Raw genomic sequence first — 72089 nt, forward strand, 5'->3', positions numbered from 1 at the left:
AAGTATATATAAGTTAATACAATTTTTGTGTTCTGCCTTCATTTATTGCTAGTACTAAGGTATATTCTAACTTTATTAAAGAAACTAATGCTATTTCAGTACTGCATTCCCTGCGAGATAGCCACAATGCACAGTCACTGGCAAAACGTGTGGAGATCAGTAGCCCACCATTGTGGATCATTATTTCCAGATGTGGTGTGAGTGTTCAAATACTGTATAAACATTCCATTGCTATAAAAAAAAGCAGGAAGGCAGGTCATCCCTGTCTTATACCCCATGTCAAGGCTACTGTGTGTGACAAATGTCCATTCATGTAGACAGTTGCTTTACAACTGGTACACAATAATCAACACTGCGGACTAAACTGTTTTGGAAAGTTCATTGCTTCCAACAGACACTACATAAATGACCGTTTAATTAAGTCAAGGTGTGTTTTAATGTCATTTAACATTACCCTGGCATTCAGATTCTTTAAGGTATGCAGATTTCTATTTTTAGCGATATTGTCACCAGGTCTGGATTTGCTGCTTTATGACTGATAAACTGTTGCTACTGCTGTGATACTAGGAATTTCAAAAGATTAAATATTCTACTCCCTAATGGCATTTTTTTATTCAACTGCAGTAATGATGTGGGCTTTTAATTACTATACAAAGGCTTATCCTATTAGTTTCTTAAGAGCTTCATGATCTTGGCTATATTGAAATCTCCCGGGAATGACACTCTGTTTTCAAATTCTGAATACAATTTTAGCAAAACGAAACTATCTCCTACTTATATTCATTGAAAAACTCTGCTGATAGCCCATATAACCTTGGTATCTTTTCTTGGATAATCCTCCAATTGCTTCCATTGTTGCCCCATTTGTCATTTCACTGTCTCTCTCTCATAAGCTCGTCTATGCCCCCATAGAAAGCTTGAGCCAACTTATTATCCCAACAATATCTGAGAATTCTTCTACTATCACTTTGTCTGGCCTGAATTGTTCCCCATATTCCTTCATGACAGCCCCAATAATCCAGTCTGGCTCTGTTACCATTGAGTCATTGCTATTCCTGATGGCTAATATTACCATTTTACAAGAAAAAGAAAAATAATCTGGTTCCACACAGCAGTGAGAATCAATATGCCCTTTATTGTAGTAGGTAAGCTCTTTCTCAGAATAACATCGGCTTCATCAGACCAACAAAGATAGAATAGCAGTTACATTCTTAAACACTAAGACTTCCAATCAAAAATCAGATAAAATGTGCATCATAGCTAAAAGCCATGTGATAAAATACATCTGTAGAATATATATATCATTAAAAATTGAATAAAACAGACTAAATTAACAATATGTACTTAAAACTGGTAACAGACACAATAGTAAAAAATAATAAAAGATGGACTATTGAAACAACAGAGTTTCCCTGAAACCCTTCCTTAAAGCACGGCCATTAAAGCATTGGTCTCTCTTTTAATATTTTATCATATATGTTTCAATCATATACTTCAAGCCTTTAAAAACACACCAAATAGTTGGTGCGCTTTATTGAGCTAGTCCATAAATCTGCTAGGAAAACCATAACTTCATCCTATCTTCTTCCATAACTTCTTTACTTAGCTGCAATTCTTACTAACCTGCAATCTACATGTGTGAAGAAACTGGATGTATACTGTAACACAATAGCTAAATTCACAACTTACCCTCCATGCAATGTACATCACTCTGCTGCCCTTAAACAATTACATTAGATTGAACTTCCACAATATCTCTCCTACACACAACTCGTTACTGCACACAACCTAATTTATAAACCCCCAAATTGCCCTTCTTTAAACAACATTCTCCAGCATTACTTATCTACAAGGGAACTGCACTTGGGGAATAAATGGCTCCTAATTTCAAATAAATCTAAAACCATAAATGATGACTTTCTTTACTCACGTTATGTCATAAACTATGGAACAACATACTGACTGAATTATGATGACTACAAAATGTGGACTTGTTTAAAGACACATTCAAACAATACCTGTACAACTCTTGGTTGTGCTCTTGCTCTGCACCTGGATAATCAGACTTTTTCCAACCTTAGTATCATCCTTTTTTGAAATAATCATATGCACTCATCACTCTAACTGTATATTCTTTTTGTATTTCTCAAACATACCCATTTGAAATGTCAGGACCGACTAAGAGCAAGTCTCAAACTGCAGAGACTGAATGGCCGAAAGATCGGACTTGTTAATATTAAGTCACAGATACCATATCTCAGAATATTCTCTTCTCTCTGAGGTATGGCAGTCTTGGAGTTGGTATATATAAGTTCAAGGGTATGAGGCATGCAAGGGTGAGGGGCTTGTGCACCCTTTAAAAAGAAGTTTTAAGGAGAAGGGTGAATGTTGAGATTTGCTCTTCTCTGTGTTTCTGGTCTTGTTTTTCAGCTATTTGGCACTCGGTATTTAGTATGCCAACATTTCAATAAGGACCCTTTCTCAAACACACTTTGGGAAGTTAAACAATTGCAATCTCATGCTAGATTTCTAATGTTTTATGATTTAATAAGTAAACATGGAGCTTTTCTCCCAGACCTCTGCTGAAAAAGGATTTTGCCGAGTCGGACTATCACAGTCAACAAACATGAATAAATAAATAAATAAATAATTCTATCTTTTGCCTCAGTATTTTCATGGCTTGGGTAGATTTCAGTAATAATAGGTCAAATATCCAGGTTACTTGTGGGATCATCCTTTAGGGAATCAGTCAGTGTGGTGCTAACTGCTGCATGGTCTGACCATATAACCAAGAGACTCTCAATTTGCCCTATATTCACAAGCAGTGCTTTCAAGAATAACTATAAATCTATACAGATAGCTATACCTGCTTTTGTGTCATATAGGTATATATTTTTTTTCTCTAAGGTACATTTTTCTCCATCCATCTACAAAATCAAAATATTCCTCAAAACTCTAAGCAGGTTTATAGCTTTGTTTCCATCCCTATATTCTGGTAACTTATCCATGCTGGGATCCACTACCTTGTTGAGGTCCCTCCATTATAATTTCATTCACATTTTCTTAATTTTCCTCTATTGCCTTAAAAAAATTCTATAAAAAGATCTGTGTCATCCACATTAGGGCAGAAAAAGTTCCCCATCAATAGTCATTAGTTTGCTGTCTTAACCATAACTGTAGCCTACCTACCCACATTATCAGTTTCCTCCTTAATGTTTGACTATCCCAAATCATTATGCATAAGAATTGCTACACCTCTTTTGAATGATTTGCAGCACATTGCACATCCCACATGCATTCCTTAACTTCCAGAAGCCATCCTTTTCTTTGTAGTTTCTTGCCAACTGACCAACAGAATTGTGCTTTTATTCAAATAAGCAAAGATTGTCTTTTGTTTCTACAGTATCAGTTTGCCCTGTTCTTTAAGTGATAACCCCCTGAATGTCACAGGTTCAACGTTGTTTCTTCTGTACACTGAATGACCAAGCATAGTACTTGGATGTTGCTTGGCATCAAACAGCTGTACATTATTTTCACTCACAAGTCCCTGGACCACCTGCCTGTGTACTGATCATGCTTCATGCCATTGCAAACGCACTGGTATTGTACCAGGCTGCCAGCAGGAATCCTACTGATTATCATTCCTATTAAGTCCCTTTGTGTAGTTCTTGCCATTGATCCTCTTGCAAAACATTACACATTGATGCTCCTAGCTTTAATTTAATCTTCCTTTCCCCATTACTCTGTGAATCCTACATATTCTTACTTACACTAAATGCTAAGCATTACAATCTAACAATTCCTAATCATTTACAGGCCAGTTTTCATCATAACCAATTGAACATTCAACATATCTAAAACAGAGTGCATAAGCACGTGTCAGTATATAAAATATCTTTATAGTCACCTGTTTACCATTTGCATATGCTTACTCATGACATTATACATAGCATGCTTGATTTGTATTGTAACAGATACTAATGTTGAAATCCGTATCCATTCACCAATACTGGATTTGTGTTTTACAGTGTCCAGAAAAAGAAGCCTGCATTGTTCCATAGTACATGTACCAAGGCATATCAACAACAAAATAAATAAAAAGCAAAGGGAGTTCACAACTGCCAAGTGCAACAACTTCTTGAGGTTCCACCACTCTATGCACACATATTTGAGATCCTGAGTATTGTTTTTCCATCCTTCACATCATCCAATTGGCGTAGTAAATCTAACATTGGTAGGCTTGCTCCATGAGGATTCAATAGACATTTTCTCAGTAACCTCAGTTTCCTGTCTCTGAAAGTATATATCCAACTGGCGGTCTCCCTTATCTGAGGTGGGTAATGTAGATAGTGGCATATATTGATTAGTTATTGTCACGCTGTCAAGTTGAATATATTCCTGCTGGAAATTTCTTTTTGTAAACAGAAACATCTTCATTAAATTATCACTAATGTTTTAGGCAATCATGCATTTATATAAATGAAAAAAAAATAACATCTGAAGTAGTTTACTTCATTTGGTCTTCAACCTTAGGAACCTTAGGGCTTCGGATCCATAACAGATCCAACATGGCCACATAGCTAGCATATCTGATCCAGGCTCTCAGCTCCTCCCCTTACCCATGATGCCCCCTGTCTCTGTCCTCCCTTCAGATCTTGTTTGCCACCGATACAGCAAGCAGGGTGGTCTAAGCTCTTGGCAGCGTGTTCGTCATTTTTGGGTTTCAATTGTTGTGAGTGCTTAAGTTTCTTTCCCCACTTTTCTTTACTTTCCTTTCTCAAAATAAAACTTCCCTTTTGCTCTTTTTCCTCTATTTGTGTGAGTGTGTGTGTTTGGGCCTTATTCTCCTAAATCTGGGTTTAAAAGGTGATAAGAGTGTGGCCATCAGCTCCCCAGCTGATGACCACACTCTGTGTGCTGTGTGCCTGGGCATAGTGCACCTTGATTCCTCCTGTCCTATTTGTGCTGGATTTAACCCCAGGGCACTTCAGGGCAGGAGGAAGAAACTTATAGTAAAGGGTCTTCATCCCGTGTTGGGAACAGCTGTTCCACCCCATCCACTGATTCAACAGCAGCAGCAGTGTCTTCCCCTTCCCAAGCCTCAGGGACTCAAACTTCCATCAAGAGGCCTGGGGAAGCAGAGAAGACCAAGAAAGACAGGCCTCGCAAGTGGTTTCCAGACTGCTCTGCTCTGGCTGGTCCACCCCTTAAGGTAATGTCTTCTAGGCCTGGTTTCCCCTGCTCCACTCTCAGAGATTGTCCCCTGAGCTGGAGGTTGTTAGCATGTGGTCCCCTGTCAACCCTCACTGCCTTTCTAGACCAACTTCAGTGGCCTCATCATCCCACTCTACCCAGAGCATTAGTGAAGCGGAGATGGACAAGATGATGCGGAAATTCATCCACACCAAAATTCAGATGAGGTCCTGCTTGCATCCTATCCCCCTGGAGGGGGTGTCTCGCAACCTTTTTTCACACTAATAACTCCTTCTCCGATCTGGCCTGCAGCTTTGGAGCCCTTGGATCTGAGGATCCTTGGCGCTGATGGTACCTTGTACCTTGACGCCGGCCTTTGCCTTGAGTACGTCAGATGTGACCATGTCAGATCCAAGCTGTCAGAGCCATAGTCTCGGGGTCGGATCTGATGGGGTGCTCTCAACTCTGAGTGGGTCAGAGTGCAGTATCTCCCTCGGCATCCTGGCTCCAAGAGTCTCAGCTCTGACTCTCCTGTCAGATTAGAGGGAAATGTCTCCAATGGGATTTGCTAAGGAGGTCCATTCTCCATCTGCCTTCGATGTGGTGCAGAGGGTTCTGTTGATGCCTTCAAGACCCTTGACCATCTCGTCCTCAGACTCTGCCCTGACCCCCTCTGGATTGGGTGTGGCTCTGACCTTATTGCCCTCTCAGGGACAGCCTGTGCCTGCTTTGCCCAAGAAGCTCCAGTTAGAGAGCATCAGGACATTTGTGGGTCCTCCCCAGAGAGCCACACTGAGGAGGTCCCTTTCAAAAGTATGTGTAAGAGGAAGGACTTGAACTCCCCTTCATGAATAATGGTACAACACATAGTTTTAGGTTTATGGTGATAGAATTAGTATATAGAAATGTCAGGCTAGGCAATTATAAGAATTATACTGAACAAAGGGAAATGAGATGGATTCTGAGACTACAAGCAGACAAAGGTTCAGGGCTTAATGATAGGGTTGCATTGACACCCTTTCTAGCAGCTAGAAACTTTAAACATTAAAATTCCATGACTGGACTTCTCTTGAAAACTAAGCCACTATCCATTAGTTCTTGTGTATATTAAGTAGTTTTTAAGTATTTAATATTGGATGCTTATCCATGCTTTTTAAAATACATCATTATAAACATATTTGTTTTAGACATACATGTTTTTTATATACATTTGTTTTATGAATTAGACATATATATATATATATATATATATATATATATATATATATATGCAGTAGTTATCAAATACATGGTAGTTTGTGTTTTATCTATATAGTATTCAGCAAAGACACAGTAGGTTTTAGGTTTTAGCTTTACATGTTCCATGCTATTCTATATTTTAAGGATATTCAGATATATGTTTTTGTGTTATTTCTTTATATATATATTTCACTAGAAGTGTATACGTATATACATTTTATATGCTTTTCATACATTTTATATGCTTTTCATATATACTTTTGCATAAGTATATATGCATTTTTTTAATATTTCTATGAATTCTATCTTTTTTATGTTTTAAGCATTTGATGTACTAAGAGACTCCATGAATTGTGATAATAGAACTATGGAATACTATTACTGCATAGTCACATGATGCTATATTCATTTATTATTCATGAGCAAGGAACATGATTGGTTTCACAATATGAAAGGATGAGCTATTTAAAGGTAATTAATTTAGAGTTAACAGTCTGATGAAGCATTCAGTTTGAATGTGAAAGCACTTACTGGATATGTGATATATTTGTTGTTTTTCATCGTTTTAATCAAATAAATGGTCAGCTTCTTATAGTCGTGTTTGCTGCCTCAATTATTTTTGTTTTACTCAGATATCATGGAACTCCTTCACCAGAAGGTGGATGGTCTGCCCAAAAACCGACCCCAGACACAGCAGTGTTTCTTGAGTTATTTGGCACGGGCTTATCTACTTCCTGGTTGTCCCCTCCTATGGATCCCTTAGTGGATCTAATAACTTCTCAGGTGAGGAAGGAACCAGACACAGTGGAGCCTATCCAGAAGCATCCCAACAAGGTCCTCAGCTCCCCTTTTGGCAGGTTGCATTGGTATAAGGGGTCCCCTGTGGATGCTATGGTTGTGGTGGCGGCCACAAAGAAAGAACTCACTCAGGAGAGCTCTACACTCCACCCTCCTGACCATGAGTCACTGATGCTGGACCATTTTGGGAAATGGGTGTACACTTCAGTGACCTTTGCCATCAGGGTGCTGAACTACATGGCACACTTGACTCGATTGCAGCAAGACTTGATCAAGGAAGTCACTAAATCGACCCCAGAGTCCATGTTGGTGGAAGACTAGAAGACATTCTCTACCTGAATGGCCACTCTTAAGGTGATTTCCAGTACATCCATGCATCTTCTTTCCCATGTCACAGAGGGAGCTGCTAAGGCTGCCAACTCAGGAATCACCATTAGGTGCCATTCCTGGCTCTGGCTGTGTCAGTTCACTGACTCCTTCAAGGCATCTTTTACCAAAACCCTGTATGACGGTTCTTCCCTCTTTGGGAAGTCAATCAGAGAGACACTTGTCCAGAGTGAGAAGGATGGGAAGACACTGTCTGCCATCGGGATCCACTTCTCCCCTCCTCAAAGATCCTTTTCCAGAAATCAGCGAGGGATGAAGAAGATGTTGTTCTGAAAGTCTCAGGCATTTTCCTGGGACACTCAGGACACTCCATCCTTCAGAGGCAGAGTGGGTTGTGATAGACACTGGCCCAGAGGCAGAAGGGGTCTGAGAAATACCGGGTCTCATGAACCCTTCTTGGACAGACCCAGCCAGCAGCCCTGATGGGGGACATCTTTTGCTAAACCCAGTGGCATGGGAGTCAATTACAAATGACCGTTGGGTGTTGCAGATCATATCCAAAGGCTATTCCAGCCCCTTCACCCAGCTACCTCCTTCCTCCAGACACCTACCAGATGTTCCACCTGCACAAAGAGAGGCAGCAGCCTTGGAAATAGGAAAGCTGCTAAGAAAACTAGTCATCCAGCCAGTCCCCCCCAGACCACTCCAGATCGAGAGTTTATTCCAGGTTCTTTTTACTGTCAAAGAAGACGGGGGACCTAAGACCCATTTTGGATCTTTCTTTCCTGAACCTGTCGGTAGCCAAGACAAAATTCTAGATGGTCACTCTTCTTTCTGTCCTGCCCTATCTGCATGGGAAGGACTGGATGTGCTCAATCAACCTCCAAGATTGTTACTACCATATCAAGATGGACAGACACTTCCGGAGGTTTCTCCGCTTCTGGTTAGGAGCCAATCACTATCAATTCAGAGCCCTTCCCTTTGGTCTCACCACTCCCCCAGGGTGTTCACCAAAGTGATGGCTTGAGGGTATTCAGGTCTTCCTTTACCTGGACGATTGGCTCTTTGCTGCCCAGACCAAGCATCTACTGTGCCAAGCCAGGGACTGATTTCTATTATTGGGTCGAAATCTAGGCATCGCCATCAATCTTACCAACTCAGCCCTGACTCCAGTGCAGGTTGTAGACTTCATCGGGGTTTGGTTGGATACAGTTCAAATAAAGGTCTTTCTGACTTCAGAGAGAATACACAACCTGAAGATGCATGTTTTGCATGTTCTACAAACAGATGTCCCAGTAGTGGAATCAGTTCTAAGGGCCTTGGGGTCCATGGCAGCTAACGATCCACTTGTTACTCTTAGCATGCTTTCACATGCGGATTCTACAATGGACTCTGCTGGTCCAATGGTATCTTCTGGATCAACCATTTTCTTATCCAGTATGGATATCCCAGGATTGCAGGGACTCCCTTCAGTGGTGGATTTAGTCTCTGGATCTGGTGAAGGGTCATCCTTTTCTTCCACCCTTGCACAATGCCACAGTGACCAAGGATGCCTCCCAGCTAGGGTGGAGGGGCATTTCTCAGGAAGGATGATCCAAGGCACATGGTCCGTACCCAAGACCAACTTTCATATCAACGTTCTAGAGATGAGGGAAGTGCTCCTAGCATTACAAGCTCTCATGCCCATCTTCCTCTGGGAATGACTGCCATACAGACAGACAGCATGTCAGCAGTCTGGTATATCAACAAACAGGAGGAAACCATATCCTATCCCCTTTATCGCAAAGCCATGAGAGTGTGGGAATGAGTGATCTCCACTGCCCGTTTTCTGGTAACAATGCACATTCCGGATTGGTCCAACATTGTAGTGGACAGGCTCAGCAGATCCATTTTGATGCCTTACAAGTGATCTCTGAATCCTTCAGTGGTGGAGCAGATCTTCCTCAGGTGGGGTCATCCTTGCTGTGATCTCTTTGCATCTCCTTCCAATGTGAAATGCAGCGAGTTCTTTACTCTGAACCCCCCTCATGGGAAAGCTCCCAGAGACACTCTGGTTCATGCTTAGCCACCTGGTCTGCTCTATGCTTATCCTCCTCTGCCTTTGATTTCTAAGTTCCGTCAGAAAGCTCACAGGTTGGGGAGCACAGTTATCCTCATTGCCCCATTCTGGCTTCGTCAAGTCTGGTTGGTCCTGGATCTTATTTCACATCCCTCAGGGATGCCTCATCCAGACCTGGTCAGTCTGAAGCTCACTGCTTGGCTGCTACAGTTCCCATGATCATTAGGACTCCCAGTTTGTCTTCCCCGGTTAAGAATATTCTGGTTGTGGCTCACAAGTCCTCAATCCGAAAAGTCTATCATAGTAAATGGAAATGTTTTCCAGTTTGGACTTCTCAACATGCCTTAGATCCCTTTACTGCTTCAATGCCTGCAATTTTTGATTTCTTAGCAAGCCTTTTTCATGAAGGGGGTAGTTTGTCTACTGTAAAAATTTAGCTTGCTGCTATTTCCAATTTTCATGTGGGGAAGAATACGAAATCCTTGGTTTCTTCCAAACTGTTCAAAGCCTTTCTTAAGGGTACTTTTCTGCTCCGTCCTCCGGTGAAGGATCCTGTGCCACCTTGGAACCTTACTTTGGTGCTTCAGGCTTTAGTCTCACCTCCATTTGAACCTGCAGCTTCAGTTGAATTACTGTTCCTATCCTGGAAGATTGCTTTTATAGTAGCCATTATCTCTGCTAGGAGGGTACCGGAACTCCAGGCCAAGTCTATGAATGTTCTTTACATGATTTTCCACAAGGATAGGGTATCCTTATGTACTAATCCCTCTTTTTTGCCAAAGGTAGCATTGGAAGCAAACATAAATACCAAACCATCATTCTTCCAGTTTTCTTCCTGAATTTTCAAAACAAAGGGGAATATGAGTTACACTTATTGGATGGGAATAGGCAACTATGATTCTACCTTGCACAGGACAAAATTTTTTAGGAAATCCGATCAATTGTTTGTCTCTTACACTAAGCCCTTTTTAGGCAAACTAATTTCAAAAGTTGCAATTGCTCAGTGGATCTCCCAGTGCATTATCCAAGCTTATTTAGCCAAAGGGCTTTCTACGCCAGGTCAGGTAAAAGCGCATTCTACCAGGTCTATGGCTACCATGGCAGCTTTCTGGTCCAGGGTCTCTTTGGATGATATTTGTTCTGCTGCCATGTGGTCCTCATCTCATATGTTCATTTCCCATTGCAAACTGTACATTTTTTCCAGAGGTAGGGCTTCTTTTGGCTCCACTGTGCTTCAGAATATCCTTCCATGTGGGCCTCCCAGGTGCAAAGTAGCTGGGGACTCTGTCCCTAAGTTTGAAGACCAAATGAAGTAAACTACTTCAGATAAAGAAGTTATGTACTCACCATAATGTTCCATCTGAGTAGTTGTACTTCATTTGTCATCAACCATCCCCACCTCCTTCCCCTGCCTTGCCACTATTGTCCTGACCATGTATAAGGAGGATGAACATCACACTAGCATTCCTTATGTTACTTGGCTCAGGAATCTAGGGCAGTAGAGAGTGGTAAGGTTTTGTTGGGTTGAGTATATGTTTTGTGATGAGCAGCAAACTCGACCTGAAGGGAAGAAGGAGACAAGGGGCATTATGGGTAAGTGGAGGAGCTGACAGCTCGGATCAAAGATGCTAACTATGTGGCCGTGTCAGAGCCATTATGGATTCGATGCCCTAAGGTTCCTAAGGTTGAAGACAAATGAAGTACAACTACTCAGATGGAATGTTATGGTGATTACATAACTTCTTTATATTGACATATTTTTACTTGTAAACATTATACATCACTTATAATCTATGCCATCATTGTCAGTCAAACATTACATAGTTCATTCAAATCCTGCCTTCTGTTAAACTGTATTCATCCTCCAAAGTATTATTCTGCATGTATTGTTCCCATAATTCTCATTTTTTTTAATGTTTAATGTAATTTGCTCCTGCCCTTTTCTAAAGATCCAATCTCCAGTTGTTTTATCTCTGTCACTTCATTCAATACTTCTAGTTCAGTTGATTTATACTTTGATTTCTATTTTCTAGCAATAGCTTTTATTTGGAAGCCATCATAATTAAACTCAAGAAAGGCCTTCCTATGTCTAGACAAATTTGAATCTGTATCATAGCTCAGAAAATCATTTCATTAGTTATACCAATTTGCACACCCAGTATTTCTGACAGAGTAGTCTGCGGGGAATTGTTAAAGTCTGCCATCTCCTTACACTCTCAAAAAATAAGTTCTCAATTATTTCTTTCTTCCCCATCACACCTAAAGCATTTATCTACTTGAGAAAAAATGTTTTGGTGTCTACTTGGGGTATTAAAAAACTATGTAAACACTTCCAAACAAAGATCCTAAATCTTCTAGACTTTGGTGCATATTTGGGAGTGACACATTCTTTCTGGATTGCTTATCCAGTCTCTCTTTCCAGTCCTTTTTAATCTCTTTTAATTGATTCTTATGGTTATCATGCAATATTTTATATGTTCTACTAATTATCCCTTTTTCAACTGCAACTTCCATTCTAGATTCCACTAAAAACTCTACCAGGGCTGGTCATTCACTTAGGATCCCCAATTTCTTTCTGTTTGAATATACTCTGATATCTAACCTTGATAGGGAAGGCAATCTGCAACCTGCAGTACAAATAAATCCTTGGCCACTTCCCATTCTATAACCTTTCTCTCTCTAATTATTGGCTCCCAGTACCTTGGTTCCTTTTCCAGTTTTCTCCAGTAAATTCCAGCCCTCTCTTTCCTATTGTCTGTATTCCTAATTGCAGTCATCCCATGTTTAGTGGTAAATGCCTGCATATCTATATAATACTTGACATTTGCGTATTGGTTTTCCATTATAGAGTGTTGTTCTGAACAGCCCATCAGATTCCATGTACTTGACCTAATCTCTGAGAACAGTTTCTTTCTTAAGATCTGGTTTAGTCACTATACGTTTTCCACTTCATCTGTAGTTGCAAACATATGCACTTTACTGCCTTTTGTTAGGTATAGACACGTTGGAAATCTCAGCCGCATCATGAAACCTCTTTCTTATAAAGAAACATAGGTAGAGAGCCAGAACTTTTTTAAGAAAGATGTTGTATTGCAATCTGGCACTAATCTCAGTGCTGAATCCCCTATCTCCAGGTGATTGTTCAACAGTCTGCTTTTAACTTAAATCATTTAAATATGAACTGCATTAAGTAAATGATATTAGGCATCCTAAGGGTTATTGTGAGTGTGCCCAATCATGGGAGCAGTTTCCAGCTTAATATATTTTTAAGTTATCCAGCTATGTATGTATGAGATTGTTTTTGCTGAAATGCTCTGGTAGCACAAATATTCTAACATAGTTAAGTCTTGTCCTATTTTTCATATTATCCATCTAGGAGTCAAGATCATAGCAATGTGCCATTTGATTGAAAACCCTTTCAGAGAATACTCACAGATTAAAGAAATGTGGATAATACAACTTTGTCTGAGAGTAGATTTTTCTTTCTTCTCCACTGTTGTCTGACCTTTGAGTAAGTATATTTTATGTCTGAGAGGAGGTGTGGAGGGTATTCCCCTCATAAGTGGTGCAAGTAGTAAAATGAATTACCCAAAACTTAGTCAAAGGTTGTTCTATCCATTTTGTTTTGATCTGTTGTCACTTGAAACAGATGTTGATTGAATGACATGAATCCAAGATAACTTACTGTTTGTTATGATTGTTAGGAGTTTAATAAATACCCCTGCAGGTCATGTTTGTTGTCTGAGACTATGTTCTGCTACAAAGTAATGAGGGACTGCATATTACTAAAATGAGTCTCATGATCAGTTGAAGTGCAGTTAATGTGACATATTTCCATTTCAGAGCTTTGGAATGGCTTAGATAAAATTTCAAAAGTTTCTTTTCTTTTCTGTATATCCTTTGCCACCATCTAGTTTCACTTTGTTATCTCTTGAGAAGGTGCAAGTAAAATATTATGAAGCTAACTTAAACTAAAGATTTCAACTTCCAAACACAAATATTCTCATTACAGATACCTTCTGTCACACTCTCAGCATTTAGAGGTCTTATGCATTCATTTCATTTATTTTAAGGGTAGAAAGTTGACAAGAAAATGGGGAGCTCACTGAACTCCTTCTGCCATGCGTGTGTTCCCACACACCTCACAAAGCAGCTTCACATTGCTTTAACACTGCATCATAAGTGCCATGCGTGTGTTCCCACACACCTCACAAAGCAGCTTCACATTGCTTTAACACTGCATCATAAGTGCCATGCGTGTGTTCCCACACACCTTACAAAGCATCTTCACATTGCTTTAACACTGCATCATAAGTGCCATGCGTGTGTTCCCACACACCTCACAAAGCAGCTTCACATTGCTTTAACACTGCATCATAAGTGCCATCCGTGTGTTCCCACACACCTCACAAAGCAGCTTTACATTGCTTTAACACTGCATCATAAGTGCCATGCGTGTGTTCCCACACACCTCACAAAGCAGCTTCACATTGCTTTAACACTGCATCATAAGTGCCATGCGTGTTTTCCCACACACCTCACAAAGCAGCTTCACATTGCTTTAACACTGCATCATAAGTGCCATGCGTGTGTTCCCACACACCTCACAAAGCAGCTTCACATTGCTTTAACACTGCATCATAAGTGCCATGCATGTGTTCCCACACACCTCACAAAGCAGCTTTACATTGCTTTAACACTGCATCATAAGTGCCATGCGTGTTCCCACACACCTCACAAAGCAGCTTTACATTGCTTTAACACTACATCATAAGTGCCATGCGTGTGTTCCCACACACCTCACAAAGCAGCTTTACATTGCTTTAACACTGCATCATAAGTGCCATGTGTGTGTTCCCACACACCTCACAAAGCAGCTTTACATTGCTTTAACACTGCATCATAAGTGCCATGCATGTGTTCCCACACACCTCACAAAGCAGCTTTACATTGCTTTAACACTGCATCATAAGTGCCATGCGTGTGTTCCCACACACCTCACAAAGCAGCTTTACATTGCTTTAACACTGCATCAAAAGTGCCATGTGTGTGTTCCCACACACCTCACAAAGCAGCTTTACATTGCTTTAACACTACACACCTCACAAAGCAGCTTCACATTGCTTTAACACTGCATCATAAGTGGCATGCGTGTGTTCCCACACACCTCACAAAGCAGCTTCACATTGCTTTAACACTGCATCATAGGTGCCATGCGTGTGTTCCCACACACCTCACAAAGCAGCTTCACATTGCTTTAACACTGCATCATAGTGCCATCGTGTGTTCCCACACACCTCACAAAGCAGCTTTACATTGCTTTAACACTGCATCATAAGTGCCATGCGTGTGTTCCCACACACCTCACAAAGCAGCTTCACATTGCTTTAACACTGCATCATAAGTGCCATGCGTGTGTTCCCACACACCTCACAAAGCAGCTTCACATTGCTTTAACACTGCATCATAAGTGCCATGCGTGTGTTCCCACACACCTCACAAAGCAGCTTCACATTGCTTTAACACTGCATCATAAGTGCCATGTGTGTGTTCCCACACACCTCACAAAGCAGCTTCACATTGCTTTAACACTGCATCATAAGTGCCATGCGTGTGTTCCCACACACCTCACAAAGCAGCTTCACATTGCTTTAACACTGCATCATAAGTGCCATGTGTGTGTTCCCACACACCTCACAAAGCAGCTTTACATTGCTTTAACACTACACACCTCACAAAGCAGCTTCACATTGCTTTAACACTGCATCATAAGTGGCATGCGTGTGTTCCCACACACCTCACAAAGCAGCTTCACATTGCTTTAACACTGCATCATAGGTGCCATGCGTGTGTTCCCACACACCTCACAAAGCAGCTTCACATTGCTTTAACACTGCATCATAAGTGCCATGCGTGTGTTCCCACACACCTCACAAAGCAGCTTTACATTGCTTTAACACTGCATCATAAGTGCCATGCGTGTGTTCCCACACACCTCACAAAGCAGCTTCACATTGCTTTAACACTGCATCATAAGTGCCATGCGTGTGTTCCCACACACCTCACAAAGCAGCTTCACATTGCTTTAACACTGCATCATAAGTGCCATGCGTGTGTTCCCACACACCTCACAAAGCAGCTTCACATTGCTTTAACACTGCATCATAAGTGCCATGTGTGTTCCCACACACCTCACAAAGCAGCTTCACATTGCTTTAACACTGCATCATAAGTGCCATGTGTGTGTTCCCACACACCTCACAAAGCAGCTTCACATTGCTTTAACACTGCATCATAAGTGCCATGCGTGTGTTCCCACACACCTCACAAAGCAGCTTTACATTGCTTTAACACTGCATCATAAGTGCCATGCATGTGTTCCCACACACCTCACAAAGCAGCTTTACATTGCTTTAACACTGCATCATAAGTGCCATGCGTGTGTTCCCACACACCTCACAAAGCAGCTTCACATTGCTTTAACACTGCATCATAAGTGCCATGCGTGTGTTCCCCACACACCTCACAAAGCAGCTTCACATTGCTTTAACACTGCATCATAAGTGCCATGCGTGTGTTCCCACACACCTCACAAAGAAGATTTACACTGCTTTAACACTGCATCATAAGTGCCATGCGTGTGTTCCCACACACCTCACAAAGCAGCTTTACATTGCTTTAACACTGCATCATAAGTGCCATGCGTGTGTTCCCACACACCTCACAAAGCAGCTTCACATTGCTTTAACACTACATCATAAGTGCCATGCGTGTGTTCCCACACACCTCACAAAGCAGCTTTACATTGCTTTAACACTGCATCATAAGTGCCATGCGTGTGTTCCCACACACCTCACAAAGCAGCTTTTCATTGCTTTAACACTGCATCATAAGTGCCATGTGTGTGTTCCCACACACCTCACAAAGCAGCTTTACATTGCTTTAACACTGCATCATAAGTGCCATGCGTGTGTTCCCACACACCTCACAAAGCAGCTTTACATTGCTTTAACACTGCATCATAAGTGCCATGTGTGTGTTCCCACACACCTCACAAAGCAGCTTCACATTGCTTTAACACTGCATCATAAGTGCCATGCGTGTGTTCCCACACACCTCACAAAGCAGCTTTACATTGCTTTAACACTGCATCATAAGTGCCATGCGTGTGTTCCCACACACCTCACAAAGCAGCTTCACATTGCTTTAACACTGCATCATAAGTGCCATGCGTGTGTTCCCACACACCTCACAAAGCAGCTTTACATTGCTTTAACACTGCATCATAAGTGCCATGCGTGTGTTTCCACACACCTCACAAAGCAGCTTTACATTGCTTTAACACTGCATCATAAGTGCCATGCGTGTGTTCCCACACACCTCACAAAGCAGCTTTACATTGCTTTAACACTGCATCATAAGTCGTATTTTCAGAAAGCATTTCTGAATCTGCAAATACACATTCTCTACATTTTCTCACCTTACCTCTTCTTCCTGGTCTGATTTTGGTACATTCATACACTCCACTTTACCTAATGCATCCTTACACTTCCCCTTAATATCCAAAGCAGCCTTAACCCTACCTCAATCTTTCAGGCATTCCAGTATTGATAATGAAAAAGTGCAAAGTAGTCATTTATTGCATCTATAGTTAATAACCCTTTTTAGGAAGTCCATCTTCAGGGCTACCAGATTAATCACCTCATCATTCACGTCTGTACAGTCTGCTGAATCATCCTATAGCACTTCATTGTTGGCCACAGTATCCATTTTATTTGACTCACGTAACCCATATTCCCATGATCTGCTTTTGTTCCCAATATCAGAATATATCTTTAGATTTGTTTTCAGTGTCTATCATCCCTTCTCCTCTCCACTTGTAGTAAAATTAAAAATACGTACAGGAATTTCTCCTGTGCCCTATCTATAATTGTCCTTGTCATTATAAATACTACTTAGGTGTCTCCATATTACACACAGTGGACTAACCTGGTCAAAAAACTAAAATAAATAACTTGTATGTGTGCGAAAACCCTGTTTGTCCATGAGCATGTTGTATAAATTGCAAATTATAGCACGTTGTTCTTTACTGTACATGGCTTGTAGCTCACTGCTTGCTAAAAGTCAACCTCTGCAAGCTACAGTTGGCTATCTATATCATCTATACTGCTGCTAGCAGGTATGTGCTTGTTCAGGTATGTGTTAGGAGATATCTGATATTCCAAAGCAAGAGGCTAAAATCATTTATTGATTTCATGTTGTACAGTTTTGCATAGACTGTGAGCATCTGGGATGATTTCTCATGTGTGTACTGGACAGTCCCCAGGTACATAAATCAGGACTTCAGCAGTTCAAACATCTACTCCGTCATGTTCTAGCTCAAGGCATATGCTTCGTTATATGTCCCTTCAACATGCAAACTATGATTGTCATCTGTCTCATTAGGTTCCTAGGTTCCTAGGATAATATTATACTGTTGATCTGGTGGACCATTTGTAATCCAGACACATGATCCCACATTGAATTTTTCCAGACATGAAGTAATACCAGACCCCCAACAGAATGAATTACACAGAACCAAGCTATATCGTCTTGGGGTCCATACTCGAGGTGTACTTACAACTGCCCTTCCAGCTATCCAGGTTGGACTTATAAAAGGTAAGGGAATGCCTATGCTTTATAGCTAGGGGAGTCTATTTCATGAAAGATATATTTTCTGTGATTGATACCTATCACACCAGCAGGCCCAGTTAAATTGCTGTGGAATTTCAAATCTTTTGAATGGGTGTTTGTGGTGTTATTAGATTTGTGGATTTTTAGGAGGTCATGGTTTTATTAATTTTGTGGATGTGAAGGAGGTTGCATCAGGCCAGATCCTTTGAGGCTCTTTAGGGTAGGCAGAGATTGCTTCTCAAAACCCAGTGGGAGAAAGAAAAGAATGAGAGTGCTTATGGCAGGAAGGGCAGCTCAAGGTGGACATGCCCTTGACCGTCACTATGAAGAAATACTGTTGTATCTTGAGCTGTGTGTTTAGGGAAGTACATACCAAAGTGGGGTATTATACTCTATATTTGGCCTGATAAGGGAGATGAAGAGGAGAATTATGACTTCCTTAGATTTTAGAAGACATGCCCCTAGTGTTTAGTCTGGCTATATGAAAGGAACTGTTAGCATCAACGATAAAGCTATGGTCAAACAATAGTTTGTTGTCAATGAAAGTGCCCAAATCTCTAATGACTGAGTCAGTCTTTAGGGGGTGTTACTTATGTGACAGGATCACGGGTGCCTAGGTTTGCTAAAGGAAGTAATGCTGCAGTTCTTGTTTTTTAGTTTGAGGCCATGGTCTAAGCACTACGTGTTAGTTCTCATTAGACTCCCTAGAGAATCCATTGTCAGTTAGGGTGTTAATGACAGCTGTCAGTTGGCAATTATCAGCAAACCTCACCAGTCATTGATTCTTAGTGTTTGTTTTAATGTCAGAGAGGTAGATAACAAAGATGAGTGATCCCAGTTCAGATCTCTGATGTATACCACTTAAAACTACTGTTCTGGTTCAGATTATGCTAATGTGTTGTGGTTAATTAGGTGGAGATGGGGAAGTGTTATTTTATATTAACTCAAAACACTGAAGGGCATTACTTCTGAGGTTTCTGATATAAATGAAAAGAATTTGCAGTTATTCTTAGCATGGATGGCAATTCTTAGGCTGTACTTTCTTTTGGTGAATTTCATTTTATTTCTAAACCATTTGTTGCTCTTTTAGTGTTCTCTATTTGCTGTGGTGTTAATTTTGTTTTGATGGGCTATGCGTTTCACCCTGTTATTGCATATTTTGCTAATACTTGGTTTGTTTTAATCTAATCAGGTCATTATTTACTTAGAGTAAGTTTGTCTTGGAGTTGTCTCTGATGATGGTTGGGTTACAAGCTAATTCAGCTCTTGCACACAAGGTAACTGGTACTACATGGTGGTCAGTTTTGACCAATGATTTGATAACTATGTAGTATATAGGGGCTAGGTTGGTGAGAACAAGGTCCAATATTTTTTGACATCTTTGTTGAGGTTCAGACTAGTTGGTCTAAAGAGCTGGCATTAATGAAGTCCAGAGACCTTAGTGCCTACTTATTTGTGGTAGTACAAGTTACCAATTAATACAGATGTAGCTGAAGTCACTTAAGAGGATAATGTTGGCATCTATAGTGAGGAATGTCAATTTTTTTTAGATATCCCTCATGGTTTGCCTGGGTCAAGGACAGTGTTTGTTAGTTGGCAGTGATATGGCAGTGGGTTTTGTTCAACATAAGATGGTCATTGCCCTACATTATGAATTTGTAGGTGAAATGTCTGTTTGCAGCTCAGGTCCACCCCCTCCAGTTACACTTTTCAATTTGATAGGGTCTGAAGGAGAGATTGGCATTAAATTTCTGCACTACAAGGGTGTATCACTGTTCTGTAACTGTGTTTCAGTAACTGTATATATATATTTATATTTGTCAGTAGCCATAGCCCTAAGATATAACTACTGTCTCCTGCAAAACATGAGAGTGTGTACAAAGGCCATAACAGTACAGAACGTACATTCTTTCACACCACTTTCAATGGTTGTATGTGATTTTATACACACTCATGGGCAACATGACTTTTCAGTATATGCTTTGTAACAAATCTATTCGCCAGAGAAACAAGCTCACCATATAAATGCATTATGGATATTCCCAAGATAAAAACATAAAATCTACAAGATCCTACTTTCTGATGAACACATGATCTGGGAAGCGAAATGAGATGTACTCATTAATGTTTATACATTACTGAGCTTTAGAGAATGGGTCTACTGTACATCAATACCCTGACTGGAAAATGAACGTTCTCCATCAGGGGATTAATGTACAAGTAATGCCTGGTGAAAAATGAGTGTGCCATATCACAGCAGCATATCAAGTTGCCGTGGTGCTCGGACTCAGAAAACAAAATGTCCACAATTATTTCATGCTCACTAAACAGTGCTTTTGCTGTTTAGTGAGTGTAAAATGTCACAAAAAGAAAATAAGACAAAAAAAAGGTGTGTGTGTTTGTGTGTGTGTGTGTGTGTGTGTGTGTGTGTGTGTGTGTGTGTGTGTGTGTGTGTGTGTGTGTGTGTGTGTGTGTGTGTATGCAATAGCATGCATGTCACTGAAAGTGAGAGCAAGCAAGCCATTATTTGAACTCGCTAAGCAGCGCTTTTGCTGTTTAGTGAGTGTAAAATAAAAAAAAGAAAAAAAAGAAAATAAAGCATGTGTGATAGACTGTACGTTTGTATAAGAGTAAAAGAAAGAGAGAGAGCGATCAATCGAGTGTGTGTGTGTGCATGGCTGGCCTTAGGCATAAGTCAACTAGGCAACCGCCTAGGGCGCCGCTCTACTAGGGGCGCTTTTCCAGTATTTATTTGGTGTAGGTAGACTAGGATGGGGGCACCAGATGGTTGTGGGGGCCTCGTGGAACTCTTTGCCTAGGGCACCAGTTGACCTAAGGCCGCTCCTGTGTGTGTGTGTGTGTGTGTGTGTGTGTGTGTGTGTGTGTGTGTGTGTGTGTGTGTGTGTGTGTGTGCGTGTGTGTGTGTGTGTACTTGTGTGCGTGTGTGTGCATATGTGTGTGTGTGTGTGCGTGTGTGCGTGTGTGTGTGTGTATGCGTGTGTGCGTGTGTGCGTGTGTGTGTGTGTGTGTGTGTGTGTGTGTGTGTGTGTGTGTGTGTGTGTGTGTGTGTGTGTGTGTGTGTGTGTATATGTGAGGCTGAGAGAGAGAGAGAAATAGAGAGTGAATGAGTGAAGTGCGAAAGTGAACCAACTATCACTTGGTAGCATGTTTGAGAGAGAGTGAAGAGAGAATGATTTCTGCCAGCTCTTAGAGAATGGGGTCTCTGTAAAAACTGCTGTGTTTTACTTGCTTATGTATTTTTTTAAGTACTGTTTTATTTGCTTAATATATTTTGGATGTAAAATGCTTCCCCCAACACCTTTAACATATACTACAGCAAGTATGAAACATTAGACGGAGGAACTATTTGACATCAAAAATATATTAAAAAAATAAAATAGAACTTAACAAAATACATAAGTAAGTAATGATTTTACAGACAGCCCATTCTCTAAGTACAATAATGCCCTCCAGGGTGTGTGTTAATATGTAATTAATGCCCTTCCAGGTGTGCAGAGGCTGATGATGCAAGGTGGGCATTAATTACACATTAACACACACCCTGTCAGGTATTATTGCTTGCTTATTACATGAATGTAAGAGTTGCTAGTTATACATGGCTTCTCTTCATTATGTAGTATAGTCAGTGGCTGGTAACAGGTCCTGGGCCATCAGTACCTTTACCTACATAATAGCAATGGCTACAATGGTAGAATTCTCTGATTTATTCTATTCTTTATTCTATTTTTATTTAGTTTATCCTATTATGAACAGTTTTGTCTCAGTACAACCTAATGATTATTAGGAATATGAAAATTGCTGCTTTCACTTGATAAACATAGTATATTATTTAGTTAAGTCATGGAGTAATACATAGGTATACACTGCCATTGACGGCTTACTTACATACGTCTTTTGAAAAATCTCTATGATGACCTTTGCAATTGTCACCTCTCTAAAATGTCCACAACATCTGTACAGCATCTTGCTGAAAAATGAGTTCTAATTTGGTATTAGCACTAGATAACAGCAGACATGGCAGAGAATGGCATATTTTACAGTAATACACTAAGCAAACAACTTATTCATAAAGGACTCAGAACATCAAGACCAGATATTTTTGATTAGTGACAACGCTATGTTACTGCATATTTCATAAGCTTTATTAAGCAGTTCTGGCTCTGTGTATCACACAGGCACAACAAAGTCATGTTTTATGTTACACTAATATTTTAATTTTTGCAAACTTTAATAGGGCATGTTTCCATTACATGACTGTTAATGTTAAAGTAAAAATCTACAAATATGTCTGCATACGCATCTGTGTATGGGTTTGTGTGCAGGCACATGTTCACATGTTTTGTCCATGAGTTTGTAATACTGCATATGCTTTACTAAACATCCTTACTAGAATAATGCATTCAATTTATAATATAGCATGAGAACATTTTCTTACTGATACTGCTGTAGTGGAATATTATATTCTACACCCATTAAATTCAAGAAAGGGAATATGTTCTGATTTGTTACAGTAAAAGCATCAAATCATTAAACAAATGAGTATTTGATGTGATGTATCCACATATCTGTGATATCATCTTGCAAACATTCTGAAAGACACAAAGCTGCCAGCTCTGTTTGAGTGTCCATGTAAGTCATCCTTAGTTTGTAATAAGCTCTCTAAAGTGAGTAGTGGCAATAAAGAGATACCGAGTTATATGTCTCAAAGGAGAAGGAATACCTGCAGTACTGTCAAACTTTCAATTCGCATTTGATAAATAACCCAATATATTAAGGCATTTGTATGCATTAGGCATAAGAAAGAAGGATTCGCCTCAGAACAGTGTTTTGCTTTTTCAGAGATTTTAACAATCCCAAAGCCTTGAAATCCAAACGTGATGTGAATTGACAGGAATGATCTGTATATGCTATATATATATAAAATAGATATTTATATTTAAGAATAACTGAAAATAAATATCCATAAAGCAGAAAGCCTGTGTGTGTGTGTGTGTGTGTGTGTGTGTGTGTGTGTATGTGTGTGTGTGTGTGTGTGTGTGTGTGTGTGTTTGCTTTATGTTTGTGTGTTTGAAAGGCAGTCAGAATGCAGGCAGACAGACAGATAGATAAGAAGATGGGTAAACATATAGATAGATAGATAGATAGATAGATAGATAGATAGATAGATAGATAGATAGATAGACAAATATGCATAGTCAGCCACTAAACCCTGACTTCCTGGAGTAAGATATTATGTCTTTTCACAAGTAAATATTACTGTCTTCAAAGAAATTAAGGTGCTGTACCTTTAGAAATCTCTACATGAAATACATACATATTCGCACAAACACACACACAAACAAAGGCAAGCACATGCATACACACATGTAAACATATGCACGTGTGATATAATGTCATGTAAATTAAATATGTTGTAGTATAGGTCTGTGGACAGTTTTGTGATGAATCGCAGTCATTTATCACAAACTAATTTATCTGTTCATGCACTAGGAAATATTTAATTTGTTACACAGACCAGACTTGCACACATTCATTTATCCATGTTCTGTGCTTTTTATTGTGATATTCATAGACATAGTGCCCAGCCTAGATAAAGAGCTGTACACTTTGTGTTTGGTCCACCAGCAGGGTAGAAGTAAGATTATTGCTGCGCAATGCTAGGAGTATAAACAAAAAACTCCACTCCCTAGAAGCTTTCTTTACCCTAGAGAATGCAAATGTCTGTGCAGTCACTTAGACATGGTTTAAAGCTGTGTTGCGCACACCAACAGTGCAAGGTTATAATGCCTTCCACACATTTAGACCAGCTACTACACAGACAAGAACTAAAGGTGTAGGTGTCTCAGTTTACAATAAAAATAAATATACGTCAAAGATGGTCAAACAGGACAATGCACTTATGCTTCTTCATGTTCAAATCACCCCAGGCAAAATCCAATATCGCTTCCTTGCAAGCTATACTGTAGGTTCTCGTCTATGACACAGGAAATTCATACCATGTATTTAAACTTAGAAAATAAGGAAAAAGTATGAACACGACATAGATGCACTCCAAAAAGAAAAATTTATTAACAATAGTGTAAGCACTTTGGTACAGGATAATACCTGTACTTTATCAGACAAGTAACAAGACAATACTAAATAAAAAACCTTATATACACTCTCCCAAAATGCAACTCTGATGAGCTCTATCAAATGATCAATTGATACATTAATTGCATTAAACAAACAGCGTAACTCAAATAGTATTAGACAAGTAGGAGCCAGTGTCACTTGAAGAATGTTAAATAACACTATACGAATGGAAATGGTAATAAAAATAGAAATTAAATAGATAAAAAGACATAAAACTTGCATATGTACAAGATCCAGCCTACACATGAATAAATATGTTACAAACATTCTTATAAACTATTAGAATGTTAAAATCAATATATATAGATAAATAAAAAATATATAAAATATATGAAATATATGAAATATGAAAAAATTAATGAATTCACAATGAAACAATGTAAAAATACACCATTAAGAATAAGCCAAGTGGTTACTTAAAAACATACATGAAAATATTGCGTATAGTTACTGCATGAAAATATATATGTATAGTTATGATGATGTGGATACTATACAAATACAAATACATACTACAGTTTACGAATATGCAAAATATATATGAAATATATATATATATATATATATATATATATATATATATAATTGATATGAAATTATGTGAAGTAAAATATGAAATAAGATTATGTGAAAATTATCTTTATGAAGATGCTTGCAACAGGAATATAAACATTATCTAATAAGGCTCCTCAGTTTAGGTATACATGCTATGGAGCACATTTCATTAATTCCTGGATACCTAAATGCATCACATCTTAGCTGCCACAACAATTTGCATTTCTCCAATCTTAAAGAGGTAGGACCACCTCTAATAGTTGTGTTAACTCTATCAATAACTCTGAATTCAAAAACATGTTCTGGTGAATTGATAATATGTTTGGTCAAGGCATTCTCTATCCTTTTATTCCTAATAGCATATAGGTGTTCGTACATCCTGTCCCTAAGTCTTCTGTCAGATTTACCTATATAAAAAACAGGATACATTTTGCACTGGGCTAGGTATATGATACTATGAGTGTTGCAATTATGTCTTCCCATGCATGAAAATCTGAGGTTCTTAATCTCAAAAGTTAGCCCTGTACTGACATGTTTGCAATAGGGACAGCTTTCACATTTAAACATTCCTTTGTTCCTAATGTTACCTGTTCCCTTCTGTTCTAGCATGGCTTTTAAATTAATAACCCTCTTAAATATAATTCTGGATTTACTTGGCAAATTATCTGTTAAGTTCATGTCAGCTACTATCAAGTCCCAATTCTTATGTATTATACATTTAATTAAGTATGCTTCATTACAAAACGGGGATACAAATATAATAGAACAATCTGTAAAAAGATCTTTGGGAAAATTGTTAGTAAGTCTATTGTTATGTACACTTAGAGGGCTATGATCATTCCCATTAACAAATAAAGAATCATTCAAAATAGCCTTATAAAACCCTGTTGATCTCTTTGATGTAACCTCCTTGATAATACCCTCTAGTAGGGACTGTGGATAGTCACGTTTAAAAAACATTTCTTTAAAGAACTGACATTCACCTAAATAGTCATGAAACTTGGATACCATTCTGGCCGTCATAATTAGTTGCCCTTTGACCACTGACTTCTTCTGGTGGTCAGAATGGGAGCTAGTATAATGTAGAAAAGAATTGGAATATGTTTCTTTTCTGAAAATAGTGGCCACATAGCATTGCCTAACACTATCTTTATTCAGGCTGATATCTAGGTAGGATATAATTTCCCTTTGAAACTCACTGGTAAATTTAAGAAAGTTTGTAGTGGTATTAATAAAAATCAGGAATTCTTTGAAAATAGGATTCCTATTAAGTGATCAAAGATGCATTCTTTCAAATGCGCCTTTATCAAACTTAAAAGAATGAAAAGGCAAAATAGTGAAGTGGCTTTTAAGCGAATTCTTTCCCTTGGAAAGAATTCACTTGTCCGCTTCCATTACTTTGCCATTATCGGCACTATAGTGCAATCTCAGAGTTGGTATATTTAAGTAGGGGGGTGTGGGGGGCACTTTATGTATTGTTTTAAAGTTTTTTTTTTGTTTTGTTTTTTTGGAACAGTGATTTTTTTTCCCTGGTAAAAAAATTGCTGTTCCGAGTGTTCGGGATTGTAAGCTTTCATTACATAGGGTCGATAAATCAGCGTTCGCTTTTTTAAGCATTCACTGATTTAATATAGACCCTTGAAAATAGATTCATTACCCTTGAAAAATTATAAAAATATCATCAAGATAATGTGTGTAGTAATGAATATATTCCAGGAAAGGACTTTTCTTGAAAATGTATTCCTTTTCCCAATGAACCATGACTAAATTAGAGAAACTAGCCCCACATGGTGATCCCATGGTAACTCCCTCAGTCAGCAGATAATAAGAATTTTCAAATAGAAAGAAATTATTCATAAGAATTAAATCTAAAAATTCTTGTATTAAATACAGATTATCATTACTAATACCTTTCTGGGCTAACAGCTGGCAGCTTCAGTCAATACCTAGTTCATGAGGGATCACCGTGTATAAGTCCTTGACATCCACAGTAGCAAAGTTGAACTCCTCATTATAATCCAAACCATTGATGTTAGCCATAAAGGACCATGAGTCCTTACAGACTTGTGGTTAGTCTGTCAAAAACTTCTTAAGTATGTTGGTCACAAATTTGGCCATGGGATAAGTGATTGAATTACATCCATTATCAATAGGGCACAAGGGAGGAGTATATAAATGTTTGTGAATCTTAGGTGTTCCAAATATGATTGGTATCTTTGGTGCCCGGACTGTGAGGTAGTTGTACATCTCTATGGTGATTACTGCTTCTATGAATAAATCATTCAAGAATATTCTAATCTTCTTATAAGCCCCATTGAGCTCATTCAAGGATATCAGTTTATAATTATCTGTTTCTAACATACATTGCATTTTCATTTTGTAAAAATCATAATCAAAAATCACAATGCCACCACCTTTATCCGGTTGAGAGATCCTTAAACAACTGGTAGTTAAATTGGTTATTAAATTTCTTTCATCAACATTTAAATTATTACAGCTTGTTGTACTCAAACAAGATCTAAACATTATAATGTTCCATAAATCAAATTCACAAATTTGTTCAAAAGCTGCTAAGGTGAAATTAAGAACAGGATTGTATGTACACATGGAATTTGTTATTGTGATTAACATTATGGGTACCTAAAAGAGGTTTTAAGTTCAGCTTTCTAACAAAAAGTCTCAAATCAATAATGCTATTTGGTAAATCTAAACTTCTAGAGGATACAAAAGTCATACCTTTGGCAAGAATATCCACTAAATGAGTGTTCACAGGGAAGCAGGAAAAGTTAAAAACTTTAAAATCACCCATAGTATTGTAAATTATATTCATTTGTTTCTCCTCTGGGTCCAATAAAGTATGATTATCATCCTAGGAAAGAGAAGCAGGCTCACTCATACGAAGTAGGTTACTGTCCCTCATACAGTCAGTAGCAATATGAAAATACTTTACTTCTGACCCCAATGTAGGAAACAAGTTACCATTGTGCTTAGGAGAAAGGAAAATGGACTCACCAGCAGTAGACATCCTAATGTCTATTATTTCCGAACCTGCCGTTGGTTTCTGCAGTTTCTATTTCGGTTCTTCCTGTAATTCGGATTCCCCTGTGCAGAGTTCTGATTCCCCTGAAAATTTTGTTTGTTTATGTTATCATTCCAATGCAGTCCGTTAGTAGAATTCTGTGCTTTGTAGTTGGTTCTTTGGTTTTGTATTCGTTCGCTATGTCTGGGTGCTTCAGCTGCTTGCAAAGAAGCATCTGCTTCCTCAGGCATGTTATAATGTGTGATGTCATCATCTCTAACTGAAACTCACGACTGAAAGTGCAAACTACCTGGTTGCAACCCGGAACCACCAATAAGCGACTCAGTCCAAAATAAACACCACAGTTGTCAGTTCAAAAATTTAATCCACATAACGTCAGCGTCAACACTCGAAGATACTTTACAAACAAAAAGATAAAATATTTACAGACGATAGCACCTTAGAATACGTACACACAATAGGACTAAAGCAGCAGTTAAGCGCTTTCAACCATCAAACAACTGGTCTTCCTCAGAACTGCTTAATGAAGCGTTCAAATTGTTTAAATCAACTTTTAGGCGCCAAAATTTTTTTAAAAAACCATGTCACTTCTTAAAGATATATTACACACTTATATTAAACTAATTATTAAATACTAATAATAACTACTAATAATAGAAAGGTTAATATTTCCACTTGTTTTGCACTCCAACCAAATATAAACAAATAAAATTTAAAAATTAAAAATTGTAAATGTGTGAATATTTTCAATAAAAATACTTTAAAATACTATGTACTGCCATACGGTAAGCATTCTAATACTATCAATATACTTAATTATTAAATTGTATAAGCATATTCAATACATGTTAAATTCTAAAAACTATAAATATTTACATGAATCATAAACAAGTAGACTAATATACATAAGCTTAATAGCCTATTCTTAGTACCATATTCAATAACAATAAAGAAAAACATTGTGTATATATGTAAATAATTCACTATAAACATACACTATGAGAATACACTAAAAAAAATAATACACTGTAGAATGTATAAATTCATCACTTATATATAAATTTAATACATATTGTGTAGAAATATGATTTTGAATAATAAATTAATTATATATTGTGTATAAACTGTTGTAAAATAAACAATATATGAAACCATAAAAATGATGTACTGAATGTCATAAATACACTAAAATATATGAGGATATATATATAATAATTCAACAATATATACTATAAAAGTTGATATATTTGTATTATAAAACTATATAATTTTCCTAATCAATAATACAATACTATATATAATGTTAAGTACTCAATTGAAAATCCCTATATTAATAATAAACTTTTAATGGATATGTTATCATTTAACCCCGGTGGAAAAGTTGCATCAGTATACAATTGCCACCATGTCTCTCTGAAGGCTATTAATCCTTTGGCATCTCCACCCATGGGGTTACTAGGAATTTCCTCCAATATTGTGAATTTAAAAGTGTGTTCAACACCCTTAGACTGAACGTGTCTATATAAGGCGTTAGTAACATCCTTCTTCCTAATGCAATATTGATGGTCATATATACGCTTTTTTAGACTACGTTCAGTCCTCCCCACATAAAACGCGTCACAGAGTTCACATATAGCTAAGTATATGACATTTTTAGTGTTACAATTTCCATTCTTGCAAATAATAATACTTCCGTGTCCATTCTTTAATACAATCTTTCGGCCACTAAATATATATTTGCAATAATTGCAAGCCCCACACTTTCTACTGCCCAGGTCAGAGCTGCGTGATTTGCTTACTCCTGGATGGTGTTCTAGTAGTTTTTTCATATTCATGCCCATCCTATATACAAAATTTGGCTTGTGACTTAATATACTGACCAGGTTTTGGTCACTACTTATTACAAACCAAAATTTTAAAATAATTTGTTGAATTTTATCAGTACCCATATTATAAGGTAAAATACATGCCCTTTGGTAGCTCGGTCCAACACCTGTGTTGTTCAAATTAGGGTGAATTTGTATATCACCAGAACCCAATAATGGTTTATATTTTGTACCCCAGTGTTCTAATATATATGCCACAGTCTCTGTCAGCTTACTTCTAGGGTAACCCCGTTCTAGAAAAAAACTTTGAATTAATGCTAATTCATTTTTCAAATCTAAATATTCAGAAACCATTCTTGCGGCCCTTATACACTGTCCTTTAAAAACATTGTGTTTGACCTTAGGAGGGTGACAGCTGGTATCATCCAAGTAATTGTTGGAGAAGGTAACCTTCCTGTAGATTTTGGATGTCACTTTCCCCTCCTCATGTGTTACCAAGGTGTCCAAATATGGTAAACCTCTGGAATCTATTGCATGCGTAAATTTAAGATAATCACTGCTATTATGAATATATTCTATAAAGATTAGCAGATCTTCCTTACTTCCTTGCCATAATAAGTACAAGTCATCCAAAAATCTGGAGTAATAAATGACATTGGAGAAGGACGGATGTTTGAACAGAACTTCATCCTCCCAATTGAGCATGACTAGGTTGGCGTAAATTGGGGCGCATGCCGCCCCCATAGCTACGCCCCTAGTCTGCTTGAATAACTCTCCCTCAAAATAAATGTAGTTGTTATCCAAGACCAATGACATCATTTCTGTTAATAGACATATGGTTTCCCATTCCAAGTCTGTGTGTCTCTTCAAACTATTAGAAAAAGCTTCCAAACCTTCATGTTTAGGAATACAAGAAAATAAGTCAATCACATCTATAGTGACAATATACTTAGAATTTGTATTCTCTGTATTGGAGACTGGATACTTGGAAAGGAAACACCACGAGTCCTTAACCATATGTGGAATGAGGGTGTAAATATTTTTCAAAATTGTATCTATGAACTTCCCCATCTTAAAAGTTTTCGAATGACTACCCGAAACTATAGGTCTCAAGGGGGGACTATTAATATTTTTATGGATTTTCGGGATTCCCACCATAGTAGCCAACTTGGGATATTCAACTTTAATAAATTTGTATATCTCATTAGTAATTATCGCATCCAATAAGTATTCTTCAATATAAGAATCAATTCTATGGTAGGCAATATGTAATTCATTCCTAGAAATGGTTTCATAATTTCCCGTATTATGTAAGATGTCATAAATTTTCTGTATATAGTCCATATTATCATATATAGCAATGCCACCCCCTTTGTCGGGTTTCATAAGCCTTATAGAATTGTTATTTCTCAGTGATTGGAGTAATTCTTTTTCTTCCAAACTCAAATTAGTAAACTCTTTCAGTGTCCTAAGTTGTCCCCCTTGAGACCTATAGTTTCGGGTAGTCATTCGAAAACTTTTAAGATGGGGAAGTTCATAGATACAATTTTGAAAAATATTTACACCCTCATTCCACATATGGTTAAGGACTCGTGGTGTTTCCTTTCCAAGTATCCAGTCTCCAATACAGAGAATACAAATTCTAAGTATATTGTCACTATAGATGTGATTGACTTATTTTCTTGTATTCCTAAACATGAAGGTTTGGAAGCTTTTTCTAATAGTTTGAAGAGACACACAGACTTGGAATGGGAAACCATATGTCTATTAACAGAAATGATGTCATTGGTCTTGGATAACAACTACATTTATTTTGAGGGAGAGTTATTCAAGCAGACTAGGGGCGTAGCTATGGGCGCATGCGCCAATTTACGCCAACCTAGTCATGCTCAATTGGGAGGATGAAGTTCTGTTCAAACATCCGTCCTTCTCCAATGTCATTTATTACTCCAGATTTTTGGATGACTTGTACTTATTATGGCAAGGAAGTAAGGAAGATCTGCTAATCTTTATAGAATATATTCATAATAGCAGTGATTATCTTAAATTTACGCATGCAATAGATTCCAGAGGTTTACCATATTTGGACACCTTGGTAACACATGAGGAGGGGAAAGTGACATCTAAAATCTACAGGAAGGTTACCTTTTCCAACAATTACTTGGATTATACCAGCTGCCACCCTCCTAAGTTCAAACACAATGTATTTAAAGGACAGTGTATAAGGGCCGCAAGAATGGTTTCTGAACATTTAGATTTGAGAAATGAATTAGCATTAATTCAGAGTTTTTTTCTAGAACGGGGTTACCCAAGAAGTAAGTTGACAGAGACTGTGGCATATATATTAGAACACTGGGGTACAAAATATAAACCATTATTGGGTTCTGGTGATATACAAATTCACCCTAATTTGAACAACACAGGTGTTGGACCGAGCTACCAAAGGGCTTGTATTTTACCATATAATATGGGTACTGATAAAATTCAACAAATTATTTTAAAATTTTGGTTTGTAATAAGTAGTGACCAAAACCTGGTCAGTATATTAGGTCACAAGCCAAATTTTGTATATAGGATGGGCATGAATATGAAAAAACTACTAGAACACCATCCAGGAGTAAGCAAATCACGCAGCTCTGACCTGGGCAGTAGAAAGTGTGGGGCTTGCAATTATTGCAAATATATATTTAGTGGCCGAAAGATTGTATTAAAGAATGGACACGGAAGTATTATTATTTGCAAGAATGGAAATTGTAACACTAAAAATGTCATATACTTAGCTATATGTGAACTCTGTGACGCGTTTTATGTGGGGAGGACTGAACGTAGTCTAAAAAAGCGTATATATGACCATCAATATTGCATTAGGAAGAAGGATGTTACTAACGCCTTATATAGACACGTTCAGTCTAAGGGTGTTGAACACACTTTTAAATTTACAATATTGGAGGAAATTCCTAGTAACCCCATGGGAGGGGATGCCAAAGGATTAATAGCCTTTAGAGAGACATGGTGGCAGTTGTATACTGATGCAACTTATCCACCGGGGTTAAATGACAACATATCCATTAAAAGTTTATTATTAATTTAGGGATTTTCAATCGAGTATTTAACATTATATACAGTATTGTATTATTGATTAGGAAAATTATATAAGTTTTATAATACAAATATACCAACTTATATAGTATATATTGTTGAATTATTACATATATATCCCTATATATTTTAGTGAACTTATGACAATCAGTACATCATGTTTATGGTTTCACATATTGTTTATTTTACAATAGTTTATACATAATATATAATTAATTTATTATTCAACATCATATTTTTATACAATATGTATTAGTTTTATATACAAGTGATGAATTTATATGTTTTACAGTGTATTTTTCTAGTGTATTCTCATAGTGTATTTCTATAGTGAATTATTTACATATATACACAATGTTTTTCTTTATTGTTATTGAATATGGTACTAAGAATAGGCTATTAAGCTTATGTATATTAGTCTACTTGTTTATGATTCATGTAAATATTTATAGTTTTTAGAATTTAACATGTATTGAATATACTTATATAGTTTAGTAATTACGTATATTGATAGTATTAGAAAGCTTATTGTAAAGCAGTACATAGTATTTTAAAGTACTTTTAATTGAAAATATTTACATATTTACATATTTTTAAAATTTTAGTCATTTATTTATTTTTGGTTGGAGTGCAAAACAAGTGGAAATATTAACCTTTGTATTATTAGTAGATATCATTTGTAGTTAATAATTAGTTTAATATAAGTGTGCAATATATCTTTAAGAAGTGACATGGATTTTAAAAAAGTCTTTTGGCGCCTAAAAGTTGATTTAAACAATTTGAACGCTTCATTAAGCAGTTCTGAGGAAGACCAGTTGTTTGATGGTTGAAAGCGCTTAACTGCTGTTTTTGTCCTATTGTATGTACGTATTCTATGGTGCTATTGTCTGTAAATATTTTATCTTTTTGTTTGTAAAGTATCTTCGAGTGTTAACGCTGACGTTATGTGGATTAAATTTTTGAACTGACAACTGTGGTGTTTATTTTGGACTGAGTCGCTTATTGGTGGTTCCGGGTTGCAATCATCTCTAACTGGCCAGATGTCATTCATTATTCTGGGAAGCTGATTGGAGGAACTGTCCGTCACTCCCCATTGTTGCGACTCAGGGGTGCGTGGATATGCACTTCTCCTGCTATATTCATTTTCATCCCTATTAAGTTTTATGAGTTTAATAGCATGGAACTTATGCTTTTGTGTATCTATGCTACTAAAAATGTGATAGTAATCGTATCTATACCTGTGAAAATCACTATCATTTTTAACTGCTTCATCCAAAACACATATTCCTTCTTCCAGGGATTTAATTTGTTCATTGTAGTCCTAAATGAAGCATGCCATCAATTGGATGCATTGCTGGTTGAATAACTGTATGAGTTCCAAACGGAATGGGGGAAATGGATTAGATAATGTTTATATTCCTGTTGCAAGCATCTTTGTAAAGATAATTTTCTTATTTCACATTTTATTTCACATCATTTTATATAAATTTTTACTAGTCTCATATTAATATATATATATTTTATTTCATATATATTTTGCATATTCATAAAATGTAGTATGTATTTGTATTTGTATTTGTATAGGATAGACATCATCATAACTATACATATATATTTTCATGCAGTAACTATACAGAGTATTTTCATGTATATTTTTAAGTAACCACTTGGTTTATTTTTAATGGTGTTTTTTTACATTGTTTCATTGTGAATTCATTAATTTTTTCATATTTCATATATTTTATATATTTTTTATTTATCTCTCTCTATATATATATACTGATTTTAACATTCTAATAGTTTATAAGAATGTTTGTAACATATTTATTCATGTGTAGGCTGGATCTTGTACATATGCAAGTTTTATGTCTTTTTATGTCTTTTTTTCTCCAAAAACTTTTTATTTGTTTGAGCAATATAATAACAAACAAGTATACAGCCAGTATTATGAAGTTAATATATAAGGTATAAGTGTATAGGCTGAACATATAGACAAAATCTAACACATTATATACAATATTTACAACATAATAACGAAGTTAACAATAGTGCTACCAAGATAGAGTTGAAGTAAAATGAAGATGGGGTATACTATATGTCTCAAATCAAATCAAAGGTTTAGGGCTGTTATTCACTAAGAATGAGGTCAAGAGCTTTATCCCAAACTTTTTTGAAGAGGGCAACTTTCTTGGGGCCTTTCATGATAAGTTTCTGTGCAGAAATATGTGTGAGCGCCAAATCTTTAAAGTTTTTCCAACAAAGTTTAGTACGATCTGTCCAATTTTTAGTGATATATAATTTCATGAACGAGCACAGAATAATCAATATATGTATATCAAGCTTGGAAAGATTAATAGTAGGAATATGGAGAATTGCTATTTCTCAGGAAAGGGTCGATTTATGGTAGCCCATTTTCTCGAGACGGACTTTCAGGGAAGACCAAAGTTTATGAGTGTGGTTGCAGGACCATAGGATATGAAACAGATCTGCTTTAGGAGCGGAGCAGCAAGGACAGGACGGGGATTTTTTTAAATCAAATTTGTTTAAATTGTAAGGAGTGTAGTATGCGTTGTTATTGATCATTAGTTGGGTGTAAAAGAGTTTTTTAAAAGGGGAGAAATCTAGGGTATTTTTTATAGCGGAGAGTTTTTGTTTCTCTGACAGATGAGAGTTGTAATTGTCCCAATAGTTAGAGAAAAGACAAATCGAGTCATGTATTATGTAGGAAAGGAGTTTATATGATTTGGAGAGCATATTCTCCGAACTCAACAGGGTTTGAATAATTGTCTCTGTCTTGGTGATATCTTGACTGTTAACTGTAAGGTGTATGAATTTTGAAGTTAGCAATTCTCATAATTGTCGGAGAATAATTATATATTTGTTACTAAGTTTGAGGATTTTACGAAGATTAGTGAGTGAAACATTACTGTGTTTAAGAATATCCCAGACCATAATATTTTTAATAAGAGGTAAGTTAGAAAGATTAATTGACATATTATTTATTTTGATATTTGGATTTAAGTGAAGAGGTTGGAGTAGGGAAAAAGCATTGTCCAGTTTGACAAGTTTTAGTAGATTTTGAAGGGATCTGATTTTATGTTCTAAATTAATGGATAATTTAGAGCTGCAAAGAACATCCAGCAAAAGAAAGGGGAGAGTGGCAGGGTTTATTTTATTGGTTAGAGTGTGTTGGTACCATAACTTGGCCCAGGTACGGTAGGAGTTGTAGTCTTCCTGACTGAGTTTCGAGATGAACAAAACTCTATTAGCACAAATGATTGCATAATAAAGCTGGAAATCTGGCAGACTAAGGATGCCCCTATATTTGGGAGATATTAATCTAGAGTATGAGATTCTGACTGATTTGGGATACCAAATGAATTTGGCTAATTTGTTATTAATGGTTGATAGGAAAGATTTAGATACTATCTGATCCGAGGCATTAAATTGAAAGAGAAGTCTAGGCAGTATATTCATCTTTATTATCCCAGATTTAGATAGAAGAGATAAGTTCATTAGTTTCCATCTGTGTAAATCCTGGAGTATCCTTGTCCAAGTTTAAGCATGTTGTTTTGAAACATGGATAGTTGATTATGGGCAAAATGAACTCCAAAATATTTAGTATCAAAGGACGTCTGAAAGTGAGAGTCAGGGAAGTAGTTAGGTTTATGACCTATAGGGTTTATAGGGAAAATGTGTGATTTCTTAAAGTTAATCTGGTAGTCTGAAGCCTTAGAAAACATGTCAATAGAGTTAGTTATTTTGGTGAGATCAGTATTAGGAAATTGAAAATAAAGGTTTAGATCATCTGCAAAGGCCGACAGTATAAATTTTGTATTTAGGATTCTAGGAATCGTATGGAAGGTATTTTGAGCAGTAAACAGAAAGAACGGTTCTATAAATATGTTGAAAAGAAAAGGGGATAAGAGACAACCTTGTCTTGTGCCATTTGTGATCTTTAAGGGTTTGGATAGATTTTTGTTGATCCATAAATGGGTGTATGTGTTATTATAAAGGACTTTAATCATATCAGAGAAGGGGCTAGGAATGTTGAGATGGGACATAGTTTGGAATAGAAAATTCCAATTTACCCTGTCAAAGGCTTTAGATGCATCTAGAATTAATGCATATATCAGGTTTTTCTCCTTTTTGGCAAGATGAATTAGAGAGTCTAATGTTAGTGTATTATCCCATGAGTGTCTACAAGACATAAATCCAGCCTGCTCCATGGAGATTAAAGAGGGCATAACTTTCTTCAATCTTTTTGCCAGAAGAGATGCCAATATCTTAATATCTATATTAATTAATGAAATGGGACAGTAGTTATGGGGGTCAGTTTTATCTTTATTATATTTCGGGATTAGAATAGTTTTCGAGGTATTCCAATGTAAATCCGATATACCGTTTTTTATTATATGATTGAATACCTTCAAGAGAATAGGGGATATTAGCACGTTAAAGGTTTTAAAGAATTCAGATGTAAAGCCATCTGGACCAGGAGATTTACCTGTCTTGAGATTGGTAATAGTATCCAAGATTTCCTGAATATTCAAGGGAGCAGAAAGCATATAACGTTGGGATTCATTTAAGGAAGGAAATTTAATGGAGTTCAGAAAGCAATCCATATGTTTATTAGTAGATAGATTTTCTTTCCTAGAGTAAACCTCTGAGTGTAAAGATGTGAATAGTTGTATTATTTCTGAATCTGATTTATAGATTTTGTTTTGAAAGTGTAAGATTGTGATTTTAGGAGCTGTCAGGTTATTTTTTATTATTCTCGCTAGAGTTTTGGAGGGAACCTGCAACCACTCTGAGTAAGTTTCTATAAGTTTTTGCTCAGATAAAGAAAGGTTTTGTGTATGGAGTTGTAGAAGTTCTTTCTTTGAGTCGGATAAATCTTTATAAGTACTAGAGCCTGGATTAAAACTGAGTTGCTTTTTCTAGGTCAGAAATCTTCAAGATAAGGTTGGATTCTTTATCTTTATGAAGTTTTTTGAAATAGGAAGCTTTGTTAATGAGAAGGCCTCTCAGGTAGGGTTTACAAGCTGCCCATTGAATGTCTAGTGGGTATGTGATTGTAGAAGATTAGAATTTAGGTCTGATAATGTTTCTGTGATTATTTGAGTTACATCTTTATTGGAGAGTAAATTGTTGTTTAATGTCCAGTTATTACATCAGGATATGGGTGTTAGATTGGGATTAAGATTGAGCTTGAGTGATATTCCTGAATGATCAGAAAAGAACCTAGGTTCTAAGAAAAAGTTGATCTTGTAACGCGAGAGAGGATCAGATATTAGGAAGAAGTCTAATCGTGACCATGTATTGTAACATCTCGAGTAATATGTATACATTTCATCTTTGATTAGGATTTGGCTGAAAGATATGGGATCAATAAGATAGAAGTCGAGCATCATTTCCTCTAAAGCTAGAGAAGCTTGGAGATTATATGAAAGAGATTTACCCGTGCGATCTGTATTGGGATCTATAACTGCATTCCAGTCACCTCCTATTATGATATAATGGTCATGAAAGCTAGAAAGGATATTATATATCTGTAAGATGAATATATGTTGTTGGGAGCATGGGCCATAAACACTGAAGAAAAGGATTGGCTTATTAAAATTATGGAGCAGAGAGGTGAAGTAACACCATCTGCCATCTTTGTCAGATTTCTCCTCTATAATAGACCCCTGGAAACTATTTTTAATTATAATGGCCACTCCTTTAGAGTTGGATTTATTGCCAGCAGAGACAATGCTTTTAATCCATTTTTTTTCTCCTCTTTGTGCCAATCGGCTTCAACCATATGAGTTTCTTGTAGGTAACATATATCAGCCTGGGATATAAATAGAAGGTGAAAGAGGAGTGATTTTTTGGACTTGTTTTGTAGCCCTCTAACATTCCAAGAGTCAATGTACAGCATCATATATGCCACTCATAAGGAGGCTGTGAGTTTGAAGTTTAGTAAACCTTGAGTTTAGAAGTTTGGGATATCTCCGAGACCATGTCAGCAGATTATGTAAGATAAGGGAACTACAAAAATTATTAACATTAACAGTAGTGTAGCACAGTATTCCTTCAAAACTACCCCGGTGCCTATCCACCCATAAACTACAAGTGAAAGAATACAAATATAATAGTATAACAAGTTACTAATGAACTTATTTAAGAACATACATAGATAATGTAAAATTAACTTGTAAATAGTCCTAAAAAGGACTATAAGTAAGGTAAGTAACACTGTACATATATACAAAACCAACCATAACCATAGATAGGTCATACTATAACCCTGTAACCATCCCTCCAAGAGCATCAAGAGAGAGAACAGGGAGTGTTAGCGATATAGTGTATAAAAGCATCCAAGTATCAAAAGTAGTTATGCAAAGGCTCAGGTAATGAATAATAATAATACAAATTTGTGAGTAGAAAAGCTGAAAAGGATGAAAGAAGTAATTGTGGTTTCTCTTAACAATTAACAAGAGAGACTGTGTGAGAGGTCAATCAGGATAGCTTGTGAGGCAATATTATTGATGAAGATAGAAAAGATTGATATCAGATTAACCCTATTCAGGGTATGTCTAGGTATTTAAACTGCTGTATCCGGTGTCAGTAAAGCATTAGTTGTTAGAATAGTATAGATTGTATTAGATAAGGACTAGTTGTTGCCTGATTAGCTGACTAAAAGATTATCTAACTATAGCATGCACAGTTTAATGTCAGTAGTCAATAATATAGAATAAGGGTTCAGATTAAAAATATGAAGGGAGTTACATTTAACTTAAGGGAATGATAAAATGATTGAGAGAGAAAAGACAATAACACTTCACGCTTTGCTTCTCTGAATAGATTCATGTGAAAAGTTGTAATTCTAGGTCAGCCTTTTCCATCCCATGAAAGACAATAAAACACATAAGACTAACTAGGCTGCATTCGGAGCTGGCTCTTTCGAATGCCTGAATAGGCCCAGCCAGCATGGGACGAGAGTTCTATAATTCAAGGCTTCCAGTATCTGAGCAGAAGAGTGTGTTACAACATGCAGAACTTGCTTAGGTAAGCGCAAACAAGACAAACAACGCAATAATAGTTAATGTGTTTTTAGATATTGTCTGTCATTTTGAGCCCGAATACACATCAGTGTGCAAGGAATCCACAGGAAGTCACCAGCTAATTGTGCCCTTTCGGGTCGTATGGCTCGATGAATTATGGTTCCTCTTGAGGCATTGAACGAAGGGTTTTGGGATAGAATCTAAACAATTTAGAGCTGGTGAGTTAGTGTAAGACTAAAAGTCATAATTTTCCTTCAAATTTGAGGGTAAATATAACTTCCACGTAGCTGTTTTAAGTATTAACACAATTGCAGATCCAATACACACAGTTTATGTGAAACAGGAAAGGTTGCTGTATTCAAGAGGTATTCATGTAGTCGGAGTGCTGTTAAAGGCTTTAAGGAAAGCCTCTTTTGCTTCCTTGGGGGTATTAACCATATATTTCTTGTCATTGTGAGAAAATATCAGAGTATTTGGATAGCGCATCTGAAATGTAATGTTTTTTTTTTTTATCAGATCAGCACAGAACGGGGCCAAGTTTTGTCTGAGTAGTTTGATTTGATATGGTAAGTCTTGGGAAAAGGTAAGTTTGTGCTTGTTCCACATGAAATATCTTTGTTTCTTCACTGACAATAAAATATTTTGTGTGTCTTGGTAATTAAGCAGTTTGGTATATATTTGACGGGGGGTAGTAGCATCTTGACGTCTGTGCATAGCTCTGTGAGCTCTCTCCACAATTAAGCTATCTGTCTTACTCTCTGGACCCAGTAAAGCTAAAAAGATTTGTTTGGTTACTGATAGCAGATCTTGATTGTTGTAGGACTCTGGAAGACCCCTAATTAGTATGTTATTGTGGCGGCTTCTGGCTTCCTGGTCAATAACTTTAGATTGCAGGTCCATTATCATGTTGGTTTTGGCGCGCAAATCTTCTGAAAGGGACGGAATTTGAAGTTCATTAGCCTTGTTACTGTGTTCAAGAGTGTCAATTCTTTCTGTTATCTGGTTAATGGATTTACTAAAATTTGCGAGTTGCTCAGAGAAACCTTGTATGGCTGCATGGATAAGTTGAAGTGCTGATTTTAATTCATCCAGGTGGAAGTTAGTATCTGATTTATTTTTGGCATTTGTTTTGTTTGGTTCTGTTGTTTGTTTATTTACTCTTTGCCTTTTGGAGCTAACATCTTTTTCTGGAGATAGTATTGTAGATATTTTTGCTTTGGTAGATTGCGTTTCCATAGTCTCTAAGTTGTCAGCCGTAGCCCAGTTGCGAAGTGTAATGGTGTGAAGTAGATGGTTCGAAGGCCCTTGGATACGCGTGCCCGGGAACCGAGATGCAGCAGAGATAAAAATGCTCTTTTTTTGGTTTAGACACAAGCCTCCTACTTTGATGTCGAAAGATTGTTAAGTTAGTTCTTTGCAAAACTTAGAAGGAATGGCATTTACTTAGCGTTGAAACTACTATATCATTAGTAAATTTGACGGGAGCTCTATGGAGAGGGTACAGTCTAGATGACCACCATCTTGGAATCCTTTTTTATGTCTTTTTATCTCTTTTCATTTCTATTTTTATTACCATTTCCATTCGTATAGTGTTATTTAACATTCTTCAGGTGCCACTGGCTGCTACTTGTCTAATGCTATTTGAGATATTCTGTTTGTTTAATGCAATTAATGTATCAATTGATCATGTGATAGAACTCATCAGAGTTGCATTTTGGGAGAATGTATATAAGGTTTTTTATTTAGTGTTGTCTTGTTATTTGTCTGATGAAGTACTAATATTAGTATCCTGTATGAAAGAGCTTACTCTATTGTTAATAAATTCTTCTTTTTGGAATGCACCTAGGTCGTGTTCATACTTTTTCGTTATTTTCTTAGTTTGTTTTTTGTTTTTATGTATTAAAACTTATTCAAAACACTCACCAGCCAACCTAATACCATATTCATGGGCAACTTTAATTACCCCACTATTAACTGGGAATCCTATATGACACTAAATGTACAGATATAGAGATTCTTGGATTTTGTAAACACAAATTCCATGGTCCGAATTGTCAGTACACCAAGCAGGGGTGCAACCATTCTGGATCTGGTCCTCGCTAATATGAGAGCGTGTTGCACACCCCCTAGAGTAATGTCTTCTCTGTTAAGGTCAGACCACAAAATGATCTCCTTTGAAGTAAAAATAAAACCTTGAACTACAGCTAACCCTGGAATATTCAGGAGCTACTCTAAGGCTAACTTCCTACTATTAAGTGATAACCTGACAAAATTTCAAGCTCCCCATAAACTCTGAGGGCACTACTGCCTATGCAGAACTGTTCACAGAAACTCTATATAAACATGTTAATAGCTGCAAAGAGGCAATTGCACCCACTGGGAAGACGTACAGAACTAACCTAAAAAACAAGCAACCCTGGTGGAATCACAAAATCAACAGGCTGTATAACAGAAGGAAGAAAATTATGGCAAAAATTAGGAGATGCAGCACCCAGCAGAACAAAAACACTCTTATCAAACTAAACAAATAATTCAGAGGACAAATAAAGTCTACCAAAGCCAAATCTGAGGTATATTTGGCCTCCCAGGCCAAGGGCAACCACAAGGCATTCTTTAGCTATGTTTTCAACCTCAAAGGCAGTACACAATTTTGTGCAGAGCTCATTCTAAATGGAGCCACCTATACTGAACCAGGAGATATAGCTAATCTAGTGGTCAACAAATGCATCTCCAACTTTACCCCTCTCTTCCCCTCAATGTTCACTCAAGAAATGCCATCAAATATACCCCCCTGCTATCACTAAGGAACAGGTCCTTACTGCTCTCTCTGAGGCCAAGAGCACTGCATCAACACGACCAGACAATATTCCAGGATGCCTTCTAAATAGTATGAAACCTGACCTATCAGGTCCTCTGGAATTACCATTTAACTGTAGTCTCCAAACAGGGTTTATGCTTCATGAATGGAGAACAGCAACGGTCATCCCTCCGCAAAAAGGTGGGCCATCTACAGAGCATGGAAACTACAGAACCATAAGTCTCACTAGTCTTATATGTAAAGCCATGGAAAGAATTATAATGGAAATGATCAATAATGACATAATACACCTCCACACACTGGACTCAACCCAGTTTGGTTTTGTCAAGGGCAGGTCATGCCTACTCAACCTGGTGGACTTCTCTGAGAAGGTCACCAAAGCAATGGATGAGTGCAAAATGGTCCACACTGCCTCCCTTGACCTGGCCAAGGCATTTGACACAATATCCCAGCATTGTTGACAAACTCAAGAGGTTATGTACAAACCCTTATGTCACCCCATGGATAGCCAACTGGCTGTCAGATAGGACCCAAGAAGTTAGAAATGGGGAGTCCACTTCTATAAGGAGGCCAGTCACAAGTAGAGTTCCTCAGGGATCAGTCCTGGGACCGCTCCTTTTTGGCATTTACTTCTATGAAGTCAACACCAATGTCAATGGCCTCTGGCTGACTAAATTTGTGAATGATTGCAAGTTAGGACTTGGCACTGAATCCCACACAGACACAAATGTTCTCCAGGAAGGGCTGGCACACACAAAAAATGGTGTCAGAGCCAGGGACTAAAACTAAATGCCAAGAAATGCATAATAGTATCCTTGGGGAAGTCATCCATCCCTGGTAACTATCATATAGACAACATACCTCTAAGAGTTGACCAAGTAGTCAGGAACTTGAGAACACACATAGACAGTAATCTAGCCTTTGACCATCACGTGTCTACAGTAGTGAGGAAATCATTCTATGTTGCTCAACTTATAAGCAAAGGTATGTCATCTAGGTCCAAGGTTGTCATTGTCTCACTGTATTCAGCATTCATCAGACCTATCACTGAGTACAATGACCCCCTTTGGTATACCTAACCAGCCATATCCAACAATTGGAATGTCCACAGAGGTTTCTCACTAAAAGAATACAGGGCATAAGTAACATGTCCTATGCAGACTGCCTCAAGGCCCTTTCCCTGTATTCTATCTTGTACAGGTTGTTGAGGGGATACCTATGCCTGGCATGCAAGGCATTGTCAGACCCCACCCTGATGAACCTCATACATATCCGCAAAACAAACAGCACCAGAATTATCCATTCTAAAGACTTAAACCTCACCTGTGATATAAATACGATCTGCTGGAGAAACAGGTATTTATCCCAGAGACTACCCTGTCTCTGGAACAAGCTCCCCATCAATGTGAGGCAGAGTTACTCCCTAACCCAATTCAAGTGTAACTTGGACAATTGGATGGGGAACAGAAGTTCATCCCTGGTTTGGCACATATGTCTCTAATGGATACAGGCAGCCTGTAAAGGGTTCATCTCCCAGAATCCTGCTCGTAAATGTTTCCTCTCAAAAGCCCCTACTTACAAGGGTTCCAGAACTTATCAGTGATTTATGATGTATGGCTATGCTTCAAAATGCCCTTGTGGTCATTAGCCTAGTAAACATCTATGAAACTATAAAGTAGAGTAGCACTTCTGCATTACTGATATGCATCTGGACCAAGGGGTGAAAGATTTAAGTGGACATTGGTCTGAATATGGAGGCACCATATGTATTCCCTTGAATTTGCTTCATGCATATGTACAGAGAAAAGATGCAGAGACAGACAGAAAGACTAACAGACAAACCACACATGCATACATACATACACCCACACACAAAGAGAGTTTTTACTTTATGGTTATTTATTTTTTATTTTCTGCCTCTGTGACTGAGGGAAGAATAATTCAGTTTATGTCCACAGATTGAAACAGTCACAGCTGGGGTGAATTCATTAAAGCTTCAGTTGTCGTGACCTTGCAGAAACAGTTATTAGCATAATATATGCTAATTAAGTAATTCAGCATGAAACCTTCTCCCATTGATGGATATTTGACTGCCTTACTGTGTTCAGGTGGTACACGTTTGGTTGAGGCACTGCACTTGTCTGTCTTGCAGTGCAATCTGGGATGCGTACATACATCGCTTATTGTTTTTTCTCTTCTCACAGGGAGTTTCATTCCAAAGAATTGTAATACTGATACTCAGCTATATTATGCTGAGTAATCCAGCAGCATTTTTTGTAAGTTGGGCACTGATCTGTAGGATTTACCTCTCAATTGTACAGATTTTTGCAGAATGTCTAGATTTTTGCCTCATATTTTTGGTCTGTTTTTTCATAAAATTGTGTTTTTCTGGCAAATTCATGGCAAATTATTAAAGACTGAAATTAGAAAATAATGACAGACATTTAAGTTTCAGACTTCATACCCTTCAGAAAATTTATACTAATGTAAAACCTGTTACTTTATCAAATTTCTAAGTTTGCAAGAGCTTCTTCTTCTTCTTCTTTAGTTTTTTCTCGGTTAGGGGTCACCACAGCAGATCACCTGTTTCCATTCCTTCCTGTCCTATGCATCTTGCTCTATCACACCAACCACCTGCATGTCCTGTCTAACCACATCCATAAACCTTATCTTAGGCCTTCCTCTTTTCCTCTTACCTGGCAGCTTCATCCTTAGCATCTTTTTCCCAATATACCCAACATCCCTCCTCAGCACATGTCCAAACCAATGCAATCTCACCTCTCTGGCTTTATCTACAAACTGTCCAACTTAGGCTGACCCTCTAATATACTTATTCCTAATCCTATTTACCTTCGTCACACCCAAGAGCGATATTTAAAAATTGTCCCTATTTTTGGGGCTTTGTCCCACTTTTATTTATGCCTTTGTCGAAACTTTTTTCTCTATGAAATTGAGAGGTATGGTTTACAGTGTGTTATTTGCCAGGGAACTCCTATAATTTCCCTTCCATATGTTGCAGGGTGGTCCAAAATCAACCTGTCTGTATGTTGTGGATCCTCATTAACAGTCCAGGTGCATACCTCTCAACTGTCCAAATTTTCTCAGAATGTCAAGACTTTTGCTTCATATTTTTGATTTATTCCTCATAAAAGTTGTTGAAAAAGTCAGGATGATGAAGAATATATTTTAGTGACATTGGACGTTAAAATCTTATTTACTGTGATACCTAATGATATAGGTATAGAGAAGGTACATTATTACCTAACTACACACTCAACACTGTGTAGTGGAATAGTGGACTTACTAACTTTATTTTTGGAAACTATCTTGTATAACAATGTCTTTCTCTTTAATGATAGAGTGTACATTCAGAATGATGGCGTGGCTATGGGCACTTCATGTGCCAATAGCTACGCCATCATAGTGATGACCCAATGGGAAGAGGAGTTTTTATTCACTTTAGATGAATTTAAACAACATGCTGGATTTTATAAACGGTTTGTAGATGACTTGTTTTTGATATGGAAGGGTGATGAGAATAGTTTAGTTGAGTTTACATCAAGGGTCAATAGTCTAACTGAATATCTCAACTTTACTATAAATTACTCGAGAAATAAAATTTCTTTCTTAGATGTGAAAGACTTGAGAATGGCCTTATTAACACAGGTGTCCACAGAAAATCCTGCTATAGGAATACTTTATTGCACAGGGACAGTATGCACCCTCATTATGTATTTAATAGTGTAGTTAAAGGCCAATCTATGAGGGTATCTAGACTGAACCCTACAGAAGCAGGATATGACCAAGAACTAATGGACCTTAGAATGAGATTCATGGAGAGAAATTATAATCCAGCAGAGGTTGATAGAATTTTTAGAGAGAAGAATTCACTAAGAACATCTAGAGCACTCCCCTATTTCTCGAATGGCTATAATGCTGAATGTACCATACAAGATAATAGATTACATTTACTGAAAGTCCCGCTATTCTTCACCTCGGACATTAGTGCGATTACAGAAGTGATTTTGAAACATTGAGGTACATTATTATTAGATAAGAAGATTAGAGAAATCGTGGGAGACACTCCCAAATACTTATTCAAGAATAAGAGAAATTTGAAACAGATGCTATGTTATCGGTCATGCACTAAAACATAATATTACATCAGGTCCTACACATAAGTTTAAATTTATTGTTTTACAGAAGATTAACCCCAGTATATGTGGTGGGGACTTGGAAAGCTATCCAGAGGAATGTGAGTTAAGGTGGATAATTAGATGCAGAGCAGATAAGTTTCCGGGACTAAATGACAAAGTCCCATTAAAACCTATTCTTAAAAAGAGAAGGTTAATTGTGATGAAACATGATGAGTTGTAAATAATGCAGTTCCTGTTACTAGCATCATATATATATATATATATATATATATATATATATATATATATATATATATATATATCTATTCTTTATCTATAACATTTTCATTGGGCGGCCACGGTGGTGCAGTGGTTAGCATTGCCGCCTCACAGCAAGAGGTTCTCCGGTTCGATCCTCGGCTGGGGTGCCTTCTGTGGAGTCTGCATGTCCTCCCTGTGGTCTGGGTTTCCTCCGGTGCTCGGTTTCCTCCCACATCCCAAAGACATGCTGCAGGTGGATTGGACACTCTAAATTGGCCCTAGGTGTGCGTGTGAGTGTGCCTTCTGTGGAAGGTTGGGCGCCGGGCTGGCAACTCGACACCGTAAAACTCCACTGCCATTCAATGTGCGGACAGGTGATCCGCTGTGGCGACCCCTAACCGGGATAAAGCCGAAAGAAGAAGAAGAAGATCTATAACATTTTCATTAATAACATCATTATAGGCTTAATAAATATTTTAATTAGATGTGCAATTCAGCGACATTTCATCATTAGATTGATATTATTACACACATATATATATATATATATATATATATATATAGATTTTTATTAATATTTTTATTAATAATATTATTATTGAACAAGTTTTATTTGATGCATTAGTCAGAGAGGTTTTATGCTTACTATTCAAATATGCTATTTATAAATTACATGGGATGCAATTTGATGTTGTATGAGCAGTGTCAACATAATGCTGTATGAGTTTGATGCTTCAAAAATATGTATATGAAAAGTATGTATACATACATACATATATATATATATATATATATATATATTTTGATGAACTTTTATGATGAATGTTGAGATTATTTATTTCTTTATGAAGCCATACATTTATGTTTTTCATTCGGAATGTCTACACAATGGTTATAAAGGAAGACGTGTTTTTAATTAATTATGACATCAATTATTATGCTAACCAATCAATTTCATAGTCTAGTTATTTAAATGAATGAGTATTTGAGTGTTTATAGTCTGATGAAGCCAGTATGGTGAAAGCGCTAACTGTTTTGAAATAAAAATATCCTTTGATTTTAAATATCCAGTTTTGTTCCTATAAAGTGAGCAGCTGCTGTGTATGGTGCTGGTGGACGTATTTATCGTACTTTTGTTTTATTGGACTCATAAAAGTTGTGGGTTTTTTTGGCATATCACTGAGATGATCTGAGGATCAAAGTTACTAAATAATGACATACATTTGAGTTTCAGAGTTTAAATCCTTCAGAAAATGTATGCTAACACAAACTCTGTTACTCTAGCAACTTTCTAAGTTTATGTCAGTATTTAAAATCCGTCTCTATTTTTGGGCCTTTGCCCCCTATTTTGTCAGGCTTTGTCCAGATTTCTTGCACTAAGATGTTGAGAGGTAAATTATAGATGGAATTAAAGGAAGTAAGTCTAATAAAGCCCCTGGAATAGATGGCTTAATTATTGAAATTTATAGATTGTTCCCTTCTTCTATAATCTATCTCCTACATAAAACCTTTCTTGAAGTTTAAACATTAGCAAATATTCCCCCTTCTTGGAGATATTCTCTAATTTCCCCTATATTAAAAGAGAATAAGGACCCTAATCATTGCAACTCATATAGACCAATTTCTTTGTTGAATAATGATTATAAACTATTTATGTCAATTATGGTCAGTAGATTGAAAATACCCATATCTAAAATAATTAATGAAGACCAAACTGGTTTCATACATAACAGGCATACACAGGATAATATTAAAAGAGTATTAACTTTGACAGATTATCTCAATAGAGGAAGCCATGAAGCATTGATAACAGGTCTAGATATTCAAAAGGCCTTTGACTCCTTAAATTGGAGTTATATATTTGAAGTCTTACAGTTATTTGATTTTCCACCCTTTTTATAACAATGATAAAGAAAATCTATGAAAATAATCTAGCATATGTCAAATTAGGTCCCTTTACTTCCAAAGCAACCCAAATCACTAGAGGCACTAGACAAGGATGTCCCATGTCCCATATCCTATTTGCTCTGGCCATAGAAATACTTGACATTTTAATACATAATAACCCAAAGATAAGAGGTATAAATATATATAGGTTCATGGGTTCACAGTGACACTGAGGTAATCCCTGGGATCCATTGGTCAAGATTTCTGTGCTCTGCCTCACATATACCGGGATTTTGTTCCACAGCATAGGGAGTCTTTGGGTGATGAATCTATCCCTCCAGCATGTCCTATTATAGGTTCATAGGTTCATTTACACACACACTTACCCCCATTCACACACACTTGCCACTGGCTGGATTCAAACCCCTACCTAACTATGTTATGACACTAGAAGTGGACGCATTAGCAGAGCGCGCTATTCGGATATATTTCTAAAATAATGATGTTTGCTGATGATGGTACTTACCCAACTCTAAGGAAGTGTTAGGTGAAGTGGATATAGTAACAACAAATTTACAAATAATCTCAGGACTCTCCTTCAACAAATCTAAATCAAAATATTTATTATTAAATAAAACAGAACATACAGGTTCCAGTTAATCATATTATTGGAAGCCAAGTTTCAACTCCAGACTATTTAGGAATAGTCCTAGACAAGAATATAGAGGAAACCTTGCAGTTTAGCTATGCTAAAGCCATAGATTTAATCAAGACATTAATAAGCAAACAAAATAATTTGTTTATAACATTTGATGATAGGTTACAACTGATAAAAATGGTTTTGTTACCTAAAATATTATATATAGCACAAACCCTTATACTTCCACCAGGAAAGAAAATCCTTAAAGAAATCACTTCAACTCTGATGAAATTCCTATGGTTGTTGTTGTTTGTCTTTTGGCTTTTTCCTGCTTAGGGGTCACCACAGCGGAACTCTGGTCTGCTAATGATTGGCAATAAATTTTCATGAACACCGAGGTGCCAGCTCGACGTCCAACCTTCAATGAAGGCACGCCCATTTACGCATGTCTTTCAAATGCCTACCCAACTGCGGGGAGGACATGCAGACTCCACAAAGAAGGCACTCCCCACACTCCAGCCAATAATCGAACATGAGAACCACTTGCTGTGAGGCAACAATGCTACCGCTGCACCACCACGGATACTATGGTACCCCAAAAGAAATAGAGTGGCATATTCTCATCATATCAGAAAATGGGAACAAGGGGGGGGTGTTAAAATTCCCAGAGAATGAAACTTATATAAAGGCATCTATAATTAAAATAGTGATGAATTGGATAAATCCTAGATACTCTTCCAATTGGAAACAGTTACACTCCATTATACCAATGAATGAAAATTATTTATCAACGAATGCTTTGGTAAATGACAAAGATAACAAAATATGGCACTATTTAAGTTTAAATTTGCAGTATAATACAACAAAATTAACTAAACTAACACTAATAGACAATATTTTTGATGTGTTTAGAAGATCCATTAACATAAATTTAGATAAAAAACTGTGGCATAGATTTTTAATACCATTTACTATTACAAGGGATTTCCTTGAAGAAACACATAGAGAGATTTTTGGTTTATGGGAAAATAGTAACCTATTTTGTTGGTTGCAATGTATTGAAAACCAGCAAGCTTTGAACACACAAAGTATATTGTCAATGCATGGCCTATCACCTAATGACTGGTTGGTTCTTCCGAGTGTCACAGCATACACTAAGGATCTGTGTAGAATAATGCTTAACTCATCCTTCAAAACTGTACCAAAAATTATAAACTGGATTTTTGGAATTCCATATAATAATATTAATGTTAAGAATGAATTATCATGTATATATAACACTTTGTCTATAAGACAGCTCCTAAAAATTCTTACTGGTAATACCTAACTAAAGGGTTTCAAGTATCATTATCAACGGAAGATAAAACAACATTTTATTTTCAGTTAAACTAACTTCTTACTCACAATTCTGGAGGATTTTTCATTGGAAATTTCTACACAGATCCTTTTAGACACCTAAGAAGCTCTCAAAAATGAACCCTTCAAACAGCAAGTTATGTTGGAGATGTCATCTGTCCACTAATGCTGACTGGTCTCATATTTTTTATGACTGTACTAATATTAAACCATATTGGAATGAGATTAACACATTTCTTCAAGCTATTTATACTGATATATTTGTTTTGACAAAGTCTTTAATTTTATTGAATGTTGTTAATAGTAATAATATGAAGAAAGATGACCTGTATTTGTTGTGGGCAATGTTAGCAATAGCCAGAAAATATATAAATAGAAGATGGAACGCTAATGTAGCACCCACAATGGAGGAATTCCTATCATCACTGAAGAAATGCATACTAATGGAGAAAAGAACTAAAGAGTTAAGAACTTTTCCTAAGCCATTGGTTAATGGTCCGTGGAGGAAAGGTCTGAATTTGATTGATACCCTACAGATGGAACCAAACTCTTCCTATCATAGTTTATATATTAACTTATTATTTAACTACAAATGTTTTTATCTGAATCCTTTTTGTCAGGCTGAATGTAAATACTGTAAATAGTTATTGAATGTTATGAGTGTATAAATTATTGTGTTATTTCATCAAAATAAAAAATCATTTGCGTAAGATGTTGAGAGGTATGTCTGATTGTATATTTGGACTCCACCATTTAAGCAGCTGTGTATGGCAAATTCTGTAGCATACAAAAAGGCCTGAGGAATTTTTACATATCGCATAGGGTATGGTACATGTGAACTAGGTAATACTCTATGCAATTGCTTCTAATCCTGTGGATACAGAAAGAACCCCACTGCTAAAGGTATCGCATGTGGCCAAAAGGAACTGTTTCCATGATGTGGGAAATCAAGATTCAGAGACATGTTAGCAGTAATGAGGAAATACCTCATTGCTGGGTTAATTTGCATGTCTTGCCCTTAACTAATGTGAATGCAGTTCAACACTTTCCTGTGGTAGTAAACATTGGTGGCCAATATTATCCCTGGTGTATAGTAATTCTCGTATGCCATGTCTTTTATGTTTCAAAACACTGCTCTATTTTTTTAAGTGCCATTATGGTACAATATAATGAGTTATTCTTACTGTCTACAGCTCCTTTCTGCCCCATATCTTTCATGCTACAAAACTTTGTTCTATCATTGTTGTTGAGTACCCCCCCTCAATGTTGCAGGATTTGCTTGCTAGTTTAGGGGTGTACAGTGATATGGCTGCCCCACCTCCCACACACACACACATATACTTTCACAGAGGAATATAAAAATATACAAATGCCCTTATCAGGACAAGAAGATCTACACAATTGACCAAAATGCCCTCTATAGGATGTTACATGCAACAAGACAACGTAATACCAAAAGATTAAAATACAAATGTCCTTATTAGAATGAAGAGAAATACACAGTCGGCCTGAACACCCTCTATAGGATTTTTTAGGTAACAAGAGAATTTATTGTCTTTCCTTAAGCTCATGATACTGTAAACATCCAGATTAAGATGAGGAGATCAACACAGCTTTGCCAAACCGCCCTCTTCAGGATGTTTCATAATACAGAGATTTATTCTCATAACATCAATATTGGGATTAACTTGAATCAAAAAGCTATTTAAAGATGCTATAAATGTCCTTCTAAGAACATACCACTGCTTGCCTAACCCTAGAATAGCCACTTTCCCTTCTTCATAATTGGGACTGCGTTTTCTTGCCCTATTTGTCTTCACAGATTTGGCCATAAAGCAATAACTGACCTGATTCTGCTATTCCTTGGTTCACCTAGGATCCTATAGGTTTTTATTTTCAATCACATGTATTGTAGCACACACAAATACACACACACACACACACACACACACACACACACACACACACACACACACACACACACACACACACACACACACACACACACACACACACACAACACACACACACGCACACACACGCGCACACACACACACACACACACACACACACACACACACACACACACACACACACACACCTCTTACCTGATCCGGAGTTCACAGAACATGACTAATGTCACTTATTATTTTTGATCCTGCCCATACAAATCATAGGCCCTTACATTCAGTCAATAATGGCTGACAATAGAGTTTCATACCTCTTATTGTTTCAGAGGCACATGGGATATATGCAAATGATCCTCATGAACATCAGGTGTTTCAGCTAATTGGCGATTCTGAATGCCCATGGCTTGTTTTGTCGTTTTAATGGACAATTTCAGGCCAATAAAGCCAAACCCCACTAGCTGTGGATATGCATATTTTGGCCTTGTTATGACCTCATCTAATTGTTAAGGATTTGTTAATTGGATAATTAATAGGCAATAGAATGTATAAAAGGGAAGCAATGTTTGTAACAGTTAACGTCTGATGAAGCGGAGAATAAGTTCCGTGAAAGCGCTTACGTTATTTCCTTCGTTCTATTAAAGTATTTGTATTGTTTTAATACGTTAGAGTTCGACACTTGCATTTATTACCTTGTGGTAGTTGCTGCTTCCTTTAACAAAGGGATACGCTTTACGAATTGGATATATATATATATATATATATATATATATATATATATATATATATATATATATATATATATATATATTTTTTTTTTATCGGCTTTCTCATAAATGCAGTTATGAGGAAAGCTGAAGTTTTATTTTTTGGCTTCCCCTATAAATCTCTGATGTTTTACTCGAGAACTCAGGTCACAGAATGAATATGAGTGGGATTCAGCTTGCTGAATGAAATTAAATCTAAATGTTTGCAGGAAGTTAAGCTCTCAGCACCCCCCCCCCCTACATGGTGGACTAATCCCCAACATGTATTTACTAACATCATGATCAAACAAGCATAACAAAATGAGAATTTTCACAGAAATAAAGGAACCATTCCCAGCACATACTTAGAAATAACACCAGGAGTGATTAGCAAGACCAACATCATAGAGTTAAACTTGGTGAGTAGAATCCTGTAGATATGAGATTCAAGGAATTGTAGGGAGGAGATGTATTTTATAAACTTTAATACCTACTGCTCAAGTTTCACCAACTCACTGCACATCACTTGACTAACAGTATATGCATGATCTACACAGATTTAAAAAACAAACAAAAAAAGTGTATTTTGCAAGGGGCAAGTCCCCTGCACTCCTAATGTGGGAGTTCTGCCTCCAAACCTCCAGTCTATAAGTATATTACTCCCAGAATTACACATACTCAGATAAAGTATATTTACAGACACAGTCTGTGTATTCCAGTGTTTAATACTGAGATAAACAGACAAGAATTCAGCTGCAAATGAGCCATGAAAAGCTGAACAGCAATTTACAAGAGAGAACAATAGCTTTATTAGGGGTGAAAGTCAGGTGACGATAGCTGTCATCCTTGGAACAGCAAGAATTTAAGTGTGAACTAGGACAATATATCTAGGTGTATTGTCTATAGCCCTCAAAGCATTAATATATGTAAGGAGTAAGGATACTGGGAGAACAGACTCTCCATGTTGGTGGGGGAGGTAAACACTTTAAAAGTGTAGCAGTAGGTTTCCAAATTCTGCTTTTGTTTCTTAGACCTGAACTATAATTTTTCAACTGTCAGGACTCCAAGAGCTAGATCCCACACTTTAGATAGGAATCACATTAATATTCTGGAGTGACATCACTCAGAAATTCTTAGCAGGGAATGTATTGCACAGGTTAGAGAAATTAGATGAAAAATGAAAACAAAGATAACCGGTTTTGTATTTAGCATATGGAAAACAAATATAATAACTACTGTGGGATAAAGCTGTACTCATCAGAAACATAGCAAGGTTGAGGTGAATGGGCATCTACACCGGATTCAAGCTACTGCAGGCCACAATTGAGAAATGTCAACCAGTCAATAGTGTACTATAGGCATTCATAAATGAATGGCAATAGTGCATTTGTAGTCAGGTACAAAGAGCTTTAGTACTTTGTGTGTGGTATAAAATGTACAAGCCACCTGTTACAAATATACCAAGCAGTTTACTACAATTTTCTCACAGAAGAACTTTTTTCTGTCCATAAGTATGAGAGTAATCTTAATTGAAGTTAAGAAGCACCACATTGTGAAATGGGTCCTTTTTTTGCTTCTCATCTCAGAGTTAAGGGGCACAAGACCAGAGAATGCACTAGATGCTATTTTAATAAGCTACAGCTCTGGTACTCGTTGCTATTTGGAGGAAGCACAGTTGTATAAGTTAACTTACAATAACAGTAGCTTTTCAAGTGCATCATTGTTGCAGTAGCCATTACCATACTGGATGGGAAATGTGGGAGGTTACTACAACTACAATAGTGCTTTATTTGAATATCCACTGTTATGGTAAATTAAATCACACTGCTGCACTACGCTCTTCATTAGACCACTGTTGTGATAGACATAACTGCATTGGATAATTGCCAAGCTTTTGAAAAAAGGGTGAATGAACAAGGTTCAGAGTCTAGAAGTCCTTGTAAAATAGCTTTAGCAAATCCTGCTCTAGCTTTGGAAATTGAATCTTGCATGTGGTGTCTAATAAAGGTGTGAATTGAAGATGATGTAGCTGCCTCTAGTGCAGCCCATTCTAATTAGCCTCAGAAATAACCACAGTTATGGAACCATGAGCTTCACCTTTCTGAGAGGGCTTCCGGTGTGACTAACAAATCTGAATAGCTGGAGACAACCATCTAGAAATATATTTTCATTCTTCTGTCAAAGGATACGAGACATTGGTTAGATTTCTTAAAATCATTTGTTCTGCTGGGTAAAATCTTAATTGTCTGTGGACACCTAAACTGTAAATAATTCTTTCTCCTCTGTTTTCGGATTCAGGAAAGAATACAGGGAAATTAATAGTCTGGTTTAAAGTAACTTCAGAAACAATTATTTGGCATACATGAAGGGTTGTTGTAGACTCACCCTGTTGTTATGGAAAGTCAAAAAGTGCTATGTGAAAACCAGGGCCTGTAATTCAGATTTCTGTCTTATTTGATGTCAGAGCAATGAGAAAACAATTCCCCGTATAAGGAATTTTAAACTATCTATAGGTTTGGGGGGAAGTACTGTCTGTAGGTTTAATAGGGAGAGGACTTATTGTTCCAGTGTTAAGCTGAGATAACCAAAAGGTGCCATATTTTTTCTAGGTGTTGTAATATGTAATACCCATTTCAAAAATTGTTTGATTTGAAAAAAGGAAGAAAAGGAAATATATAAAGACAGACAAGTAGAAATAGCCAAAGGATGGCTGTACCTTTAAATAAGTATGCGCAAGTCCTAAGTTGGGCAAGTCTCACAGGTTCTGAAGAACCAGAGGAGTCCTGGCTTGGGATGGATCTTGTTGTCTCTTATGGTACCATCTGCAAAATCTTTTTCATTTGGCTATGTATGATTTTCTAATAGTAGGCTAATACTTGCAGCATGCCGTGAGAAAAGAAAAGGTGCCTAAAACATCCATATTGTTAGATAGAGATCATAAATGTTGGTGTGGTTTGGGGATCCCTTTTCCCATGTGATTCAATCCACTCTTTGAGGAAGTTTTTGGAAACTACCCCTGCCCAGATATATGAGAAGGGAGAACCAATGTTATCTGGTCCAAAAGGAAGTTAACAAGAACATCTTCATCTTTAAAGGAACTTTGGATATCAGGGGAAAGAGGCAAAACATATAGGAACATCCCCACCTATGGGAAAGAAATTGCATCTGTTTTCCAGGCCTTTTTCCATGTTGTGCTGGAAAGGAGCTGGTTTAGTTGTCTGTTGAGTCAGGAGACAAACAGTATTTGGGGAGTTCTTTCTAGATGGACAATCTCTTATCAGGGTGTAGCATTTACTCACAAGGGTCTATCATGGATCAGCAAAAAGTGTCTGCTATTGATTTCTGCTGTGATGAAAGAATGTGGCCTACAGAGTGAGATGTTTCTGTATTGTCAGCCGTCGCTCAAGCATAGCCTATGGAGTGAGTTTAACTTTGTTCTCCCTTGTTTGTTTATATACCGCATCACTGTGGGTTTGTCTGGTATTATTAACATGGTCCAGGGGCCCACAGCTAATTTAGAACTTTAAAGGCCTTTTTAGTCAATCATCTCCTTGAGATGTATGTGTTTGTTCCAGATATGAAGTTTGCACATACTCTAGACCTTAACATCTTGAGAGATTGCTCCTTGTGAAAAGTCTGAAGTGTTTGTCATGGCTGACTGAACAGGTGGAGGGGGAGAAAATGGAAGACTGAACAGGTGGAGGGGGCAGAAAATGAAAGACCTGGATTTAACAAGACTTGATTGGACAACAATCCAGGTTCTTTCTTGATGAAAATGCTGTACCCAGAGTAATTTGAGGTCCCACAGCATTTTTCTCATGTGGAATCTGACAAATGAGACCATTAGAATGGGAAAAGCTATGTAACCCAGAATCTTGAGGAACTGTTTTGTTTCTGTGGGCTTGTGATGGACCACATTTAAGAAGTAACACTGAAAATATGATATTATGTCTGGAGTGAGCTAAGCAGTAGATACAGAAGTGTGAAGGAGACACCCTAGAAAAACTAACCTGTTTGAGTGTTTTTTTTTTTTTTTTCAAATTTAGTTTCAAACCCAGGCTGCTAGAAAGATAAATAGCAATCTGAAAAACTGCCAGGGAGTGATAGTTGGATGGAGCCAAAGTGAGACAACCATCCAAACAGGGAAACTATTAATTCATTGATATCTACAGAAAGCTATGACTAAGGCAAGGCAATTTGTGAAAATTCATAAAGGAATGGAAATACTACAAGGCAAAGATGTAAACTGAAGTGCAATCCTAAATCAAAGAATCTTAAACATCAGCTGTGCTCTTTGTGAATTGGAATGTGCAGGTAAGCAACTTTAAGGAAAGGCCTTGGTCAAATTAAACACACACACACACACACACACACACACACACACACACACACACACACACACACACACACACACACACATCTTGCTTAGGCATTGTTAGATTTATAGAATCATGTAATTTTATGATTCAAAAGGAATTGGGAAATAGAACAGGAAAAAGGTCAGCTTTTGAGTTTTGGAAGCAAAAGAAATGTGTTTATCTCTGAAAGGTTAAACAAGGGTCTTCATGTGACTTCCTGTTTGAGAACCATAAATATTCCTGAATAAATGCTTTTAGCTTTCTGAGATAATAGAACTGGTTCTATCACTTCCTGTGATAACAGGACTGACAAAATTTGAGGAAACAGATTCAGTCTTGGGATTCAAGCTCACAAGGGGGAGAGGAGGACATGTTAGGCATAGTCCTGACTCTTAACATCTGATTCAGAAATATCCTCTTTCTTCTGAAGAAGAGAAAAGGAGAATCTCTTTCACTTAACTGAGGAAGAAGCTAGAAAAAATTCTGGAGAGAATCTATCACTTTAAATAGACTATGTGCAAAACTGAATTAATCTCCTTGCCTCCTCCTAAGCTTTCTGCATAGAGGGTGTGGAAGAAAGGGGGCAAATATTTTGTTTTCTGTGTCTTCTTGGTCTTAGGGGTAGAAACCAAAGGGACCTAGCAATGTCCTCCATTACCAGTACTTGATGGATATCAACCTTACTCACAGTGAGAGTAATTATTGCTTATCTCTTCTCATATGGAATAGCCTGATATATGGTATAAAAGAGTATGCCTAAAATCCTGGGCCTTAATGGCCTCCTGAGTGGTCATATCAAAGGAGCCAGGAGACCTGGACTGGAAGTCTGAAAACTGTGAAAGCTCTTCTGTGGAAACATTAAACACAGACTGCAAAAATTAGAGGGAAGAACAAGTTACTTCAGAAGCCTCCTAAACAATTTGTTTTGTTTTTTTTGAGGGGGGTCTGCTGAAGGGAAGTTCATTGCCATGACCACACACACCAAATCCCTAAGGCTTTTATTCTCAAGAAAAATAAAATAATAGAATTTAGTCCACTCCTTATGGTTTGGAAGTAAGTGAAAGGTTAATCTGACAGGACCGTACATTGTGTTCTTTCCCCAAGTAAAAACACAAGAGACTCAGGTGTCCTTGTATGGAATCTGTCTACCCCAAGAACATTTACTCTTTCCGATAGATACAAGTAGTTTTTATAGAAGCTTATTCACTGATAAATGAACATTCCCAAATAGGGATACTTATCTGCCCAAAACTGTATCCAAAGCCATTTGCATAAACTCATGCTACTAAGCTGATGAGAAGTCTGCATGAGTATACACAAGGCAAGAAATTTATAATTTTTAAAGTCCTTCTTATTCCAGCACATATTCTTGCGCTAAGGGAAGATGTATAGATCAGATCTATATCATGAGATCGGCAGGTTAAAATGTCGAATCTCACTTGCTTGACCCCAAAATGTCAAACTCCAAGTTTCCTGAATGGCCAAACACCAACGCCACACTAAAACAAATATATTTAACTTGGGGGCTTCACCCCCCCTAACTAAATATTCTAACTCCGAGACCGCATCACAGTCAGAGAAAGGGCAGGACTCACAGAAAGGCCACCAACGGCGTTTTGAAAAATCTAAAAGCGTACCACGGAGACCTTGTACCAGCAGCAGCAAAAGAGTAGTCTTAATTTTATTTACAAAGGTGCAGCTTCCTCAGAGAAAGCAAATTTACAATGAGGTAAAATGCACGCCCCTTTTATACAAGTCAAAAGGGAAATGACAACATAATAAGACAAAACTCATTGTAATACTGAAAAAAACAAATAAAGTACTTCACAGAATCAACTTGTTCCACAAAGAAAATATACAAGCCATAATTCATGTTGATAATAACCATTTCAAAATGTGAAATGTTACCAAAGAAATAAACATAAAATTGAAATAAAATATTTAAAATTTTAAAAAATATGTAAATGAAATCCTAACATTAAAAATGGAAAAGTTCAACATGAAAATCAATCAAGTAGTAACTCATAAAAATGATATGCAGTAGTGGATTAAGTCTGGGTGAAAAAGTACTAGTCACTCGTTGTAGGTATAAGGCATGGTAGACACCTGTATGACATAAAGATGTTGTTAAACAAATAACTAACTATAACTACTGAGACCTAAGCTGTAATTTGCCATAGGTGGTGCCTCAGCAGAGGCACACCACTTGGAACCAAAGACAAGGCAGGAAAAAACATTAGAAGAAATCTTCCTGTGTGCATGAATAAATAAGGTATACCTGCAAAGAAAGGTACTACCTTAAGTAACTCCTCAACTTGAGTACTGCTGAGATGTTGCAGTTTTCATTTAAACCCGGGTAGCAAAATGCGTCTAAATGCAATTGCCACTCCAGTTCACGTACTTCTAAAAGTAGAGTTATAGGGCCTCCACGAATGTTATTGGTCACTTGATCTATGGCCATAAACGAAAAAGAGTGCCCAGGATGGTTTTCAATATGTTTAGCCAAGGCATTAACATCAGACTTCTTCTTAATTGCATACATATGCTCATATACACGGTCCCTAAGTCTGCGATCAGTCTTCCCCAGGTAGAATGAGGGACAGCAATCACAAAGGGCCAAGTATACAACTGATCTACTTTCACAATTGAGTGGGGCTTGGATTGAATACTTCCTGTCCCTTATAGTGTAGGTCTGCCCTACCCTCATTTTGTGGCACCAGTTGCAGAAACCGCATGGGTACATACCCGTGCGTTTGTTAAAGGTTTTTTTGGTTAGGTCCCTCTGTAAAAGTTCTTTAAGATTGTTGTTTCTCTTAAAGACAAAATTAGGAAAAAGACCTAATTTCTCAGAGAAGCCTGGGCTCCCCAAAATGAATTGCCAGTTTTTCTTAATAAGTGCAATAGTAGTCTGAGTGTTAAGACTAAAAGTATGGACGTAGCTGATGGCGAAATCGCATACATGGTTGGTCCCAGAGATGTCATTAGGGGAGGGGGAACCCTCAATTGATGAATCTGGGTTGTCATTGGAACTAAGGTCAAGTGATGCATGGTTTTGCAAGATAGGTTTGTAAACCCCATTTGTCCTTTTAGCTGTAACTTCTAACCTAATTTCATCAATAATGTGCCTTGGGTAACCCCTATTGAGGAACATGTTACACAAAAGTGTACATTCGTTCTGGAAGGTGTCAAAATCACTGCACATTCTAACAGCCCTAACCATTTGGCCCTTCACAATAGATTTCTTTTGTTTGAAGGGATGGTGGCTTGTGAAGTGCAAGAACGAATTACAGTATGTTGGCTTTCTGTAAACACAAGATGTGTAGGTGTTCCCTTCCTTTCTCAACTTAACGTCGAGGTAGTCGATTTCTAAAGATGAAAATTTTGAAGTAAATTTCAAGAAATCAGTCGTACCGTTTAGAAACTGTAAAAAGTCTGTGGCTTCTATGTCATTACCGTGGAAAAGGATGAAAATATCGTCCAGGTATTGTGTTTTGGCCATTTGGGAAACTTGGAGTTTGACATTTTGGTGTCGAACAAGTGAGCTTCGACATTTTCACCTGTCTATCTCATGATATTGACCTGCATAGATCATAAGGAAGGAGCTTGATGCTTTGTAAACTGGCTAGATGTCCAATATCTCTAGCAGGATATGTCTCATAGCTCTTGCTACTGCAACAGTGATCTAAGGAACAACATTTAACAGACTTGAGGTTTTTCAATGATGACTAGAAAAATATTTATATAAGATGATCATTATCTCGATCTGCCTGTTTAGTTCATGGCTGTTATACTAAAAAACACTTTATTTCATGTATTTCGCTGGATAATTATATGTTTCCTGTAAAGTTACTAGTATGTTTTTTTTTTCAAACTTGCTTTGTTAGAATAGCAGTCAGTCCTGGAGGCAGCTTTCTTCTCATGTTAGCACAAACATTCATTCATTCATATCTAGTTTGGTACTTTTTCAAATGTTGAGTCAAAGACAAGATGGAGAATATCAAAGTATCAATGGTGGAAGCCAGAGAGAAACCCGTGCTGGAAAGGATGTCCGTCTATTCCATGATGTAAACACACTCCTATGCATGTTATAACACCCATAAACAATTTAAAGGTCTGTCCTAAAATGCTAAGTTCCTAGAAGATTTTATTTATTTATTTATTTTTTTAATTTGCATGATCCACATTTGTGGGTTATAGTTGGTTTCTCCAGAAAACCAGAAAAAACATAGCCCTGTTTATTGATCGCACAACTTGTTGCTACACTATTAACATTGGTGGAGTCATTCTTTGGCAATCATACCTCTCAAATGTCTAGAATTTCACAGAATGTCCACATTTTTATTTTTTACTCTGTTTCTCTTAAAAGTTACATTTTCTGGCAAATCATTGAGGAGTGAAGTCACTGAATAATGATAGACATTTGATCTTCAGAAAACACACATTATATTATTTTCATAACTTTCTAAGTTTATAAGACAGATATTTAAAAACTGTCCTTGTTTTTCACCTCCTTCCTCTTTATTATTGACTTTGTCCAGATTTCTAAGACCAAGAAGTTGAGAGGTATGTTGGCTATAGATAATCACTCAGTTTTACTGATTCCATGCCTCTTTCTTCTTATTATCAGTAGCCCTCCCACAGATGACAATGAGGGTTTCTTAATGAGTGAAACAACAGAACAAGATCTGTGTTACTACACAACGGCCCTTATCCTTCCTGTAGCATTGTGAACATTTCCATTTAATGTTTTGATATAAAATTATTACCTGCTACTAAAGGGGATGAAGAGTAAATGTAGCACATTGATTTATGTCCCATTTTAATTTGTGCAACTTCAGTCAGGTGACTGAGCCGTCTCTACATGCCCTTCCAGAATCAGTCATAAGCTATCACATGGTAGTGGTACCTGTCTTAAATTATAATCCATTAATTAATGAGCTGATGATGATCAACTAACTATTCTTCTTTGCCTGGTAAGTGTCCAATGTCTGTGGGAGTTCATCTCAGGGGTTCAGTATCAACACAGTGACAAGATCTACTGATCTATAAGCCAGTAAAAAGTATCTTCCCCCAAATGCTGGAAAATAATGTTCCTTTTAGAGGAAAGTGGACAGAAAGTATCATATTAATAAACATCATTGCACTACGTAATGAAAGTACCAACAGTAATCTGGGCTTTTCTGTTGCAGTTTAAAGGTATAAATATTGCTAAATAGCTGAAAATGTCAAAATGTGGCTCTTTATTACATTACTTCATCTTTTGTTCTAACTCATGCTAGCTTAGTCAGTTATAGGCAGTATTATGTCTTCATCAACTCCTTGTAGTCCTTTCCATACAGCAGTCAGTTTTGAAATGTGAGGGACTCATCATCTGAATGGAATCTGATTGGGTCCTGCTCTATAGCTTCTGTTCTTTACTTAGTAACATTCTGGCATTCAAGGGGCAATGTTAGGTCATAGCTCTAGTACAGTGTCTATTTCTGTTGGTCATTGCATTACTAGCTTTGACTTCCTCCCTGCTTTTGTCCTCAACTTCACATAAGTAATTTTTGGACAATAAAGCACAAGACAAGGAAGAAAACAGGTGGCATGCATTGCCATACCACCGCCCTATAGGAATCTAAAACATTTGTTTTACTTGCTTATTACTTTTGGACCCCATTTTTCTGAATCTCAAAAAGCCCATTCACCTCTCAGATCAGTTTGTTTCACTCTCCACTGTCACCCATTGGCTGTTTGGAGAAGAGCAATTCCTAAGGAAGCAGCATCTATCAACCCTGCAGAGTCAGAGGATTTTTAATGCACTTTCTATATTCTACTTCTGATTGCCAGTTATAGATAGTGAAACACCAAGGAATATTCAAGCATATGGCTCCAGACACCTGCTTCTCTAAGCTAAAATGATAGTGCAGTTCTTGGTACATATGCACTATAAAACTCTATGCTCTTGACTTGAATATCCACCTTTCTGGCATGTGGTCATCCAGGGGTAGGACACAACAACCAACCTACTCATCTAGATGGGCAAGCCGGCATGAGGCAGGTCACTATCATATATCCAGACCGGCTCTTCCAAGCCATCTTGGATTCAGTCAGGGCAAAAACCTCTGCACCATGCAGTCAGCATTTTTCTTTTACAGATTTGATGTAAAATATTAAATGCTGAAAGAGAAACTAGGCTGAAGACATAAATTATGTTGTCTGCCTTTGGTGTAAACTTTTGTGTCTCACTCAGTTTCAGGCTTGGCTTGCCATCCTCATTCATTTATATCCTTTATTAGAGGATGCATCAAGCATTCTCTCCTCTCTCTAAAGGAAGTATTAAAAGTCCTGCTCTCTAATACACTGGGCTTGTGTCTTTCTCTATCTTGTATTTAATAGATACATACATTTTGTTATTATTGTTATTATTATTATTATTATTATTATTATTATTATTATTATTATTATTACCAACATTGTTTTTATTCACTAGTGGCCAGCTTAGCCACCATAAACAATGCTGCTACTGCAAAGATACTGGCCCGGATTTATGAAGAGCTACATAAAGTGTAGTGATCATGCTGGTGTTGCATGCTATTTGGAAACACAGAATATGCTAATGAAAACATAAACAGCTGAAGTACATGCTAATTAACCAATCTGATATGCTGGAGCTATTCAGGAAGCTATAAAACAATCATGTACAGGTGTAGGTTTTTGCCATGTACACTAAAACTCTTTAGAATACAGGCACGATTCCACTTAGAAAAATAACATGCCAGGTGTTGCTGTTGCAATTATTATGCTGTATGTGCAATAGGCTGTAAATCAGGGTGCTGCTATTGCTGCTACTGCCAGACCATAGGCAAGAAGAAGAAGAAGGGGGTTAGACCCCATCTGAGTTATCATGGAGTATATGGAGCAGAAGTTGCTGAGAGATACAGGGTGGACAAGAAACAGTGGAGGAAATACGCAACCTCTGCAGTCCCCATCTCAGGCCCCAAGAAAATCATGGAGAACCCATGCCGATGGAAACAAAGGTATGTGTAGCATTACATATACTAGTTACTGGTACTTTCCCAAGACCCAGATGGGGATATATTAGGCATATCACATGCATCAGCATCTGGAATATTACATCAGTTTTTAAATGCAATGCTAATACACAAAAGGGTAAATATCTGTTTCACATGAACACCACAGCAGAGAGCAAGAACCATGCAGGAATTTTATGCAGTAGCTCACTTGCTTGACGTTTAGTGGGCCATAGATTTTACATACATGGAAATAAAAGCCCCACTTGAGGTAAATGGAAGGAGGTACATCAACAGAGAAGGTTTCCACTTTATAAACTGTCAAGTAGTCTGTAATTCCCAAGGGATCATCTACAGCATCTGTGCAGGTAACCCAGCCAGTTTCTACATCTTACACATGCAGCTCACTTGTGAGCTGTACACCAGGTTTGCTCAGGGTTGCATTCCTCAAGGACATCTTGTCAGGGATGCAGGTTATGCACTGGAGCCCTGGTATATGACACCCATGAGAAACACACACAACCCTACCGGGCAAGAATTCAATGAGGTCCATGTGAAAACAAGGAATATCATAGAATATGTATTTGGCTTGCTCAAATCAAGGTTTCAGTTTCTAAACACCTCAGAAGATACCCTGCAGGGCATGCAGTTTGCTTAAATCAAGATTCCAGTGTCTAGACTCATCAAGAGGTGCACTGCAGTATGACCCAGGCACCTGTGCATGTGCTGAAACACTTGCAGTCACTGCCATATCACAAAATAAAATTCACAGGAAACAGCTTCAACAAGGACAACAAGGGGCAGGACCACAGTTTCAAGGATGACAATCAGGGCCAGGAGAACCACCATCTGCAGATGGTGCTGGCAGATGGAGGTGTGTACAGTATACCCTGGCTAAGAGGCAAAAGACAGCATACATTATCACTACCTATCTTGAAGCATAATATCCTATGAACATGCACATAGTTAATGGATGCCTGTCAGACACCACGACCTTTACTTAACCATGTAATTTATTTATTTATTTATTTTTTTAACTGGGTAATGACCGACTGGGTCAAGTAGACTGTTTTCAGTGGAGACCTAGGGAGAAAAAAAAATCTCCAAACAAAAATGCACATAGAAAAAAACATTAGGAAAGTGTTAAAACACAGTAAATACAATAATTATTGGAGTACATTAATAGCAAAATGAGATTCAAAAAAATACATAATAAACATTATATAGAAATATCTTGAGTTAAAAAAAATATAAGGCCAGATTTACGAAAGCTTGCACGAAGTGCAAGAAGAGTGTAGGAGCTCACGGTGGCAATATGTCTGCAGTACGATCCAGGTACAGCCAGCAGCTAAAGCTACTTTTGCACGGACAGTGTCATGGTATGCAAAATACCTCATTTGCTGCTGAAAGCTATGCAAATGACATAAATTTGCAGTCTAGGAAACACTAACCTGTCCGTGGAAGATTAGTGTTATCTGTAGAAATGTACTCTGTTGGTAACGGAGTACCGTTTTGCAAATAGCTAAACGTAGCTATGACAGCTCCAAATATAGGATGCATACAGTTGAGGAAGCATGCCAATGGCCAAATATAAGGCCATTGGCATTCATAAATGTTTAAAATTATTAAAATCTAACTTTTCTTTTTCCCCGATCTCCGATGTTTAAGCATAGCGCAGCACCGCGCAACGTGCGGCGCTTTAAAAAACAAAAAAATAATAAAAAAAATTGCCAAAAATAGGCATTTTCACTAAAAAGCTTATCTTGCCATGCAGGTGAATGGCAGCCTGAAGACAACATGGCCACTGAGTACTGGTTGCTAAGGGTGGGAAGCTCAGTGTGAGAGATGTTACAATGTATTAGTAGGTAATCCTATGCAAATGAGGATAAGGATAGTGAATCCCAATTTTCCCCAGCATGTGAGCCATGTCCCAAGAGTGTATGTGTAGGATTAGGTGAGTAGTAGAGTAGAATATAGGTAACATCATGAGGGTGTGTGTCAGAAAGGCTGTAAGCTAATTGGAGCACAGTGTCTTGTGTTTGCCCTGAGTTGCTCAGGATTGCAAGAGGTGTGTCTGCAGTTGTCCTTTTTGAAAACCAGCAACCAAAGCTGCACACCATGAAAATATCTGAAATTTCTTGCAAAATGTGCACACAAAGTGTGCGCGCGTGTGCACGTGTTTGCGCGGTGCTGCACCGAGTGGAAACAGAAAGGTAAAAGGAAGGAAAAGAAGTAGTAGGAAGTTAACCAAGGAGAACTAGCAGAGCTGCCAGGTGAAATATATCAGAATCAGCCAATTACACAGGCAGCAGACTACAACTGCTTAAAAGTGCCTTAGTCACTCTGAATGACAAGGCCTGTAGTTTGCTCAGCAGCAAAATAAAATTCCTCTAACAGTCTCGAACCCAGGACCTTGGAAACAGTAGTCTGCATGACTTACAACTAAGCCATAACTGCTATACAAGAACATTGTGCTGAAAGAAATATATCATGAAATAGTAGGAATTAATGTAAAGGGAATATAGCAAGTCTAGTACACAAAGCATGTCATGTATATTTACTGTCAAATCTAGTGAATTTGTAAAATATTACTGTGTGAAGAGAATCAGCCATGCTAGTTGGTAGTTAGTAGGTAATAATGTCACAGTAGCACCTGGCAAGCCACACACATACTCAGAGTAGGATAAACACTGCCATAGTTGAATAGTTAAGAGCCCAGACATAGCAACTGTGACTGAGTTACAGGGATGTCCCTGATTTGAAAACAAATGTCAACTGTGCCCCACTGACTCTCTGTGAAATGTACTAACAGTAGGCAGAAAGGTGTTACAACACATGCAATGGTAACTATGAATTACTGAAAGTATGCACCACTTGCACGTCACAAATGGTGTAGTAATACATATGCTCAAAATAACCCACAGTCACAACTGCAGAATATCAGAATATTTCATGGGTGTATACCACTGATATGTACCATTCCATGAGGCTGATAAAAGATGCACCTGAGAGTATCTGAGGCCTGCTCAGCAGCATGATCAAATACCCTTCTAAGTGTCAAGGCCCACACCATGGCCAGACCACACTGCATGCAGTACCACCCTACCACAACAAACACATAGGGAATTGCTGCTCAAACAGATATAGCAAGCATTACAAGCTGTGAATGTAAACGGAAAATAGGAAAGCCATAGCAACACATTACAGGAAAGACACCTAGCAGGCATACAAGGAGTGAATGTAAAGGGCAAATATTGAAGCCATAGCAACAGATTGCAAGAGCCACTGCTATATACCAGTTACACCACAATTCCCACAGGAAAGCACACGCACCCATATGCACAGTATTACTAGTCGTAGGTGTCAGTTTACATACACACTGAGAAGAGGAAACTGGAGGAAGAAATACTCAGGTTACAGTATAACATGCATTGCAGTGTCTACAACACAGCCTGAAATATGAGAGACATACCAACCCTTACACTCACAGAACAGTGTCCACAGCATACCAGCATGGTCCCCACCCTGATAATCTGAAAGGGCTACGCCTACCTAACAAACCTTTTTATAGCACTGTCCTGAAAATCACAGTGAGAACTGCAATCACTACACAACAGGCTGCATGCAATTAGTAAATGCTGGCTAACAATTGGTGCAGAGGCCATCACATGGACATGTGCAGATACCTACAAAAGCCTCCTGTACTCCCAGTCCACGCATGCAATACTGTCATTGCAACTTCTAGAGGTAGAGACAGAGAGAGAGAGAGAGATAGAGATAAAGATAGAGAGAGCGAAAGAGAAAGAGAAAGGAAAGAAAGAAAAAATATATATATAACAACAAAACAAACAAGTTGACAGCAGGCCAACTATCAGAAAGCCAATGCAAACAGCTGTAACAAACACAGGTAATGTAAAGTACTAATATAATAGTCTACATACTCTGAACCCTCCATATGTGTTATTGGTCTGTATCTATGTATATGAAGATGTGCATAGGGCAGGGGACATACTGCAACTGTCACTGAAGGTTGTACATACATATGTATGTGAAGGTAGCTATGTGCACATATCAATGTAGGTTGTAGTGCAATGTACAATGTAGGTTGTACAGTAATGGATGTTCATCAGTACGTTAGTGTGTGTATACATATGTGTAAATAAAAAGGATTATATATATATATCTATCATGTGTATACATTTGTATATTGAGATATGTATGTATATATATATATATATATATATATATATATATATATATATATATATATACATATATATATATATATATATATATATATATATATATATATATATATAAATATGTATATATGTATACATAGATAGAGAGGGATGTATAAATACATAGACATATATAGTTTCATAGTTTCATAGTTTAGTACTAGGCTATCTGCCCTGGGGCATTTATAAGCCTAGCCATAGTGATGTGGCTTTCGCCACCCCATGTAATGATACAAAAGTGTACAGAATAGATTTGGAATACTGTGCCTCTGTCTAGTAGTGACACAGTGAAGACCCCCATACATAATAGAATTAGTTTACTGTGCCTCTGTCTAGTAGTGACACAGAGATGTCCCCTGGGGTAAACCTATGATCTCCCATCCACTCGTCAAGATTTCTCTTGAAGAGAGTCAGTGAGGGGCTCTGCCTAACATGAACTGGGATTCTGTTCCAGAGTATAGGAAGCCTCTGAGTTATGAATCTGTCCCTCCAGCATGTCCTATTCATATTTGTGCTGAGGTTTAAATCTTTAGCTCTCGTGGTTCTGATGGATTTCGATTTTTTGAGGTGGAGCATGTCCATCAATTCCTAATTGGACATGGCCTTGTACGTCAGGCACAGATCACCTCTACGTAGGCAGTATGCTACTGAATAGAGCTTGAGTTTCTTTAGTCTGGCAGCATATGACATATGTTGGAGACCCTTGATCTTCTTGGTGAGGTACTTTTGGGGTCTCTCTAGCTGTTGCAAGTGCCGGGTGAGGTACATACCAAATGGGGCATTGTCCTCAATCATGGGTCTGATAAGGGAGGAGTATAGGTGTACAATGACCTCCTTTGATCTGGATGTGAATCCCTTCATGATAAGGTGGGCAAGGTAGAAAGTCTTTCTAACCACTTTGGCAATGTGGGTGTCAAATGAGAGTTCACTATTGACTTGGGTCCCCAGGTCTCTGCTTACTTTTTCTGTACTCAGTGGGTTACTGTCTATGTGATAATTTGTGGGTACTTTGTTTTTCCCAAAGTAGATGACTATACACTTTTTGGCATCTAGTTTAAGGCCATGACTCCGGCACCAGTTGTCTGTTTCAGTGAGGCCTTTCTGTAGGATGTATGTGTCAGCTGGTGTATCGACTATGGTGCCTAGTTTGCAGTCATCTGCGAACTTTGTCAGCCACAACCCTCCCATGTTTGCTTTCACATCTGAGAAATAAATGCCGAACAAGAGGGGTCCCAGGACAGAGCCCTGTGGGACACCACTTGTGACTGGCTTTGAGTCTGACATGGCTCCAGTGATTTTGACTTTATGGGTTCTATCCTTTAGCCAGTTTGCAACCCATCTTGTGACATATGGATTTACATTTCAGCTGTTGAGCTTGTCTATGATGCCAGAGTGGGGTATTGTATCGAAAGCTTTAGCCAAGTCCAGGTAGGCTGTATGGACTGCTTTGCCCTCGTCAATAGTTTTAGTGACTGTTTCAAAAAAGTCAACCAGGTTCAAAAGGCAGGATCTGCCCTTTACAAAGCCGAACTGGGTGGGATCAAGTGTTTGTAAGTCCCCAATGTCTCTGTTTATGAGTTCCATAATGATTCTTTCCATAGCTTTGCAGACCAGGCTGGTTAAGCTTATGGGGCGGTAGTTACCAGGGTCTGTAGAGGTGCCTCCTTTGTGGAGTGGGACTACTGTTGCTGTACGCCAGTGTTCAGGTACATATACTGTAGTAAGGCTATGGTTAAATAGCATGTTTATGTGCGGGTTTAGCTCCTCTTGGAGTTCACGTAGCACGCAACCCAGGATACCGTCAGGTCCCATTGATGCTGTGTTTTTAGCTTTGCTGAGGGCAGTTCTGACCTGGACATCTGAGATGACAGGGAGGTTACATTCAGCTGGGATAAGTATTTCTTCTTTTGGAGGTGAGGGAGGGGAGAAATTTGCACTGAACCTGTCTGCCAGAATGTTGGCAATATCTGTGGGTTCAGTGTATTTTTTGTCATTGTGAACTAACTCTGAACATATCTGAGGGTTTCCTACAGGTTTCTAACATAGCAGAAGAAGGCCTTGTGGTTATCTTTAGTGTCCATAGCGATTTTTCTCTCAAAGTTGGCCTTGGATGTTTTTATGAGAGAACATAGCTTTCTACTAGTGCTGATCAGAGATGCCTTCTCTTTATGGGATTTTGCTCTGTCGTGCAGAAGCTTCCTTCTTTTGTTATACAATTTGTTTATGGCTGGGGTCCACCAGACAGGACGCTTGCCCTTGGTGGAGAGGGTCTTGGTTTTAGTTGGGATTGCATGATCCATGCATTCTTGGAGATGTCCGTAGAAAGCATTTGTGAAGGATTCTGCATTATGGGATGTGGTTTCCACTGGCCCAGTGGGCTTAAAGGATACCATCTCAGTTTTAAGAAGTGTAAAGTTGGCTTTTGAGGAGTTTTTCACTGTAGTCTTTTGTGTTGGGGGTGGAGGTGGGATATGTATATCCAGGGTGATTAGTTTGTGGTCAGATCTCACTAGTAAGGGGTATACTTCCGGTGTGGAGCACATTGTCCCCATGTTTGTGATGATCAGGTCTAGTATATTATCTCCCCTTGTGGGAGAGGTGACTAGCTGTTCCATTGCATTTGAATTTATGAATTCCAGGAACCTTTGGGCTAGGGTGTTTGGGCTAGAATAATGCACCCAGTCTATGTTAGGGTAGTTGAAGTCTCCC

This window comes from Protopterus annectens, chromosome 3.part1 (assembly GCF_019279795.1).
Source record: "Protopterus annectens isolate FY-2018-M chromosome 3.part1, PAN1.0, whole genome shotgun sequence".
NCBI lineage: Eukaryota > Metazoa > Chordata > Ceratodontiformes > Protopteridae > Protopterus > Protopterus annectens.